At 38.9% G+C, this 69,130-nt stretch overlaps 1 protein-coding gene across 1 annotated transcript; it reads left to right on the top strand.

The window, feature by feature from the left end:
- Positions 1–33,898: 33,898 nt before the first annotated feature.
- Positions 33,899–68,003, top strand: BFSP1 (beaded filament structural protein 1). The gene is made up of 8 exons (XM_063444042.1): positions 33,899–34,390; positions 41,666–41,726; positions 48,379–48,474; positions 49,830–49,922; positions 53,002–53,109; positions 58,221–58,441; positions 59,170–59,255; positions 66,652–68,003. Exons 1-8 carry the CDS (start codon positions 34,017–34,019, stop codon positions 67,578–67,580), a joined length of 1,968 nt encoding a protein of 655 aa, XP_063300112.1. The 5' UTR covers positions 33,899–34,016; the 3' UTR covers positions 67,581–68,003.
- Positions 68,004–69,130: the final 1,127 nt, after the last annotated feature.

Here is a 69,130-nt window from a genome sequence, read left to right as displayed (position 1 = left end):
AGATGAGTTGGACACAAAGGAACCGAGGACTCTGCTCACACGAGCTTATATTCTAGAGGAGGTGGGGTATAGTGACGCATGAGGTAAGGGTAGGATGTATTTCATGCAGTGATGATGTCAGACTGAGCTGGGAGAAAGGGACTGCACTGCTCAATCCTCCCAGTTTACACACAGCGCCGCGTGGGAGGAAGGAAAGGAGGGAGTTAGAGTGGAAACTCTGACTCCCATCAGCCTGAGCTACCACTGGACCCCAGGAATGTCACCCTCCTGAATCTAAAAGGTAGGAAACAGGAGGGTGGCTAATGTATGTGTGTGTGTCTCTGTATGTGTGTGTCTGTCTGTATGTGCATGTGTGTCTGTCTTTATGTGCGTGTGTCTCTGTATGTATGTGTGTCTCTGTATGTGTGCATGTCTCTGTATGTATGTATGTGTGTCTCTGTTTGTATGTATGTATGTATGTATGTATGTCTCTGTATGTATGTGTGTATCTGTATGTATGTGTGTATGTCTCTGTATGTATGTATGTATGTATGTATGTCTCTGTATGTATGTGTGTATCTGTATGTATGTGTGTATGTCTCTGTATGTATGTATGTATGTATGTGTATCTCTGTATGGATGTCTCTGTATGTATGTGTGTATGTCTCTGTATGTATGTATGTATGGGTGTAAATATGTGTGTATGTCTCTGTATATGTGTGTGTTTCTGTATGTATGTGTGTATGTCTCTGTATGTATGCATGTCTCTGTATGTGTGTGTGTCTCTATGTGTGTGTCTGTATGTATGTATGTGTGTGTCTGTGTGTATGTGAATCTATTTGTCTGCATGTGTATCTGTATGTCAGTGTGCGCCTTCTTTTTCTTTATGTGTGCCATTGTAACTGTATGAGTGACATTCTGTGTATTTAAATGTTTTTCCTTAAGTGTTTGTGTATCTGTATGTGTATCTGCGTGTATATATGTATCTTTGATATGACCACAAAACCAACATTATAAGTTTAAATCTATATTTAATATTTTAATTGTTTGACCTCATAAATCCACTGTACTTATATTCCAACATTTTAAATGAACACATTTTCAGAATTTTCAGGAATAACTCTGCTTATGTCACAGCAGATTCACTATCTTATACATTTATTGTCAAACTGGTTCTGGAATCACCCACCTGTCTGCAAACCCATCTGTCTGTCATTTCTGGCTAGTGATGTACCGAACTGTCCGCCGGCGAACAGTTCCCGGCGAAATTAGCGTGTTCGCGTTCGCCGCGGCGGGCGGACACATGCGCAGTTCGATCCGCCCCCTATTCATCATCATTGGGCAAACTTTGACCCTGTGCCTCTCGGTCAGCAGACACATTCCAGCCAATCAGCAGCACTCCCTCCCTTCCACACCCTCCAACCTCCCTCCCAGCATCCATTTTCGATTCATTCGGAAGATGCATGCTTAGTGAGAGGAGGGAAAGTTTAGCTGCTGCTGATTAGATAGGGAAATTGATAGCTAGGCTAGGGTATTCAGTGTCCACTACAATCCTGAAGGACTCATCTGATCTCTGCTGTAAGGACAGCACCCCAAAAAGCCCTTTTTAGGCTATAACATCAGGCTGCTTTTTTTTTTTTTTCCCTGTGTAATGTAATTGCAGGTGCCTGCCTGCCAGCTTCTGTGTGAGGTTCACATTGGATACTGTGCCTACTTGCCCAGTGCCACCACTCATATCTGTTTTAACAATAGGTTAAGCTTTACATTTAAAATAAATATTTTTTTTCACTGTAATAGAAGAGCAGTTGCCTGCCTGCCAGCTTCTGTGTGAGGTTCACATTGGATACTGTGCCTACTTGCCCAGTGCCACCACTCATATCTGTTTTAACAATAGGTTAAGCTTTACATTTAAAATAAATATTTTTTTTTCACTGTAATAGAAGAGCAGTTGCCTGCCTGCCAGCTTCTGTGTGAGGTTCACATTGGATACTGTGCCCACTTGCCCAGTGCCACCACTCATATCTGTTTTAACAATTGGTTAAGCTTTAGATTTTAAATAAATAATTTGTTTTCATTGTAATAGAAGAGCAGTTGCCTGCCTGCCAGCTTCTGTGTGAGGTTCACATTGGATACTGTGCCTACTTGCCCAGTGCCACCACTCATATCTGTTTTAACAATTGGTTAAGCTTTACATTTAAAATAAATAATTTGTTTTCACTGTAATAGAAGAGCAGTTGCCTGCCTGCCAGCTTCTGTGTCAGGTTGGATACCTTGCCCATTTGCACAGTCAGTGCCACCACTCATATCTGTTTTAACAATTGGTTAAGCTTTAGATTTTAAATAAATAATTTTTTTCACTGTAATAGAAGAGCAGTTGCCTGCCTGCCAGCTTCTGTGTCAGGTTGGATGCCTTGCCCATTTGCACAGTCAGTGCCACCACTCATATCTGTTTTAACAATAGCTTAAGCTTTAGATTTTAAAGAAATCATTTTTTTTCACTGTAATAGAAGATCAGTTAGTTGTCTGCAAGCGTCTGGGTGTCAGGCCTACTTCAGCGTGTGCTCTGCAGACCTGTGCCAGCGTGCTTTGACAGTTGCCAATCATATCTGGTGTCTCTTTAGCGTGCTTTTACAAAGAAAAAAGGTTTCCAGTGTAAGCTAATAGCAGACAGTCAGTGTCCTTCAAGCGGCTCTGTCAGGCCTTCCTTCAGCGTGTGCCCTGCACAACCCTGCCAGCGTACTTTGACAGTTGCCACTCATATCTGGTGTCTCTATAGCGTGCTTTTACAACCAAAATTTTATTTCCACTGTAATAGAAGAGCAGTTGCCTGCCTGCCAGCTTCTGTGTGAGGTTCACATTGGATACTGTGCCTACTTGCCCAGTGCCACCACTCATATCTGTTTTAACAATTGGTTAAGCTTTAGATTTAAAATAAATAATTTGTTTTCACTGTAATAGAAGAGCAGTTGCCTGCCTGCCAGCTTCTGTGTCAGGTTGGATGCCTTGCCCATTTGCACAGTCAGTGCCACCACTCATATCTGTTTTAACAATTGGTTAAGCTTTAGATTTTAAATAAATAATTTTTTTCACTGTAATAGAAGAGCAGTTGCCTGCCTGCCAGCTTCTGTGTGAGGTTCACATTGGATACTGTGCCCACTTGCCCAGTGCCACCACTCATATCTGTTTTAACAATTGGTTAAGCTTTAGATTTTAAATAAACAATTTTTTTCACTGTAATAGAAGAGCAGTTGCCTGCCTGCCAGCTTCTGTGTGAGGTTCACATTTGATACTGTGCCTACTTGCCCAGTGCCACCACTCATATCTGTTTTAACTATAGCTTAAGCTTTAGATTTAAAAGAAATATTTTTTTTTCACTGTAATAGAAGAGCAGTTAGTTGTCTGCAAGCATCTGGGTGTCAGGCCTACTTCAGCGTGTGCTCTGTAGACCTGTTCCAGCGTGCTTTGACAGTTGCCAATCATATTTGTTTTTCACTGTTATAGATTGAATAGCAGTTACTTGTCTTCAAGCGGCTCTGTCAGTCCTTCCTTCAGCGTGTGCTCTGCAGAACTGTTCCAGTGCACATTGCCAATCATATCTGGTGTCTCTATAGCGTGCTTTTAAAACCAAAATTTGTTTTTCACTGTTATAGATTGAATAGCAGTTACTTGTCTTCAAGCGGGTGTCTCAGGCCTACAGTGTGTGCTCTGCAGAACTGTTACAGTTCACATTGCCAATCATATCTGGTCTCACAGTAGCTTGCACGCATAGTACCACTAATCCCCCAAAAAATGACAGGCAGAGGCAGGCCACCCCGCAGGGGCCGTCGTGGTCGTGGTGCTGTGATTCCCTTTTGCCCTAGAATAATGCCCAGTTTTCAGAAGCCACGTACCCTGAACTTGAAAAGTTCTGAGGACATAGTTGACTGGCTAACACAGGACACCCAATCTTGTACAGCCTCCGCTCGGAACCTTGACGCACCATCCTCCTCCAGCTTAGCTTCAGGCACCTCTCAAGATAGCACTCACCCGCCTGCCGCCACCACCAAAACTAGCACCACAGCCGCTTTACTTGGTATGTCAGAGGAGTTATTCACACACCCGTTTGAAGAAATGAGTGATGCGCAACCATTATTGCTAGAGGATGTAGATAACAGGGATATGTCTCAGGCAGGCAGCATTAAACACATGGAGGTACGGTGTGATGATGATGATGTTGTACCCGCTGCTGCTTCCTTTTCTGAGTTGTAAGATACAAGCGAAGCGGTTGATGATGACGATGCGTCCATGGATGTCACGTGGGTGCCCGCTCGGCAAGAAGAAGAACAGGGCGAAAGTTCAGATGGGGAGACAGAGAGGAGGAGGAGACGAGTTGGAAGCAGGGGGGGGGTCGTCACAAGGAGCTAGTGGCACAGTCAGACAGCATGCATCGGCACCCGGGGTCAGCCCGACAGCACGCCAATCAACGCATGCTGTGTCCACCACCAGAATGCCGTCATTGCAGAGCTCAGCAGTGTGGCTTTTTTTTTTGTGTGTCTGCCTCTGACAACAGCGATGCCATTTGCAACCTGTGCCAAAGGAAACTGAGTCGTGGGAGGTCCAACACCCACCTAGGTACAACTGCTTTGAGTAGGCACATGATCTCACATCACAAACGCCTATGGGATCAACACATGAGTACAAGCAGCACGCCTACTCTAAGCCGCCATCCTCCTCCTGGTCCAGCATCTTCAGCCACGTCAACCACTGCTGTCCTTCTTGACCCCTCTCAACCATCCGCCACTCCGTCTCCCGCCTTGAGCAGTTCCCGCTCATCTGCCCACAGTCATGTGTCTGTCAAGGACATGTTTGAGCGTAAGAAGCCAATGTCACCAAGTCACCCCCTTGCCCAGCATCTGACAGCTGGCTTGTCCGAACTATTAGCCCGCCAGCTTTTACCATACAATCTGGTTGAGTCTGAGGCGTTCAAAAAATTTGTAGCTATTGGGACACCGCAGTGGAAGGTACCCGGACGGAATTTCTTTTCACAAAAGGCAATCCCCAACTTGTACTCGATTGTGCAAAAGGAAGTCATGGCATGTCTGGCACACAGTGTTGGGGCAAGGGTCCATCTGACCACTGATACCTGGTCTGCAAAGCATGGTCAGGGCAGGTATATCACCTACACTGCGCATTGGGTAAACCTGCTGACGGCTGACAAGCAAGGAATGCGTGGCATTGCAGAGAAGTTGGTGACACCGCCACGAATTGCAGGCAGTCCTGCTGCCACCTCCTCTACTCCTCCTACTCCATCCTCTTCCATAACCTCCTCGGCTGAGTCCTCTTGTGCCGCTGCTTCTTGCTCCACATCAACGGCACCCCCCCAGCTCCCCAGGTACTATTCCACATCCCGGATACGGCAGTGTCACGCCGTCTTGGGTTTGACTTGCTTGAAAGCAGAGAGTCACACCGGACAAGCCCTGAACGCACAGGTGGAAAAGTGGCTGACTCCGCAGCAACTGGATATCGGCAAAGTGGTGTGTGACAACGGAAAAAATTTGATAGCGGCATTTAAGTTGGGCAAGTTGACACATGTGCCGTGCATGGCACATGTGTGTAATCTGATCGTACAACGCTTTGTGCATAAGTACACAGGCTTACAGGACGTCCTGAAGCAGGCCAGGAAGGTGTGTGGCCATTTCAGGCGTTCCTACACGGCCATGGCTCACTTTGCCGATATCCAGCGGCGAAACAACATGCCAGTGAGGCGCTTGATTTGCGACAGCCCTACACGTTGGAATTCAACACTCCTAATGTTCGACCGCCTGCTCCAACAAGAAAAAGCTGTTAATGAATATTTGTATGACCGGGGTGCTAGGACAGCCTCTGGGGAGCTGGGAATTTTTTTGCCACGTTACTGGACGCTCATGCGCAATGCCTGTAGGCTCATGCGTCCTTTTAAGGAGGTGACAAACCTAGTCAGTCGCAACGAAGGCACCATCAGCGACATCATACCATTTGTTTTCTTCCTGGAGCGTGCCCTGCGAAGAGTGCTGGATCAGGCTGTAGATGAGCGTGAAGAGGAAGAGGAAGAGTTGTGGTCACCATCACCACCAGAAACAGCCTTATCAGCATCGCTTGCTGGACCTGCGGCAACGCTGGAAGAGGATTGTGAGGAAGAGGAGTCAGAGGAGGATTGTAGCTTTGAGGAGGAGGAGGAGGAGCAATACCAAACACAACAGGCATCCCAGGGTGCTCGTTGTCACCTATCTGGTACCCGTGGTGTTGTACATGGCTGGGGGGAAGAACATACCTTCAATGACATCAGTGAGGAGGAGGAACGGGAAATGAGTAGCTCGGCATCCAACCTTGTGCAAATGGGGTCTTTCATGCTGTCCTGCCTGTTGAGGGACCCTCGTATAAAAAGGCTGAAGGAGAACGACCTGTACTGGGTGTCCACGCTACTAGACCCCCGGTATAAGCAGAAAGTGGCGGAAATGTTACCGAATTACAACAAGTCGGAAAGGATGCAGCATTTGCAAAATAAATTAAAAAGTATGCTTTACACAGCGTATAAGGGTGATGTCACAGCACAATGGGAATCTAACAGGGGGAGAGGTGGAAGTCATCCTCCTCCTCCTCCTCCCACGACCACGCCGGCAAGGACAGGACGCTTTAAAGACGTGTTGTTGATGGAGGACATGCGGACCTTTTTAAGTCCTATGCATCGCCACAGCCCTTCGGGATCCACCCTCAGAGAGCGACTCGACCGACAGGTAGCAGACTACCTCGCCTTAACTGCAGATATCGACACTCTGAGGAGCGATGAACCCCTTGACTACTGGGTGTGCAGGCTTGACCTGTGGCCTGAGCTATCCCAATTTGCGATAGAACTTCTGGCCTGCCCCGCTTCAAGTGTCCTGTCAGAAAGGACCTTCAGTGCAGCAGGAGGTATTGTCACTGAGAAGAGAAGTCGCCTAGGTCAAAAAAGTCTAGATTACCTCACCTTTATTAAGATGAATGAGGGATGGATCCCGAAGGGACTGACACTGGGCGATACATTCGCTTAAAAAAGGCCTGATGAGATGAGCTGCCTTGGGCTAAAAATGGTCCACACGCTGCTGTATTTTAGCTCTGAATGACGTTTGACTTGCGTGACTTATCCGCCACCAACTAGGGTTCAAGCCGCCATGTTTTAGGGCACTTTCTGCCTGTGAAACAAACATCAATTTTTCTGGCCGCTGCTACAGCAGCGGCTGCAACAATACCAAATTTGTCAGGCATGTGTACATGCCTAATTTTTAGGCCCACTGGTGCAGCACTGTGGCTTCAAAAACCAAACCAAAAATTAAAATCCTCCAAGATGGCACCAATATACCAGTGGTCTAAGCATCTTCCCACCTTGGCCTAAAAAGGGGAGGTGATTCAACAATTAAAAATCTCTGCCATTTACACGTCCACTGATAGGAGACGCGGAAGGTATTAAACTGATATGAACAATACTCCACTCCTATCAGTAGGTCCGTCCCATTGTGATTTATGCCCCCCACCCACCACGCAGGGATGGGGGCCGGGGGGGAGGAAAGTAGGCCACCCCATTGTGATTTATGGCCCCCACCCACCGTGCAGGGGTGGGGGCCGAGGGGGGGAGGACAGTAGGTCACCCCATTGTGATTTATGGCCCCCACCCACCACGCAGGGATGGGGGCCGGGGGGGAGGAAAGTAGGCCCCCCCATTGTGATTTATGGCCCCCACCCACCGCGCAGGGGTGGGGGCCGAGGGGGGGAGGACAGTAGGTCCCCCCATTGTGATTTATGGCCCCCACCCACCGCGCAGGGGTTGGGGAGGACAGTAGCTCCCCCAGTGTGTATCATGGGCTTTGAGGACAGGTGTCAATCCATACCTGCCAAGTGACCCTATGTAGGGGTAACAGTCCCTATTCTGCTCTGTGTCAGTGTGTATCATGGTCTCTGTGGACAGGGAACAGTCTCTATTCTGCTCTGTGTCAGTGTGTATCATGGTCTCTGTGGACAGGGAACAGTCTCTATTCTGCTCTGTGTCAGTGTGTATCAGGGGTTTTGAGGACAGGTGTCAATCCATATCTGCCAAGTGACCCTATGTAGGAGGAACATTCCCTATTCTGCTCTGTGTCAGTGTGTATCAGGGGTTTTGAGGACAGGTGTCAATCCATATCTGCCAAGTGACCCTATGTAGGGGGAACAGTCTCTATTCTGCTCTGTGTCAGTGTGTATCAGGGGTTTTGAGGACAGGTGTCAATCCATATCTGCCAAGTGACCCTATGTAGGAGGAACATTCCCTATTCTGCTCTGTGTCAGTGTGTATCAGGGGTTTTGAGGACAGGTGTCAATCCATATCTGCCAAGTGACCCTATGTAGGGGGAACAGTCTCTATTCTGCTCTGTGTCAGTGTGTATCAGGGGTTTTGAGGACAGGTGTCAATCCATATCTGCCAAGTGACCCTATGTAGGGGGAACAGTCCCTATTCTGCTCTGTGTCAGTGTGTATCAGGGGTTTTGAGGACAGGTGTCAATCCATATCTGCCAAGTGACCCTATGTAGGGGTAACAGTCTCTATACTGCTCTGTGTCAGTGTGTATCATGGTCTCTGTGGACGGGGAACAGTCTCTATTCTGCTCTGTGTCAGTGTGTATCATGGTCTCTGTGGACAGGGAACAGTCTCTATTCTGCTCTGTGTCAGTGTGTATCAGGGATTTTGAGGACAGGTGTCAATCCATATCTGCCAAGTGACCCTATGTAGGGGGAACAGTCCCTATTCTGCTCTGTGTCAGTGTGTATCAGGGGTTTTGAGGACAGGTGTCAATCCATATCTGCCAAGTGACCCTATGTAGGGGTAACAGTCTCTATTCTGCTCTGTGTCAGTGTGTATTAGGGGTTTTGAGGACAGGTGTCAATCCATATCTGCCAAGTGACCCTATGTAGGGGGAACAGTCCCTATTCTGCTCTGTGTCAGTGTGTATCAGGGGTTTTGAGGACAGGTGTCAATCCATATCTGCCAAGTGACCCTATGTAGGGGTAACAGTCTCTATACTGCTCTGTGTCAGTGTGTATCATGGTCTCTGTGGACGGGGAACAGTCTCTATTCTGCTCTGTGTCAGTGTGTATCATGGTCTCTGTGGACAGGGAACAGTCTCTATTCTGCTCTGTGTCAGTGTGTATCAGGGATTTTGAGGACAGGTGTCAATCCATATCTGCCAAGTGACCCTATGTAGGGGGAACAGTCCCTATTCTGCTCTGTGTCAGTGTGTATCAGGGGTTTTGAGGACAGGTGTCAATCCATATCTGCCAAGTGACCCTATGTAGGGGTAACAGTCTCTATTCTGCTCTGTGTCAGTGTGTATCAGGGGTTTTGAGGACAGGTGTCAATCCATATCTGCCAAGTGACCCTATGAAGGGGGAACAGTCCCTATTCTGCTCTGTGTCAGTGTGTATCAGGGGTTTTGAGGACAGGTGTCAATCCATATCTGCCAAGTGACCCTATGTAGGGGGAACAGTCTCTATTCTGCTCTGTGTCAGTGTGTATCAGGGCTGGGCTTTGAGGACAGGTGTCAATGTTAGGTGATTTCTGCCCTTTATGGATTAAAAGCAGACTCTGCATCAACTGTGCAATTTTCCATGGGAGTTTTGCCATGGATCCCCCTCCGGCATGCCACAGTCCAGGTGTTAGTCCCCTTGAAACAACTTTTCCATCACTATTGTTGCCAGAAAGAGTCCCTGTTGTTTTTAAAATTCGCCTGCCCATTGAAGTCAATGGCGGTTCGCGCGGTTCGCCGGTTCTCGAACATTTGCGGAAGTTCGCGTTCGCCGTTCGCGAACCGAAAATTTCGGGTTCGCGACAACACTATTTCTGGCAATGGCTTCTGGTATATTTTTTTTTTTACAATTCTTGTTTATTTTTTCTGATTCTCTATTCCATGTCTGGTTTTCTTTATGTTGGGTTTTCTGGGTTCATTCCTTTATTCCATTCCTGGAATTCCCAGTCTCTTGGATTCCTTTTAATGTTTGTTTTTTGTTGCCACCCCTGTTCCTTTGCCATTAATCCTTTTGTTTCGGTTGGTTCCTGCAGGCAGTGGTTTCATGTCCTCTGCCCTTTTCTTTGCAGTTAAGTACTGTGTGTGTCTTATTATTGTACTTTTAGTCATGCATATCTAGACAGCTAGGACCCACCGTAATTGGAGTACTTTGGCGTAGTGGTGGGCTGCATACATCTTGGCCATTTATGTATGTCTAAATCTCCAATGTTTTACATATATAGTACTTAGTTATGTCTCCTCTTGTTTTGCCTTGTATCTCTTGTCTTGTTTTATTTGTCTTGTATTCCCAGTTCATGTACAGTCTTGTCCTGTCCTGCCCTGTCCATGTCCTGTACATGTTTCCATTATGTATTGTGTATATGTTCTGGGTTCTGCTTTCTGTCCTTCTCTGGTTCTGGGTTCTTCTAATCTTGTCTTGTTATCTTGTTTGGTGCCTGTTCTCATCTTACCTTGTTTCTAGTACTGGATACATATCTGCTGCAGAGCCTCCCTATTCAAATCCTGGGAGGTCTGCATATTGTCATCTGGCACCTGGGATCCGCAGAAGCTGCATCAGGGCCCTGGTATGTGGCCGCACAAACGCTGGTGCTCAACACCAGCGGGCGTGGGGTTACCCTGCACCAGGCCCTGATAATCCATTTCCACAAAGTGACTTCTACTATCAAGATCAGGCATACTGGGTCCCGGTCACTAGACCGCCACCCCTGACACTTCTTGTAATATGTTCTGTTTACAATAATCAATGCTCCTCAAGATTTCATGACAATATATTTATTAATCTGCAATGTAGTGAGTTGCCTTCTTATCTTCTTATCTAATAATCTAGGAGTAGAGAAAAAGAGAACACTTTTTAACTAATGAAACAAACATTTCTATGATAAAAGGGTTTCAACTGGATCGTCGGCTATAGAGAAAGCAATATGCTATTGATTAATAAACTCCCGCAAAAACTCTTTTATGGTGATCTGTCTGAATAAAATTCGATATGGAAGCAGATCAATTCCAAATCGATCTCAGATGTAGACTCCACAGGTAAAACAATCCGAAATTGATTCATTTAAAGATTACCAGGAATTTTATTTGGATGTATCACATAAAACACATTTTTGCAACTTACTATTGTTTCGTCCTATTGATTAGTCCTATTTCTTTCAGTTGATTAGAAGGTATTATGCCGAGTTTAAAACTCATACGTGGGAAAGTTTAAGCCTTTAAGTCTTACTTTAATTTAAAATGCATTTATTAATTAAGTAAGCATTAATATCAATAGTTTTTTTATTTCTCTTGAGCAAAGCAAGAGACTTTTCTAAAAAGAGCTTAACTTCAATAGTTATTAATTTATGCTCAGTGGATTTACTCTTCTCTCTCTTACCATTATTTTTTGTTTAATCGCAAAGTTTGAGTTCAAAACTACAATAAACTTATTATAGGGTGCTGCTTGAATATATGTACTTACGCATATATTGCTGGCTACTCAAGTAATCAATTAATTTCCTATAATAAGCCCCCCAGTGTCTCTAGTTTGCATGGATGAATAAGTGGTAAAGTGCTAAGGGGTTTCAGCAACATGCATCGTTTATTTGCTGGGATAAACTAATATTTTTTTTTATCGTGAATTATTTATGTATATCAAGCACTTAGGGATTGTTAAATGCAGTCTTGTATTTTCTTTTAATGCTAGATCTGCCTAGTATGTACTAAAGTAATGCCATAAGGGTTTTGGGGAAAGTTGAACAAGGTGAATAAAATAAAGTTTCAGAATGTTTCAGAATATCAGTACGTTATCAGCTTTCTGGAAATATACAATTGAATTTATAGTTTACAATTTATTTACACTTTTACACTTTTGCATTTCATTGTGTGTACGTTAGGACATTTTGTAAAAGAAAAACCTGTGGTATTTTAGGAATTGTACATTTCATTCTTTTTTTTAATTTTTTTTTTAATTCTTTATTTTTGTTGTGCGTGATATAACAATAGGCTCGGTCAGCCACAATAGCCGTTCCAAGCAGTAATGTAATAAACAGTTATAACATAACGTGGCATAGGAGTATACAGCACATTTTTAGTTTTGGATGATAACATATTAGGGTCCAACGCTTCAACAGTATATATAGAATTAGACAGGTTAAACAGTGGTATTGGTAGTTGCACAGCTTTTTATATCGATTTTGTTGTTATGAAAACATGCTTAGTACAACTAATGAGTTCCAGGCAAGTATTCTAGCTTAGTAGTGTATTACAGGATAACGTCTCATGTTAAACAGGCTGGGTGTGTGGGGGTACCCGTTTTTTTTTTTTAAGCCGGTTGACAAGTAACCTCATATGTTAATTCGCTTTGATAGTTCAGTTAGTTATAACTACTACGCATTGAGGCAGCTAGGCTATACTTTTTATGTTAACAGATGGTACCTGGTAGTTGATAATGCTTGTCATATTATAAGGGGAAAGCGTAAAATATGCACTGATAGGGCACAGTTACGATGTACGCTAGGGGCAGCGGGTTATCTGCTGTGTAGACCGCAAAGACAGGCGTGGGAATTCCATAATGGTTGAACAAATGTGTAGCGGTAGATAAACTGCACAATTCCTAATAGTAGTGTTAGACCAGAACAATTGCACTTTAGAGAGCGGCAACCTTGCTATAAGAATTGCATTGCATGCCTATCCTGGTGCCTGTGCTTACGCTGAGATTAAAAAATAATTATAGATGAGCAAGAGAGAGAAAGTAACAATAGAAAGATAATAACAGCAGTCCCGATGATGGTGTCTGGTCAACCCTTGCCTGTTCGGGGCATGTCATCGCCCCATGGTGCAGTCAGTGTCCAGAGAGCCTGCAGTCCAGACATGGCAACGTGCCAGGTGTAGGCAAGGTGTTCGCTGGGGTGTATCGCTGTAAACCTGCGCCATGCTTTACTTGACTGACTGTATGAGTATTGGTTAGTCCCGGTTGCAGATCTCCTTGCTTGGCTCGGTCGCGGGCTGCTTGGTTTCCTGCGCGGTCAGTTCGCTGTGTCCGCCATTTTGGGTCTGTCTCGAAAGGCTGTGCCTCTCCGGGTCTTGCGCCTGGAGTTGGTAAGTAGGCGGTGTAGCCGATGGTGTCTGCTTGCTGGTTGCCCCATGATGGTCTTTTTCAGGCCTTGACTCCTCTCTGTAGGTTTCTCTTTTGCCGCCTTTGGAGCGGCCCGGTGAGGATGCCTGCTCGTCTTGGGAGTGAGGTCCGGGTGGGGAATTACTGCTGTCCCTCCGGCTTCCCCTATTGAGCCCTGTGTAGTGCTGTCTGGTGGCGTACCTTGTGCTGCTGGCCAGAAGAGTGCCTCAAGCTTTTCCCATAAAGCACTGAATAAGCCATTGAGACGGAGCTCGGTTTCTTCCTTGGCACTGTACATGGCTGCGGCGTGCGGGCTAGACGCCATTTTGTAGGCCTCAGTATCGTTTTCACGTTTCAGAGATCTTGTCGCTTGGGTACCCTTCGTTAGGGAGACTGTAAAAGGGTGGTCCGTGATAACCCCCGCTGGACCATGGGGGGGGGGGGGACGAGGGCTCTGGGTCCACGGTCTCACCGTCATTGGCGGCAGGAGAGCGGCCGTCTCCCCTGTGCCCGCCATGCTAGTAGGCCTTGCTGGGGTGTCGGGTGCATACCGGTGGAAACGTCGCTGGACGGGTACCGATTTGTGCACCCCGTTGTCCCCTTGCTTGTGGTGGCATTTTTGTAGCTGTAAGTCGTCTTTAGAGTGGTACATATTGCTGTTCAGTCGGTTTAAAGCAGGAGCTCATGCAGCCTGCGACCATTCAGCATGGCCTCCAAGCCCCGCCCCCTCACATTTCATTCTTTTTTAAATGAATTATAATTTTTTATTATTATTTTTTATATTTTTTTTTAAATTAATTTTAATATTAAAATATATGAGGATAAACTTTCATGTACTTAACTAAACTTATATAACAGCTGGATTTAGGAGTAAATGCAAGAGGTCGGAATGAAAACATGAGGAAAAAATAATTAGGAGGTGATCAGGAATGAAGTGTGTTTGTTTAGTAAAATAGCTTCTATGGCAGGAATTAGTCAGTAGGGCCATATTCCAGGTAATCTCGAATCTTGGGAGACATCCCACCATCTTGTAGAGCATATACTGGCATATTCTGTAACAATTCACTGTAGTAATAACTTGGCAGAGAGGGACTGTTTCCACGTTTTAGCTACAGGTCTTCATTGTCAGAACAATCTGTGGGCTTTGTCACTGGAGCCCCTTTTTGAGGGGAGCTGTATTTTTTTTTATTGCAGAGACAGTATGCAGATTATAGAGGAGGACTCTAGCAGAGTTGTTCTTCCTCCATATATTTCATAATTAAAAATGAAAACATGGCAAAAACATTAGGTATTTTTTTGTAGAAAAGAATACAAATTGACAGTATACTGGGTTACTTTGAATTGTCAGACAAGTGATTCCTTGGCCAGATCAAATAATACAGAGGGTTTTTAGGATTACAAAATTAGGCTCTTCTAATTCAATTAATTTTAAAATGTGCTGTTACTATGGAAAGTGTTTCCATAGAGTCAGTCATCTTTTTCATTAGTCTCTCTTCTTAAAACCTTCCTAGAAGGAGACTCGAATGGTAAACATTTTGTTCCATGCTGTTAGTTTTAAATTGTTTTATTTATATTGAAAGGACATTCTGTAAAAATGTTATTAGTATTGAACTGTTTCATTGTTGTTATTGGTATTGAACGATTTCACTCAGAAATACCATTGCAATTAGAAAATGTTAGTTCTCTTTGTCATTATTTTTTTTTTGTCCAACTTTTCTATCTAGATTACATGTCCTGTAAATGTGCTCACAAATTAGGTACTTGTATGATAAACATTTAACTAGCTAGTTCCACCTTTGTCTCATTTCCACCAGAAACAAAATGATAACTTGTGCTCATTTAGCTTATATTGTATGCTTGACCTTTCTGTCTACAAACCTGATTCCGAGTAAATAATTGTAAATCGTTTTTTAATCTCCTGTTGTAACATCTAAAGAAAAGAAAGGACTTGTAATAGGAGGCTTTATTCTGTGTTCCTGAATATAAATAGAACAATAATGGTAACCAAGGTCACTGGCTGTAAAGTTCCAGTGAAATTCTACTGAGATATCTGTGATTGTTCTCTTTCAGATGACTTAAATGTTTTGTTGTTTTTTTTTCTCAAACTTGTGTCTCTAGCAAAGACACCAAATGGTGATTGCTCCAGTTATATTGCAGTGCCCATGGGAGGCCGGGGAAGGTCGTATTTATTTACCTGAACCAGTCCTTTGACTGGTCCTCTTGAGCTCCAAGTATGAGTGCATGAATGAGCTCTGAATGCACTAGAGTACAACTCTGAGGTCTATGGAGAATCCTACAAAACCAATGGATTATCCATAGAAGCAATTTTCCCCTCAGCTGTCACTAGGGACGGCTTGGGGCTTGACAAAAGGTAGCTCTGCCTTTTGTAAAGTTTTTTCAAGCATTAGAATTTCTATGAAATTCCAACACAGTTTTTTATGAATATTTCATTAAGATTTGATCTTTCGAAAAATTCTCAGAGGTGACAGAACCGTCTTAACGAAATCACTGTGTTGGCCTAGAGGCGAAGTGATTTAGAACTTAAATAATTTATTTGCTATATTGTTGACTCTGGACAATCCAGTTGCCTCCATCTTGGCACTTCTCCAGCTATTGAAAGATTACTGAAACATCTCCTACTACAAACTAAATCAGTCAAAGACCCAAGCTCTGCCGATAAGCATGTCAGCCCAAGCAGTGAGTCACCTCATGGGTTTATATACATCTGACTGGAAAAATCCAGTATCACCTATTTAGGGGTCAAACTGGCCCCATTTTTGCAAGGTGTTTTTAAACTAAACTACAAACAATTACCCCATATGTGCACTTCCACCATCTCATATTGGAAAAAAATTCAAACTTTCCTAGATGAGCAGGGTTAACACCACTAAAATGATCATTTCTACCAAAGTTGTTATATACCTTCAGGATGTTACCCTTGCGCTTGCCTCTCTCCGTTAGCAAAAATATACAAGTGACTATCAGCCGATACATATGGGACTCTCACAAGCCACGTGTGTCTCTTGCACTCCTACAGTGCCACTCCTCCAAAGGTGGAGTGTTTCTCCCCAATGTGGAACTGTATCACAAAGCTTCCCTGCTGGAATCAGTAATTAGGATGCATGCCCCAAAATGGGATCTTCAATGGGTAGACATGTAGATCTCCCAGGTTCCTGGCAACTCCTTAATAGATATCTTATGGACACCTAAACATCTTAGACATAAAAATCTTCCCATGCACTCTCCATTCAACACTGGGACCAATTTAGGGCGCGGAGGGGGGAGAGCCATACATTTCTCATGGACACCCCACTCTCCGCTCTATCAGCATTATCACCACGGTTTATATTTCTCTCCTGGCTCCAAAAAGGTGTAAAATATGTAGGAGACGTATGCAGTCAGGGAACTATTGTACTCTTTCCTGACTACAAGGCATGTATCACCTGCCAAATTCATATATTTTCCAATACCTACAATCTATGATAGATGCAAAGCTGCACCCAGGAAACCCAAGGCCCTCTCAGAATGCTACAGGGCTTTGATGGAGTTGATGCTCAATATGAACTTCCCCTTCACTAACCAATGGTCCTTGGAGCTAGATTGCAAGCTGATTTCCAAAGAGTGGATCTATGCAATTAACGCATTGAAGGGCATTACTAGGTGCTATTAACATGTGGAAGCACACAGAAAATTAATATATATGTGGTATATTACTCTACAGCAACGGCACAGGTTTTACCCTTTGACCTCTAGCTTGTGCTGGCGTTGCGGACAACAGGAAGGCAACATGATGCACATCTGGTGGCAGTGTCCAGGCATAGCCCCTTTGTGGGAAGCAGTAGCTCGGGTATTGACACAAATAGGTATCAGCGACTTGCCCATTGATGCTAACACTTGCCTTTTACTGACATTCAGGAATATCTCCAAAGCCTCTAAATAGATGGGTTCATTAATAATCCTGACTGCCAGATACCTAATCGCACTACATTGGAAAAAACAAATATGCCCCCCTCTCAACTTATTGAGAAAATACACCCATTCTACACATATAAACGTATGGCAGTGGAATCCCATATTCAATACATCTATCTCCAGGCAGTATGGCAGCCATGGGTTGAATATTATGGAAATGAAGGTGGCATCTCTGTGTCCGCATCGGGCTCTCAGCACTCATCAGGGCAGGCACAGACCTAACGCACTCACTATAGGGATTAGACACGGTTGACTTTCTACCCCCATTACCCTGTACCTACCCCTTACTTTTTTCTGTACCCCATTCACTATCACTATGTATCAAGTTATTGTCATGACCCCAATAGGATACCACTGCACGCATTTGGTTTTGAGATGCCCTGTGTAGACCTAGTATAATGTTGCACTGTTAACTGAAGATTAACGTGGGTTACACTATGTTGCTTCTACGTGTATGAGAAATGACTCTGTTAACATTGTATACAAATGTCTATACTCGCTACATGTCTTGGCATACAATCATATTGAATTACCCTCCCCCGGCCCCAGCCCTACCCACTTCTTTTTCTTTTCTGTACCCATTTCCTCCCACTACTTATAAAATAAAATTGTCAATTCAAAATGATTTATTTGCTGTATTACTGCTAACTTGTGTAAAATGTAAGGGTTTATACAATCAATAGTGAGTTGTGAAAAGTCAACAACTAACTTACTAAATGTAAAACAATATCTTCAAATCATCCAAGCCACAGATATTTATCTCTCTTTTTTAAACTAGGTTTATTCAGAAAGTAGAGACAAATAAATATGTAATTTAATACAAAATAATGTACAAATTAAATAAATCAATGAGTTTAGTTTGAAAGAAGTAAGACGTTTTCAAGTGACACTTTCAAGTCATTGAGAATTCTAAATGATATGTGTAATATGCTTAACATGGGATATTGTGAAGCAGTAAATAAAATAAAAGGATAAAGTAAGGGTGAGGTAGATAACTTTCTTATGACTGTCTTACTAGGAGCCCAAGCAGGACACGTGTCCTTCAACACTGAGAGCCAACATGAATAATCTGTGAGTCCTTAAAGCATGGGGGCCAGTGCCAAGAGACTCTAAAAGATCCACGTGCATCAAGTCATGGAATATAGTTGGTATTTAGCTGTTATCAATGGTTTCTTGTACAATCTAGATAAAATGAACCATTAACTGTGGTATTATTAATTTATAATACACTCATCTCTATAGAGTACCACTCACCCATCCAAAATATATATTGCACAAGAAAGGTCCATCCATTATATTAAATATTTATTTGGAAACGTCACATAACATACTAAATAAACTACAACATGCGTGTATATAAAATGTTTACATTACATACAAGTAGCCCTATTACTACTGAGGCAACACACAACTAAATAATAATCAACACTCTTGCCTATAGAGCAATCCTATCTCCATGAATTAAATAAAGCTAGCAGCTCCTAGTATATCTACACACAGCCACTGAAACAAGATGGTAATAACTCATCACAAGCAGAGCAGAAAACAGAGGGAGCTGAATGAAACCGTTACACATTGTTAACCTGAGTAGATCTGTTGCTTTAGTGGAAGGGCATTTTTTAAGGAAGGTGGCAATTCATAGGACAATTGACACTGCATATGAAAAGGTTAACAGCAATTTCACCATATTAAAGGATTACTATAGGGTCAGGAACACAAACATGTATCCCTATAGTATACACTTCTATCTAGCCACCCTGAGCCCCTCATGCCTCCATAAATATAGCAAAATCTTACTGTATTCAAGCCTGAAGCTGTATCTCTGCATGCTGTTAGACTAAAAAAACAAAAACAAGCAGTCTGCTGACATCATCAGAAGAGTGCTTCCCCATAGAATTGGCTGAGACTGACAAAGAGGCAGATCAGGGGCAGAGGCAGCATGATTCAAACACAGCCCTGGCCAATCAGCATCTCCTCATAGAGATGAATTGAATCAATGAATCTCTATGAGGAAAGTTCAGTGTCTGCATGCAGAGGGAGTATATACTGAATGTTTGGATGCATTTTAGGCAGCCATGACCCAGGAAGGATCTCTAACAGCCATCTGAGGAGTGGCCAGTGAAGTTATCACTAGGCTGTAATGTAAACACTGCATTTTCTCTGAAAAGACAGTGTTTACAGCAAAAAGCCTGAAGGGAATGATTCTACTCACCAGAACAAATTCAATAAGCTGTAGTTGTTCTGGTGACTATAGTGTCCCTTTAACAATAATCACAACCACATTGACTTATTACTTGTTGCCACTTTTACAATTATTGAATAAAAATGTATCTATACCTTACAGATACCAATCATGCTTAATCAATCACAATTACCTGAAATGGCAGATAATTGAGCAGTGAGGCTGTAGAGGGATAGTCAACACACCAAAACTGCTTCATTAAGCTAAAGTTGTTTTGGTGGCTATAGTGTCCATGTAACTTGAGTAAATATAATACATATGGAATGTCAGAATGGTTTCAATAGTGTCAGTTTTGCTCTGCTTGATAGTATTGGGTTTTTTTTGGTGGGGGGAGTGGGGAGCAGAGTGGGGGGCTGAGTTATATAAACCAGTAAATATCATCAAAAAGTGACATAAACAAATTACAGCAGGGCATTCCAGTATGTTGAGCACATAGTATGAACCCAAACATTATGATACATAGTGCAGGAACCCAGGGAAGATAATGTCCATCGAAGAAAATGATTCGACACAAGCAGGTAGACGGAATAAAGAGAAGAAAAGCTCTGAGGCAATATGATAAAACATTTATTATGAAACATTTATTTATAAAACATTTATTACATGTAAACCTATAAAGCTAACAATATACAGTGAACTAATCTCTCAAAATATCCCTCCATCTGTTCCAGGAAAAAGTGTGACCACCCGTTACAGCATGGCTAACTTTTCTCATAAATGGACTTTATCATTTAGCCCAACTACTGCTTTTTTTAGTTGAGGTTTTGTTTTTAACTTAATTTGAGGAATTCTTTTACAAGTATCAAAAGCGTTAACCTGCTCTTAATCTTCTATTGTGAGTGAACGAGAGAAAACAAGAAAGGGAAAACATGATCTGCTTAGAATTGGCCACTGAAACCATGAGGGATGTCGTAGAGAGAAGATGCAGATGATATATTGCAAGGATAGACACGTATTAGGTGCAAGTGCATTTTAACTTTAAACGTCACCTGCACCAGGTCCTACATATGGGACTTGAATGCCGTACATTGTCAACCCAACTAAAATCATCCTTTTTTTCAAAATAAAATTATATTTGGATACAATGTGCAGTGGGGAGGGAATGTTAATGTGTTTCGTGTTGTGCAACATACATCAGAACTCTGTCCAAATATAATTTCAGTTTTTTAATAAAGGACAATTTTAATCCGTTTGATATAGCATGACAATCAAGTCCTGATTGATGTATTGTATGTCTAATTGGAGGAAAACCCACCTGTCTGCATTCTCATACGGTATGACCATTCGTTTTTTTTTTTTATAATTCAAAGCACTCTGCCACTCTTCATTTCAACTAAAAACCTTTGCATCATGATCTCTATTTTGCCAACATGATGTAAAAATTGCTTTAGTAATCAGTGAATCCAGTTCATGTTGGTTTTAGGTCACAAGTTCAACCTACCAGAGGCATTTTAATCAAATTGTTAGTATACGTTATAGCAATTTGATCTTCATAACATACATCTGTGCTGAACGTAGTAATAGAATCTGCATTAGCACAGAAATCATATCATTTGGCAGTCATTTTTGTAGACTTTTCACTTGGTTTTAATTATGGAAATGCAACTTAATAACAAATGAAATGTATGCAATTATACTGCTGAGATACAATTACCACTGGTATTGACGATTGGGCTTTATAGAGCAAATTATGAAAACAAGCCTTGGATTATAATTACAGCAAATAAGCTTTGAAAAAAAATCAATTTAAATAATTATTCGGCTATTTTAAGAACTAGAGTGAAATTAAACAGATATATAAGAGGAACATGCCATAGACAGGAACTTTAACATGTACAGCGGTATGTAGAGAGTGCCCTTTTTCCCCTAATTTCCCTGGAAGTCATAAATCATTAAAATATACTGTAAGGAACATCGAAAAGCTGATTATAAAAGCTGATCTGTTGAAGAACAGATTTCAATAAAGCCTAATCCTTGTAGTTTTTGTATTCAGTTTTTATTAAACTTTTAATGCTGTATTATATATTTTATTACCCTTGGTGTTATATTAGGAGATACGATCATGAAATAGTAATACGTTTTTATCTGATGTAACTCTTACAGTTCCTATGTAAACATTAATGTAATTGTAACTACAATAAAATAGAGGGCAGGGAAATAAAACATAAGATAAATATAGAGAGGTGGTAGGTTTGTAGTGAATTTAGTTGAATGAGGAAGGCAGCGCTAACAACCCAAACCAGTCTTTCTATTCCGGTCCAAAGAAAGGTTCATTAGAACAGAGAGTAGCACTTTAAATGGTTCTCTGGTGTTGGGAAGTCTAAAAAAATTAATCCAGCGCACTCCCTTATCTACTAAACCACTACTAAACATTTAAGCATGTTCAGGTGAGTGCAGCCAGCCCCTTGTTTTCTCATATATCTAAAAAAATTAATGACACTATTGCATTCACCTGTGACACATTGAAAAAGCCTGGCCACAGGTAACATGCATTAGTGTTATTGTTCTGGTTGTTTTACTCACTTTTAATCTAATATTTTTATTTTTTTTAACAGTTCATCAATCAATTTGTGAATTTTACACCATTCCTGAACCATCCTGCCTTTTTGTTTGAGTTTGTACATCAATTTTCTTGGTGGGGAACATACCACTCTGAAGATTGAGCAAACCTTTATTTTGCTCTACACCAGTGAGTACCTCTACAATATTTAAATTATAATTTTGATATCACAGTGACAGTGAGCGCTATATTCTATTTTTTACTTTTATACACATATATCATCCTGAGGACCTCAGCCAATTAACCTCCCTGGCGGTATGATTATGTCAGGAATTTTGTACCAAAAGCGGTACCATTTTTTTGCATTTGAATTACCCGCCCAGTTCCGCCCCCATGTCAGGTATGTCAATCAAATTTTAATTAATCAAATCACATAATTACGTTAAAAGATTATTTAAATATACATGTAGAATTTTAATATATATGCATTTATAGGTATTTAAATTCTACGTGTATACTAATGTAATCTTTTATGTAATTATATGTATTTATCTATATATATATTTGCAGTTATTTGTATTTTATATATATATATATATATATATAGATATATATAGAATGTCATTCTAAGTGTATTTTGTTACCGATATATATATATTAATAACAAAATACAGTTAGAATGAAATTACATATGCATATATCATTTATATTAAATTTTGTTTCAATATTTTATTTATTTATTTTATTATTTTATTTATTTATTATTTTAATTATACGTATTTATATATAATATATATGTACATCTATTATATATAATATATATATACATATTATATATATGTAACGTCATTCTAAGTGTATTTTAATATTAATATATATACTTATATTAATATTAAAATACACTTTGTATGACGTTACATATATATAATATGTATATATATATAATATATATACATATTATATATATATAAAAAAATATTGAATTTATTTTTACACTTGTCTTTTTTTTTTTTTTTATACTTCCCACCAGCAGGGGGACTGTCTGATATTTCAAACAGTCCCCCTGCTGGCAGATCCACAGCCAGCTATAGAGGGCCATGTGATCGCTCTTTGAGAGCGATCACATGGCCCCCGGGGGCCTGATTTGCCGTGGGAGGGCTGCCTGGGCTGTGAGGCAGTCCTCCCGAAGCGGATCGCGGCGGAGGTAAGTACATCTTACCTCCGGGGGCTCTGTTATCTACCCCGAGCGTGACTCGGGGTTACCGCTTCTGGCAGCGAAAATTAACCCCGAGTCACGCTCGGGAATACCGCCAGGGAGGTTAACAAGGTCCTAGAGTGGAGATTGTACAACTTTGCACTGTTTCCTAGGAGCCACTAGGAGGCACCACACATTGTCAGTGCATTTTTATAAAATGATTTATTCCACCTCCTATGTCACATATACTACACTAGATTTGGGTTTGTTTTCTGCTTATTTTGCATACCCTCCAGATCATTCACCTTTGGATCCAGAGATACAGCATGTATTCATAGCCGGGGACTGTACCACCCAGGTGCACAGAAATAGATAGCTCCACAAATTTTAAATGTATCTTCACTTTATTTTTTTTCATTTCCATTTGACATACTACACTATGTACCTCTTTTGCCTGTGCATAACACTCAGAATGACAGGCGGATGCATATTAGGGACTTTAACTTGTGGCTTGGTGAATGGTGTCAGGAGCAAGGATTTGGCTTTATTTCTCATAGTAGCTCTGTTTGGAATGGAAATAAACTGCACAAAAAAGATGGTTTGCATCTTTCTCAAAAGGGAACAAATGTTCTCAGTGAGCAGTTCAGAGGTTTTGCTAGGATGTATTTAAACTAGGAGCGGGGGGCAAAAGGGTGATAAAACATCAATCCAATTGTCCCCCAAAACAAGGACAGAAGGTGCCTGTAGCAAGTGTGTTAAAAAATGATAAGCTTAGAGTCATGTCTACAAATGCTCGCAGTTTAGGGAATAAGATTCATGAACTTGTGGCAATAATGGCAACTGATAGTGTAGATTTAGTCGCTGTTACTGAGACATGGTATAATGAGAAAAATGACTGGGACATAGCAATACCAGGGTATTCTTTATATAGAAAAGACAGGGAAGGCAAGAAAGGGGGAGGGGTGGCCCTGTATGTGAAGGATAGCATAAAATCTAGCCTAACAAAGGTTAGTGAGACGAACATAGAATCCGTTTGGGTTGCGTTAGAATTTGGTAATCACACAGTAATTCATGTAGGTGTGATTTATAGGCCCCCAGGACAAATTGAAGAGTTAGATAATCTACTAGTTGAAGAAATTGCTAAAATGACAACGAAGGGGGAAGTTATCATCATGGGTGACTTTAATCTTCCTGATGTGAATTGGAAAACAAAAATAGCTACTTGTGCCAGGAGCACACATATTCTAAACTCCCAACTGGGATTGTCTCTAAAACAAGTCGTTGAGGAGCCAACTCGTAATGAGGCCATACTAGATTTAGTGTTAACAAATTGAGATTTGGTATCAAATATTACTGTAGGTGAAAGTTTAGGATCCAGTGACCATCAGTCAGTGTGGTTTAATATAAGAACAGTGACTGAGTCACACCACACAAAAACAAAAGTTTTAGACTTTAGAAAAACAGAATTTTCCAAAATTAGAATATGTGTAAAGGAGTCATTATCAGACTGGAGCAACTTAAATGGAGTCCAAAAGAAATTGGACTATTTAAAATCTGCACTACTGAAGGCAACAGAAAATTGTATTAGGCTTGTCAGTAAAAGCAAAAAATTCAAGAAACCACTGTGGTACTCCACAGATGTGGCCAAAATAGTAAAAAGGTAAAAGTTAGCATTTAGTAATTATAAAAAAAAAACAGAGTGAGGAAGACAGAATGACCTATAAGATTAGGCAGAAAGAGGCTTAGCAAGTTATAAGAGCTTCCAAATCACACACAGAAGAGAAAATAGCACAGTCAGTAAAAAAGGGGGACAAAACTTTTTTTAGATACATAAATGAGAAAAGAAAAGTAAAACAATGATTAATTAGATTAAAAACAAAAGAAGGAAGGTATGTAGATGAGGATAAAGGTCTAGCTGACTGCTTCAATGAATATTTTTGTTCGGTATTTACAGCTGAAAATGAAAGAAAAGGGACCTCCGTTAAGAAAAAGGATAAATGAGTCATTTATTACACGTGAGTTTACAGAGGAAGAGGTTCTATTTCAAATGTCAAAAGTAAAGACAAATAAGTCAATGGGACCTGATGGAATACACGCAAAGCTATTCAAAGAGCTTAGTGGTGTACTAGCAAAACCATTAACAGATTTATTTAACCAACCATTGTTAACAGGAGTAGTCCCAGAAGATTGGAAGTTAGCGAATGTTGTGCCCATTCACAAGAAAGGTAATAGGGAGGAGTCTGGCAACTATAGGCCAGTAAGCCTTACTTCAGTAGTGGGGAAAGTGATGGAAACCATGTTAAAGTATAGGATTGTTGAACATCTAAAAACACATGGATTTCAAGATCAGAGACAACATGGGTTTACTTCAGGGAGATCATGCCAAACTAATCTTATTGATTTTTTTGATTGGGTAACTAAAATTATAGATCAGGGTGGTGCAGTAGACATTGCTTACCTAGATTTCAGTAAGGCTTTTGACACTGTTGCACATAGAAGGCTTATCAATAAACTGCAATCTTTGAGTTTGGATTCCAATATTGTTGAATGGGTAAGGCAGTGGCTGAGTGACAGGCAACAGAGGGTTGTAGTCAATGGAGTATATTCGAATCTTGGGCTTGTCACCAGTGGGGTACCTCAGGGATCTGTACTTTAATATTTCTATTAGTGATATTGCAGAAGGTCTTGATGGTAAGGTGTGTCTTTTTGCGGATGATAGTAAGATATGTAACAGGGTTGATGTTCCAGGAGGGATAAGCCAAATGGCACGTGATTTAGGTAAACTAGAAACATGGTCAGAGTTGTGGCAACTGACATTTAATGTGGATAAGTGCAAGATAATGCATCTTGGACGTAAAAACCCAAGGGCAGAGTACAGCATATTTGATAGAGTCCTAACCTCAACATCTGAGGAAAGGGATTTAGGGGTGATTATTTCTGAGGACTTAAAGGTAGGCAGACAATGTAATAGAGCAGCAGGAAATGCTATCAGAATGCTTGGTTGTATAGGGAGAGGTATTAGCAGTAGAAAGAGGGAAGTGCTCATGCCATTGTACAGAACACTGGTGAGACCTCACTTGGAGTACTGTACACAGTACTAGAGACCATATCTTCAGAAGGATATTGATACCTTAGAGAGAGTTCAAAGAAGGGCTACTAAACTGGTTCATGGATTGCAGGATAAAACTTACCAGGAAAGGTTAAAGGATCTTAACATATAGCTTGGAGGAAAGACGAGACAGGGGGGGTATGATAGAAACATTTAAATACATAAAGGGAATCAAAACAGTAAAGGAGGAGACTATATTTAAAAGAAGAAAAACTACCACAACAAGAGGACATAGTCTTAAATTAGAGGGACAAAGGTTTAAAAATAATATCAGGAAGTATTACTTTACTGAGAGGGTAGTGGATGCATGGAATAGCCTTCCAGCTGAAGTGGTAGAGGTAAACACAGTAAAGGAGTTTAAGCATGAGTGGGATAGGCATAAGGCTATCCTAATTATAAGATAAGGCCAGGGACTAATGAAAGTATTTAGAAAATTGGGCAGACTAGATGGGCCGAACGGTTCTTATCTGCCGTCACATTCTATGTTTCTATGTTTCTTATATACAGTTTTTCACTTGTATTGTCATAAATAACAAATTATAGATCTGTGAGTCCCCAGCATGTAACAAACTTTCAATAAAAATAAAAAATAAAATATATATATAAATGTATGTCAATTACAGCTTCTGCAGCTGTAAATCGCTGCTTCTATGAGTTTCTTTTTCTGGTATTGTGAAAACTATGCCTGACTGATAGACAGATGGAATGATAAATAAATAGATAGAAAGCCACATGATTCTTATTTTTAGCTGCAATGAGTTTGTTGACAGTGTAAAACCTGATTCAGTACAGAAAATGCACCGAAAGCCTTTCCACTCAATTGGAATTATGTGATAAGCTTTTTTTCTAGGCTCTGGAAAGATAGCAGCAGAATTGGAAACATTGTGATAAATGAGCATCGGTGTGCTATTCTCTAAGTGAGATCCAATGAAAAGCATTGTAAAGACATTAGCAAACAAACAAATAATGTATATACTTAGAATAGTAAACATGTCATCTAAGGGCTTCACTTATTTGTAAGTCCGTATGCAAAAAAGAACAATCCAGCATTATCAATAAAGCATGTTTATTGTTGTAAGCACCTTTTAGAAGACCTTTTAGATAATTGCATAAAGAAATGAGGAAGAGTACCTCAAGGCTGCCTTCACAGCCGGCAGAGTGCATCACCATGGCTTTTGTTGAAGTCACAATTTCTCTTAAACGTTTACCACCGAGAGCAGTTAAAGAAGTTCTCTGACATGAAGATCACTTAGGTCAATAGAATACTGCTAAAAAGTTTAGCTTGGCTGGGTTGGGTACAACTGTACTGGGTACAAAAGTAATAGGATGCGATTGCCAAAAGCTAGAGGAAAATAAGTGAAAAACTTCTGACTTCCCCAAATTTAACTGAAAATACAACTTATAATGACTTCTCAAGTCTCAAAATGACACATCCCCCTGAATAGAATCCCTCACAGAACAGAACAAATATGCAAAACAGGTGTTGTCTCAAGCACATTTGATGCAAATTGTCAAGGGCTTCATTAGTTGCACCAGGTGTGCTTGAGACGGAACACTTGAAAAACCTGAACTGGCTAGGGGTTTGTCGTGTCATGTTTGACTGCATGCTAGAAATACGGCTAAGTCAAAAGAATGGTCCACAAAGTTAAGTGAAGAGATCATCGCCCTTCATAAACAAGAAATAGGATACAAAAAGTTAGCGAAGGCACAGAATGTTCCTAGAGACACAGTTGGAAGCATATTTCACAAATTCAAAGTTGAAGGAACAGTGGTTACACTTCTTGGATGGGGGAGAAAAAAAAGCTATCAATGGCTGCATTCAGATTTCTTATGAGGCAGGTTGTGAAAAACCCTTAAGTGTTTGCAAGAGACTTGCAGCAAGACTTAGTGGAAACAGGCACCGATGTTTCAGTTAGCACAGTAAGGCACATACTAGCAGAAGGTTTCCGTGCCAGAACTTCAAGACGTACACTACAACATGACCCGAAAGCACAAGAAAAGTCAGCACCAATATGCTCAAAATCATATAAATAACCCACAGAAGTTTAGGGATTCTGTTCTGTGTGATGAAACAAAGCTTAGATTGGAACTTTTTGGCCTGATGGATCAGCGGTATGTCTGGAGGGAAAAAAAATAAAGCATACTCTGAAAAGAACACTCTGCCTAAAGTTAATCGTGGTGGTGGATTGGTGATGCTCTGGGGCTGCTTTGCATCCTCTGGCATTGGAAACCTGCAGCGTGTGAAAAGCTTAAGTGAAGTATCAGGAAATCCTAGGAGAAAACATCACGGCATCTGTGATGTTGGGCACCATTGGACCTTTCAACAAGACAATGCATACCAAGCATACCTTAAATTCCACCAAGGCTTGATTGCAGAAAACGTCCTGTAAAATTCTACAGTGGCCATCACAGACACCTGACTTGAACCTCATAGGAAATCTCTTCTTGGATTTGAAGAAGGCGGCTGCAGCACACAAACACAAGAATATGAACTGGAGGCCATTGCTCATGAGCAATGACCCAAGATTTCTCGGGAACGCTGCAGAAACTGGTGTCTGGCTATGCATCTCATTTGCTCTACTACGTACTAAATATGCTTGCCATGAAGGGGTTGAATATTTTGATACTGGAGAAGTCATTATAAGTTACATGTTCAGTTGAATTTGGGGAAACTATTTGAAACATTCATTGTGCTGAGCTATTTCAATTGCTTTTGTTTGATTTGTTCATTGCAAACAGTGGAAATTCTGTACATGTTTACAAGAAACCTGATTTTCAATGGGGGTTGAATAATTTTGATTGCAACTGTATTATATCAAATGTAGCTGACATGGTAAGCAGAACTTGATTTTCAAAGAAGAGGTAAAAATGTCATATAGACACGCCATCAGCTTAGCCCTTTATGCTGAGAACCGAGTGACAGGACAGAGCAGAAGAATACTCCACCAGTTTTCCTTCACTCCATAAAATCATCAACAATGCACCATAGTTACTGTTATTATCCCTACAGCGAGCATGTTTTGCTAGAGAAACATGGAATGGAGTGGCAGAACTGTATTGATGTTGATACATCAACCTGTATTGATACTAATATGATGTTTTGAGAAGTGTTCCCAAGCAGGTAATGTTAGACCTTCCCTCGTGATCTCAACTACATCAGGGCTGTGGGAAAGGTCTACAAAATCGGTACTGTCCTGCCGAAAGCCTTGAGTTTGGACAGTTAAATCTTTATAAATAATTACATTACTTAATAATGAATAATGAAGTGTGCATGGGAAAGAATGTACACAATACTATGTATCTTAATATGTTTTATTTTACATTAGTATGTATCTCTCTTGGTGCTTTGCTCCTTGTCTCTCCTAATACATGTCTGTCTAAGTGCTTTGCTCCTTGTCTCTCCTAATACATGTCTGTCCTAGTGCTTTGCTTCTTGTCTCTCCTAATACATGTCTGTCTAAGTGTTTTGCTCCTTGTCTCTCCTAATACATGTCTGTCCTAGTGCTTTGCTTCTTGTCTCTCCTAATGCATGTCTGTCTAAGTGCTTTGCTCCTTGTCTCTCCTAATACATGTCTGTCTAAGTGCTTTGCTCCTTGTCTCTCCTAATACATGTCTGTCTAAGTGCTTTGCTCCTTGTCTCTCCTAATACATGTCTGTCCTAGTGCTTTGCTTCTTGTCTCTCCTAATGCATGTCTGTCTAAGTGCTTTGCTCCTTGTCTCTCCTAATACATGTCTATCTAAGTGCTTTGCTCCTTGTCTCTCCTAATACATGTCTGTCTTAGTGCTTTGCTTCTTGTCTATCCTAATACATGTCTGTCCTAGTGCTTTGCTTCTCGTCTCTCCTAATACATGTCTGTCTAAGTGTTTTGCTCATTGTCTCTCCTAATACATGTCTGCCTTAGTGCTTTGCTCCTTGTCTCTCCTAATACATGTCTGTCTTAGTGCTTTGCTTCTTGTCTCTCCTAATACATGTCTGCCTTAGTTCTTTGCCCCTTGTCTCTCCTAATACATGTCTGTCTTAGTGCTTTGCTTATTGTCCCCTCTAATACATCTCTCTTAGTTCTTTGCTCCTTGTCTCTCCTAATACATGTATGTCTTAGTGCTTTGCTTCTTGTCTCTCCTAATACATGTCTGCCTTAGTTCTTTGCCCCATGTCTCTCCTAATACATGTCTGTCTTAGTGCTTTGCTCCTTGTCTCTCCTAATACATGTCTGTCTTAGTGCTTTGCTTATTGTCCCCTCTAATACATCTCTCTTAGTTCTTTGCTCCTTGTCTCTCCTAATACATGCCTGTCTTAGTGCTTTGCTCCTTGTCTCTCCTAATACATGTCTGTCTAAGTGCTTTGCTCCTTGTCTCTCCTAATACATGTATGTCTTAGTGCTTTGCTTCTTGTCTCTCCTAATACATGTCTGTCTAAGTGCTTTGCTCCTTGTCTCTCCTAATACATGTCTGCCTTAGTGCTTTGCTCCTTGTCTCTCCTAATACATGTCTGTCTAAGTGCTTTGCTTCTTGTATCTCCTAATACATGTCTGTCTAAGTGCTTTGCTCCTTGTCTCTCCTAATACATGTCTGCCTTAGTGCTTTGCTCCTTGTCTCTCCTAATACATGTCTGTCTAAGTGCTTTGCTTCTTGTATCTCCTAATACATGTCTGTCTTAGTACTTTGCTCCTTGTCTCTCCTAATACATGTCTGCCTTAGTGCTTTGCTCCTTGTCTCTTCTAATACATGTCTGTCTAAGTGCTTTGCTCCTTGTCTCTCCTAATACATGCCTGTCTAAGTGCTTTGCTCCTTGTCTCTCCTAATACATGTCTGTCTTAGTACTTTGCTCCTTGTCTCTCCTAATACATGTCTGCCTTAGTGCTTTGCTCCTTGTCTCTCCTAATACATGTCTGTCTAAGTGCTTTGCTCCTTGTCTCTCCTAATACATGTCTGTCTAAGTGCTTTGCTTCTTGTATCTCCTAATACATGTCTGTCTAAGTGCTTTGCTCCTTGTCTGTCCTAATACATGTCTGTCTAAGTGCTTTGCTCCTTGTCTCTCCTAATACATGTATGTCTAAGTGCTTTGCTCCTTGTCTCTCCTAATACATGTTTGTCTCAGTGCTTTGCTCTAAGCCTCTCCCATTACATTCCTCTCCAAATGATTTGCTCCATAATCGTTCTACTGCTCTGCATGTTAAAGGGTTATTCCAAGCAAAATGGGCATTTCAGTGATTTGAAGTTGTCATGGTGTTTGAATTCTATATGTGTGTTTCAGTTTGAAATGTTGCAGCTATGGCGCTGAATCCCTTTGCTGCCAGAGGTGTAACTCCACTTTCAGCCACATCACTGGGACATCATTAGCTAATGTCAATTATATGCATATTCCTATGTACAGAATTGCCTTTATTAGCTGAGAGCAGTCACCCAACACTCTCAGCCAATGAATGGCCAGTATGATTGAATTCATCCACCATACGTTGTCACTGGCCACGGGAGGACACTCTGCTGCTGTCAGCGACCCAAACTTATTAAAAGGGTTTACCTCATTCCAGGGAAAAGGGGCTAGGATACTCCTGGCATCACAACCACTACAGCGGTGACACAATTATACTGTCAGTGCTACTATCCACGTATAGACTAATAGAAAGTACACTCTATTCAGCTAATCTGGATATCTATAAAAGCAGCCAATAATGAAATTGACAATTTCTCACTGACATGAAACAAATGTTTTAGAAAAAATGACCAACGTCTCGGTGATCAATTAATTAAAAGTGAAAGTACAAAACATCATAAAATGTGCTACAGAAGAAACTGAGTGAATGAAAAGCATTGACAGCAAGAGGAATAAATCAAAATAAGCAAGACACAATACAATAATCCAGAATGTTCCTCAAAGGGCAGCAAATAAATAAGACTAACCAGACATTCCAATAATATTAACGGTTTGATCTGATGAATCATTTCTCTGCTTTTAAAGGTCTGCTCATTGCAAACTTCACTAAACATTTGATAACCATTTGAAAGATCGCTGACCTTTGCTTTATATTTTTGCTCAGTGAAAACTTTTTGTTCTAAGGAACCAATATTGTGCTAAAAAGGTTTATTTAAAGGGACACTATGGACAAAGTATTCATTTATTTTTTCCATTAAAGGGACACTATAAGCACCCACACCACTTGTTCTCAATGAAGTGATCTGGGTGCCAGGTCCCTGTTATTTTAATTCTGCAAGGGAAAGCATTGGCATTCTGCAGAAATGGCAAAGGTTTAAATTCTGCTAGTGGTTGTCACACTGACAGCCGCTAGAGACACTTTTGCTAAAAAAGTTAAGAGAAACTAAGGTATCCAATCGGACGGTGTCATAGAAACCATCTGATTGTCGCAGTGCTGTGTTTTGCTGAACATGCACACTAGCCTTTCTTTTGGGGAAGCAGTGGATTGGCTGAGGTCATCAATCTTTATGACCTCAGCCAAAAAGACATGCCAACAGGATTGAGACGCATGTGGCGAGAGGTAAGTAAATTTCACCCTTCAAGCTCTGATGTGGCTGGAAGGACACTTCTATAGATAGATTAAAACTATAGCGGTAGGAATACATGTTTGAATTCCATATCCTATAGTGTTCCTTTAAATTGCATTGTTTGTCCTGCTAATGGAGGAGCTAACAGTGGCTATTTGCTGGCTCTACAACAATCATTGGGATCTATTCTTACTAGGTTACACAGTAATAGGTAGCATGCTTCCCAACATTGGGAGGAACGCATATTGGGACAGGTAAGCGTGCCTGAGAGGGGAAGTATCTAGTGATGCAAGTTGTCCACAATAGGTTTAACTGACGGAAAAAGGTGCAGGCCCACCCACTGAAAAACTGAAAGGTCCTGTCTGCCTGGGGCCCAGCATTCAGGAGCATGCAGACAGTGCTGTCGAAGCACTCTCTGCACGATCTTAGTGCCCATGCGGAGCTCAAGCGCATCTAATGATGTGGTCTTGCTGTGCTGCCTGAAGGCAGTTCCCTGGTGTCCCTGGACACTGAACCTCCAATATAAGGACTGCTGGAGGATCTAAGGTAGGTTTTATTTTTACATACATCCTTTTATATTCGCAAAGGAAAAAAAAAGACCTTAATTTTCTAGCAGAAACTTGTTGTCAATTTATTTTGATACTATGTGTATTATGTATATATTTTTTTTCTGTCTTAATTTTCCTTTAGTTTAATTACATTAATTTGAACTGTTTTGATTCAATATTTATTGGCCAATTTATGTTCAATACTTATTGTTAAATTATGGCATTGAACCTTTCTCATTTATATATTAATTAAGAATGTGACATGTGTGTGATTGACATAATAGAGCACTCTGTAATCAGAGGCTTAATGTGATTGAATTATGTGCAGTATCGCATAATTATTGTATGGAATTCAATTAATAAAAATAACTATCTCATCATAACAGCATAACATGGATATATTCACTGGACACTAAACATTGGATTCTGGTTTCTGAAACTGGCTTAGCAAATTTAGTATAAAATAACTATACAATAAAATTGGAAAGATACAGATTTTGAAGATTTGTATTTTGCAAATAGCAATGCACTTTTTTTTGTAGCTGTTAATCTTGTCCTTTGTATACAGGGGAGATGAGAGGGTGGGGAAAGTGCTTTAAACAAACAACTGTAGTCAATGGAACAAAATAAACGCTGACTAAATGTTAGAATGGAAGAGAACAATCCCCTTGTGGCCAATAGCTTTGAATTTTATTTCATTTGGTTAGTAATCGCAGATCGCATTCTACACTGACAGAGAGCCTGGGGAGGTTTTATTCCATGTCAATTAGACATTTGCTCAGATTGGTTTGGCCGCGAGAGGGGAAAGTTCTATAGAAGAAAGACAGAAACATGTATAAAACAACCTATTTGCACAAAGTGCACAAGAAGAAATATGAAAGATCTGATGGACTTGATGAGCAAAGTCTGGTAGATTTTAGCAACCTTGGCATAGATCAGGCTCAAGGCCTAGGAAACCTGCAGGATCTAAATGAAAGGTTTGCCAATTATATAAACCGGGCTAGGGTGCTAGAACAAAGAAATGCCATCTTCAGGAAGCAGCTGGAGACGTTCCAGAGAATGGATGAAATGTCTGGCTTGGAGGAAGCATTTGCGGAACAGATTGAGCTGAATCGGCAGAGAATTCGGGAGTTATCCTCTGATCGATCTAAACTTGAACGGGAGTATAAGGATGCCCAAAGAATGGTTGATGAATTTAAAACCAAGTAAGATTTTTCTTCATTATAAAAAGATACATAAATGCTGCTACATTTTTTGTTTAATCCTTTCTCAGGGGACCTACAAGCCTATCTGTAATCCTAAGCACTAAAAATAAAGACTGACAAAAAAAAAAAGCACCATACTAGCAATGTCATTCCTAAGATCTTTCAGACATAGATGAACTTTGTACGAGATATCTGTTTCCAATATAAACCTCATTCAAGCTGCTCTTTGCAGTTAGATCAAATGCTAGACATGGGCTCATATAAATCATGTATTCTGTGCTATAGTCCAACATTAATGTTCTTCTGTGCCATTTCCAGATTACATGGGAAGAGACATTAAAGAGGTGGGATATGAGAAATATCTTGGAGTCCTTTAGAATAGCTACATATGCATTAATAAAATAAAATGATTTTAAGACGAGTACTAGGCAGTAGCTGGACCATGTGAAGTTAAATCCTATTGCATGGCTTCTCTGCTTTGTTCGAGGGAGTGTTCCTCAGAGAACCACATATTTCCACCTGTGGTGGTATTGCATGAGAAATGCACCCATTTGAAGAGGAGGTGTCCTCTACTTCACCCAGGTCAATGTTTAGCCTTACTGAACTGTGTCCACAATAAACATAAACTATCTAGAAGGTCGTCAAAACTAGTATACAAAAAATACATGACAGCATGCTTGAAAGTCACAAAAAAAATGTTAAAGCACTGTCCACATACTAAATCTATAATAAAACTTGGCACATCAAATCTGTAAAAAAATTAGCTGCACAAATTCACGATACAGTTGCCAAATAGATGAATGTTTGGGGGTCTCGGATAATGAAGTATATTCAATTTGGAACCCAATTCCAACCTTGTCAGTAAAAATCTGCTTTAACCCCTTAAGGACCGGACTGTTTTTGCGATGTTGTACATTTGCGACCAGGCATCTTTTTACACTTTTGTGGTGTTTGTGTTTAGCTGTAATTTTCCGCTCTCTCATTTACTGTTCCCATACAAATTGGACAAAAGGGGCTTTCTTTACATACCATTATTTATATAATCTCATGTAATTTAATTTTTAAAAAAATTTAAAAATATGATGAAAAATTTAAAAAAATACGTTTTTTGACTTTTATGTGAAAAATCTTTTACTCATCTACAAAAGCGAATGAAAAAAACTGCTAAATAGATTCAAAATTTTGTCCTGAGTTTAAAAATACCCAGTGTTTACATGCTTTTTGCTATTTGCATGTTATAGGGCTATAAGTACAAGTAGGATATTGCGGTTTCAAAACATACATTTTTAAAATGTATCAATAGTGACATTGTAACACTATTATCTGTCATAAATCGCTGAATAACACCCCACATGTACATATTTTTTTAAAGTAGACAACCCAGGGTAATCAATATGGGGTATGTCCAGACTTTTTTAGTAGCCACTTAGTCGCAAACACTGGCCAAAGTTAGCGTTCATATTTGTTTGTGTGTGAAAAAAGTAAAAAACTAAATTGAACGCTAATTTTGGCCAGTGTTTGTGACTAAGTGGTTACTAAAAAAGACTGGACATACCCAATTTGCAATACCTTGGGTTGTCTTCTTTTGCAAATGGTATGCCATCATGGGGGTAATTCTCATTCCTGGGCTACCATACGCTCTCAAAGGCAACGTAACCAACCTGGCCATTTTCAATGTAAAAATATTTGACCCATATATTTGACCCTGTAACTTTCAAAAACGCTATAAAACCTGTACATGGGGGTACTGTTATACTCAGGAGACTTTGCTGAACACAAATATTAGTGTTTTAAAACTGGAAAATGTATCACAACAATTATATCATCAGTAAAAGTGCTGTTTGTGTGTGAAAACTGCAAAAAAAGTCACTTTCACTGACAATATCATCACTGTGATATGTTTTACTGTTTTGAATCACTAATATTTGTGTTCAGCAAAGTCTCCCGAGTAAAACAGTACCCCCATGTACAGGTTTTACGGTGTCGTAGAACGTTACAGGGTAAAATACAGTGATAGCAAATTACATTCTCTGGACTTTCGGCCTGGGTTGGCAGGCAGGTCCCTTAAATTGCTTAAGGGACATAACTTAATTATGTAAAAATATTACATAAATACGCACGTAGAATTTAAATATATATGCATATTTATATATTTGAAGTCTACGTGTATATTTATATAATTATTTATGTAATTTTGTATATGGACATATGAATAGTTTGTATTCTTTTTATTTATTTATATATACATAGATATATATATACAATTTCATTCTAAGTGTATTTTGATATAAATATATATATATATTAATATCAAAATACAGTTAGAATAAAATTTCGTATAGATATATAATTTTTAAAAAAAAAATTATTATTATTTTTACATGTTTAATTTAATTTAAATTACTTATTATTTGTATTTTATAATAATATATATACAATATATATAGTTATTATATATATTATATATATATATACATGTGTAATTTAATTATAAGTGTATTTTTATATTAATATATGTACACATTAATATAAAAATACACTTAGTATGACATTATATATATATGATATATAGACATATATTATATAGGTATAATATATGTCTATATATCATTTATATATATATACACATATATAATTATTATTTTTTTATTAACCCCTTAAGGACAGACGACGGATATATTCCGTCATGATTCCCTTTTATTCCAGAAGTTGTGTCATTAATGGGTTAACTTTACCTTTATTTTTTTTTTCTGATTTTACACTTGCAGGGAGACTGCCTGTCAGCACAGGCAGTCCCCCTGCAGGCAGACACATGGACACCTATTGTGACCATGTGGTCGCCCTGTTGAGCGATCACATGGCCACAGGGGTCCTAATTCGCCATGGGGAGACTGTCTGGGCTGCAGGCAGTCTCCCCACAACGGGAGCACCGCCGATCGCCGCCGGGGGAACGACGGCGATCGGGTAAGTACATTGGACCGTTAGGACGGTTCAGGACCGTCACCGGTCGGCAACGCAAAAATGCCGATGACGGTCCTGAACCGTCCTCCGTCCTTAAGGGGTTAAGCTGTTGTTATCAACAACATCCGATAAATATTACAGGAAACTTTGTTGCCATTTTTTAATGGCCTACTCCTATTAATGTCTACCGAACAACAAAGAGATTACAATTGTGAACATTGAAAGAAAAGTACTTGGAACAATACATTACCATAGTGACTACAAATGGGCCAAAACTCTTTCAGTGCCGCAGCGGAGAGCTTCTGTCTGTGACTGAATGGAAATAAAAACTGGTGTAAGGTGTAATTATCAGTGGAACCTGCACCTTCAATACACTTTGAATGTGTGTCTTATACATTTGTAATTAATTTGTTTGAATTACATTTGATGACACTTTCACATAACTGTTGTCACTATTTGTGTTGCATAGTATCTCAAAAACCTGGAATAGGGTATAAATGTGGATTATTCCATTACTCGGTCGATGTAACTTTGACTAAGTGTCCTCTGCTAAAATAAAACTGATATTTTGTTCAACCCACAAACCAATATTGTACTGAACTTGAGTGTGGAGATATATATATATATATATATATATATATATATATATATATATATATATATATATATATATTTATTTATTTGGTAAGTAATGTAACATGTAAATTGTGAATGGCTGTATGAACTGGATATGAGGCTGTACTGACTAATTGAGTGAATTAATTAACTGTATTATGCCTTTATTGGATGGATGTCTTGATTGGATGAAAGGCTGTATTGATTGGGTGAGTGGCTTTATTGACTGCGTGAGTGGCTGTATTATTTAGGCGAGTGGCTATACTGACTGGGTGAGTGGCTGTGTTGACTGTGTGAGTGGCTATATTGACTGGGTGAAAGGCTGTATTGACTGGGTGAAAGGCTGTATTGACTGGAAAAGAGGCTGTATTCACTGTATGAGTGGCTGTATTAATTGAATAAGGGGTTGTATTAACTGTGTGAGTGGCTGTATTGACTGGATAAGAGGCTGTATTGACTGGGTGAGTGGATATATTGACTGTATAAGAGGCTGTATTGACAGAAAAAGACTATATTCACTGGGTGTTTGGATGTATTGACTGGATAAGAGATTGTATTAACTGGGTAAGTGGCTGTATTAACTAAATAAGAGGATGCATTGACTGGATGAGTGGATGTATTGACTAGATAAGAGGCTGTATTGATGTGTTGAGTGAATGTATTGACTGGATAAGAGGCTGTATTGACGTGGTGAGTGGATGTATTGACAGGATAAGACTGTATTGACGTAGTGAGTGGATGTATTGACAGGATAAGACTGTATTGACGTAGTGAGTGGATGTATTGACAGGATAAGACTGTATTGACGTAGTGAATGGATGTATTGACATGATAAGGGGTTGTATTAACTGTGTGAGTGGCTGTATTGACTGGATAAGAGGCTGTATTGACTGGGTGAGTGGATATATTGACAGGATAAGAGGCTGTATTGACAGAATAAGACTATATTGACTGGGTGTTTGGATGTATTGACTGGATAAGAGCTTGTATTAACTGGGTAAGTGGCTGTATTAACTTAATAAGAGGATGTATGGACTGGATGAGTGGATGTATTGACTGGATAAGAGGCTGTATTGACAGAAAAAGACTATATTCACTGGGTGTTTGGATGTATTGACTGGATAAGAGATTGTATTAACTGGGTAAGTGGCTGTATTAACTAAATAAGAGGATGCATTGACTGGATGAGTGGATGTATTGACTAGATAAGAGGCTGTATTGATGTGTTGAGTGAATGTATTGACTGGATAAGAGGCTGTATTGACGTGGTGAGTGGATGTATTGACAGGATAAGACTGTATTGACGTAGTGAGTGGATGTATTGACAGGATAAGACTGTATTGACGTAGTGAGTGGATGTATTGACAGGATAAGACTGTATTGACGTAGTGAAAGGATGTATTGACATGATAAGGGGTTGTATTAACTGTGTGAGTGGCTGTATTGACTGGATAAGAGGCTGTTTTGACTGGGTGAGTGGATATATTGACTGGATAAGAGGCTGTATTGACAGAATAAGACTATATTGACTGGGTGTTTGGATGTATTGACTGGATAAGAGCTTGTATTAACTGGGTGAGTGGCTGTATTAACTGAATAAGAGGATGTATGGACTGGATGAGTGGATGTATTGACTGGATAAGAGGCTGTATTGATGTGTTAGGAGGATGTATTGACTGGATAAGAGGCTGTATTGACGTGGTGAGTGGATGTATTGACTGGATAAGAGATTGTATTAACTGGGTGAGTGGCTGTATTAACTGGATAAGAGGCTGTATTGACGTGGTGAGTGGATGTATTGACTGGATAAGAGGATGTATTTACTGGGTGTTTGGATGTATTGACTGGATAAGAGATTGTATTAACTGGGTGAGTGGCTGTATTAAGTGGATAAGAGGCTGTATTGACGTGGTGAGTGGATGTATTGACAGGATAAGACTGTATTGACGTAGTGAGTGGCTGTATTGACTGGATAAGACTATATTGACTGGGTGAGTGGGTGTATTGACTGGATAAGAGGCTGTATTGACTGGGTGAGTGGATATATTGACTGTATAAGAGGCTGTATTGACAGAATAAGACTATATTGACTGGGTGTTTGGATGTATTGACTGGATAAGAGATTGTATTAACTGGGTGAGTGGCTGTATTAACTGAATAAGATGATGTATTGACTGGATGAGTGGATGTATTGACTGGATAAGAGGCTGTATTGACATGGTGAGTGGATGTATTGACTGGATAAGAGGCTGTATTGATGTGTTGAGTGGATGTATTGACTGGATAAGAGGATGTATTGATGTGGTGAGTGGATGTATTGACAGGATAAGACTGTATTGACGTAGTGAGTGGATGTATTGACATGATAAGACTATATTGACTGGGTGAGTGGGTGTATTGACTGGGATTGTAGATGTATTTACTAGGTGAGCTGCTAAGTGATGGTTTCTGGAGTTCAGTGACGTGAAATGTTTTAATGTTATGTGGCTGGGTGGATGACGGAATGTATGGGAGAATTTCACATAATGACATTGAAAGAGCTACCCTACTCCTGCATGACCTAGGTCAGTGGAGGAGTAAGTCTATTCTTGTGGCTGTCTGTCTGTGGTTTGCTGAGGCTGGCAACCAGTCTATAATCATTAAAATATAGATTCTGTTGGATGAGATAAGCTTATCTGTTGTGATTAAAAACGATGGAAAAACTACTATTTAATTACTGGGGAAAGGATGATCTTATCTTACAGAATCTCACCATAAAAGGATAGACATTTTTTTTTTTAGATTTTTGTGAACTACAATTCAGGGCAAAGCAGAAGCATATTTAAAGTTATTTAGATTCACCTTTATTACATGTATATCTAAATACACTATTAATATACTGCGTTGAAAAAAAATGGGGATCAATTTTAGCATGTCCCTTTAAGCCTAACAAATGTATCATTCTCAGCAATTTAAATGAAATTAATTCTTAATTATCTCAAGCATAAATGAATGTTGGGTTAAAAATCGTTGCTGTAAATGAGGTCCCCTATCACACTCAACAATCATTGCAGTTAAAAGCCATTGCTGTTTTCTAGCAGAAAAGTAAAGGGTAGAAGGAATTTTGTAATGTCTTGTAAAATATAGTTAATTACCTGTCTGTAGAAACTTGTACACATGTATAAAACGAAAATACATTTGCAAACAGGAAGGGACTAAAGGTAGCCTGAACCTGGCAATGCCGTAGAACCACTGGTGGTACACAAAGCCTAATTATATAAATATCTACCAATATCTATTTTTTTGCAATGCAAGTAAAAATAAAAACCTCGGAATTAAATAAAAACATAAATCCTGCACCTTTATGTATATGTTTTAATTTTGGGAATCATTATGAATTTTACAATCCCTTTATATTACATTTATAAAAAATATTATTGTTTGAAACAATAATGGGCTCCTTGTAATGTATGACCTGTCCCACCAAGTTCAGCGCTAGCTATGAAGAATTTTAAAGCAAACCATGAAAAGGTTGGCTTATCTTTTTTTTTTTTATCAGTTTTGCATATTATATAATTATGCAAAATTATGATTAGCATTATTTTTGTCAAGTGGATTGTTTTGGATGCTTAATGTTTTTCCTTTGTACATCAAGCACTGCCTTTTTCTAGTCATTTTGCCAGACGTATTTTAACAAGCCATTTCATTTGGCCTTAACAGATACAGAAATGAATTTGAGTACCAGCAGCTTCTCAAAGACAATCTAGAACGTCTTAACAAGGTAAGTCGAGAGTGTTGACGTCACGTCAATCTGCCTATTGTAGATTGTTTACAAATAACTGAATTCACTTTTAAATCATTTATTAGGTTGTAACTAATTATTCTTTTTTTTATCTACTTGAAGATATACACTGACCCTACAAAATATTCAAACACATTGGCAACATTTTCCAGCATTGAATTGCACTCCCTTTTGAGTTTGGAATGTGAATATGGGTCACATTGTTGTATAGTCAACATTGATTTGGTATTTACTAATGTGAATTCATAGTGAGGTTCATATTTAAGGCCACATTATTCAATTGGGAAAGATTTTTCTAGCCAGCAATGTTTTATATGAAATTCATTTTGAATTCAATTTAGTAGAAAAAAAACCTGCATGTACAGCAATGCAGCAGTTGTGGTTTCTGTATGGTTCTTGTGGGAATCATATCTTGACAAACATTAAATATTCTTAAATAACTCACATTTATTAAAACTGATATTTCAACAATTGCATACAAGCAAGTAAAACACCCAAGTATCATCTTATAAGTGCAAATTATGATGGAGTCATCTGCAGATGGTGTGTGAGTGTGACCCAACAACATTACATTTATTTATTGTGGAAAATAAGCTAAATACTAATGAAGGAAAAATATCTCGATGGAAATATGTAAATTCCCCCTCAGAAAAATTGAGTGACTAGCAATATACCCAAAACACAAATGATAATGTACAAAATAAAACGGAGAAAAAAAAACACATAAACCAAAACTTCAAAGTGATACAAATAACCGCCACCTACGTGATGACAAACACTTACATAAGCATATGAGCCTACCACTATGGAATAACCAGGACAAGTACTGAACCGGAATAATATAACAGTAACAAAGTCCTTCTGCAGTGATAACTCATGATGGTATTGTGAACATACAATAGAACGAACCACACTTTGGTTTATAGAGTTAAAATATCACAGGCATAAGAAATATAAATTGCACTAACATTGAGCAAAATATACCCCATACTGGGAGATATGCCTGAATATTATTTCCTCATTGTGAGTGCTATATATCTATATTTCTTAGGGCTGTTTACTCTAGTACCCACTGAAACATCTAGTTTTAGTTAAAAGAGAACTCTAACATTAGAAATACAAACATTTCTAAAATGAGATACATTCCTAACCTATTTAGATATATACTCACCCTGTATCCATTAGCCCCTGGCTGAGATCTCCATTACTGATTATCTCAGCCAATCCAGTGCATGCGCACTGCACCAATCAGCATCTCTTCTTATCTTTATTCTTATCCCAATGAATCTCTGTCGGGAGTGTTTGGTGTCTTTATGCAGAGCTTGAAAGTGACGAACATCAGTCCTGCAAAGCTTGCAGGACAGTAATAGTAAACATCTCTGGCGACTGTCTGAAAATTATATGGTAATATGAAAAGTGTTCAAATGCCCCATGTAAAATACTCTTCAGTGTCTATATCTCTGAAACGTGTACAAAAATGTCTTACTATCCATATAAAGGACAGTAATAACATTTTTGTTAAATGGATTTACAATTAAAATTATTAATAAAAATTTGTCTGTTGAGTCGTACATGCTAATATTATATTTCAACACCTGGGTAGCAATGGTACATCAATCACATCATAATAAGAGGGAAATACACTTTAATGTTTTATTAGCTCTCCTTCAGCATGTCGTATATTAAAATAGCAGAGTGGGTTATCTTGCTCTGATTTAATTGTAGATCTGGACACCATGGCATACATTTGCAAATTAAGTTGATTGCAATATACATGTACGTTGAAAGATCTCGTTATGGATTTTTAAGGCATTTTATTTGCAATTGAACAAGTGATCACCAGTAAATGCAAATCACTGCCTTGGTTATCAAATAAAATATTTACGGTATGTTTGGAAAATGGATATTTACGGAACGTATTCTCTAATTCTGAGATTTTCATAATTGTAGTTGGAGAAGTATAATGAATACAGAACTAATTCAAAATCCAAAATATAAAATAAAACCTGTATTTTTCAATTCCAGTATTATTCCCAAATTGTATTCTTTATGGATGTACAGTTTTATTAATAGACCAGTAACCTACTTTGAAGCTTAAAGGGACACTGTAGTCACCCAGACCACTTCAGCTCAATTAAGTGGTCTGGGTGCCTGGTCCCCCAGGACTTAACCCTTCAGATGTAAACATAGCAGTTTCAGAGAAACTGCTATGTTTACATTGTAGGGTTAATCCAGCCTCTATTGACTGTCCTCATCCAGCGGGCAGAACGTCCATAGGAAAGCATTGAGAAATGCTTTCCTATGGACTGTTTGTATGCGCGTGTGGCTCTTGCGAGGCTAGCGTATTCCGCTCCACTCAGGAGCTGACGTCGGCGGAGGAGGAGAGGTCACCATCACTGAGGGAGCCTGGTGCTGGATTAAAGTAGACTAAGGATGATATAGTGTCAGGAAAACGAGTTTGTATTCCTGACACAATAATGATTCCTTAAAAGCTCCATTTGGAATGCACTTCTGCTGTTTTATGTTCTATTAAAAAAAAAGAAGAAGAAATTATGATGGTGCATGGTTGCAAGCTTCCGGTCAGAAGATTTATAAAAACAATATATATCTCCTCTGCTGGGTGTTTACAATTCTTCTGGATGGACCAGTGGTTCATGTTAAGCACTAATTAACCCATTTTGATAATTATTGATCATTCCCAGAAATGAATAATGATGTGATACACAAACTCCTATGGATTACTACTATATACACACATTAGCAGATTTATTATTTATTCATAAAATATTTTACCAGGATGGATACTTTGAGATTTCTCTCATTTTTAAGTATGTCCTGGGTCCACAAAACATTGCATTGTTACATTAGGGTACAATAAAATACAAAAACAATATTAATACACATTATATACAAAATTTAACATAGAACAGATAGGAAATATATAATCACCCATGACAGGTGCATGAGGTATGTAGAGAGGGATCTCTTAAAGGACTTTAGGCTTGGGGAAGATTTTAAAGATTCTTTGGAACTTTGCTTATTTCCCACCCAGATGCCACCAGTTGACTGGTTGACTAGTAAGTTCCTTTCGATTTACCTTTTCTTGGCATTTGTATACTGTAAACTTGCTCCCGATTCCTCCGTAATTGAACTAAACTATAGAAAACAATAATAAGCAAATAAGTAACATAAATAAAACATTACATGAACTGCTTCCAAATCATAACTACACAGTTCACATTTCTTTGACAGCGTTTAATGTACTAATCTTCATATCTGTCTATTTTCAAATTTTTGGAAATGAAACCAATAATCTAATACTCCTTATTTACAAAACAGGATTATATAAAAGTTCAAATCAAAAGAGCTGACTGCTAGAATTTTTACAATTTATTTCAGAAAATAATCGTTTGCTTATTATTTAATTAAAGTGGTTATAGTGTCTGGAGTCCCCTGGCACTGTCCTTATATTCACTGTTAAATTGTTATTAATGTCGTAATGCATAACAAGAGGTCCCAACAGCCCATCTCCCACTGCAGCTTGGGCAATGAGAAAGCCTTAGCCTGAGAAACAATGGCAACTGTGCTTGGCTGATACTGTCAACTAACTGCTTTCAGCCTTTCACAGAGACCATTGCTGCTATTAATCAGCATGGTTATAATGGATTGTACAATCTCTGCCTTAGTTTTACCAACAGTAGGTGGCCGGGAATCCATATTTAGTGTCATCAGCTTGAAAATGTTTTGACTTTGAGTGTAGATGTTCGTCCCTTTAACCCCTTAAGGACCAAACTTCTGGAATAAAAGGGAATCATGACATGTCACACATGTCATGTGTCCTTAAGGGGTTAATAATGCCAGTTTCATTAATTAGTTATATTGGCTACAGTATCCGTTTAAGTTCTTGCTTACCATTATTAAACAGTTGGAGTTATTTGTGAATTGAATTCAGTCTCTTAATCTCATATTTTCAGGGGAGGAAAGAGAGCATGGAACGGCCATTTCATCATAGGCGTGCGCACGGGGTGTGCCGGGTGTGCCTGGGCACACCCTAATCCCCGCGGCACGCCTATGTATTGAGACCGGCAGGGGAGATCTCAGGATATCCCCTGCCGTCTCATGCAGAGCCGGCGCTATCCGAGCTGCTCTCAGCCTCCCCTCACCGGCTCACAGGCATGGAGGGAGGCAGGAGAGGACCCGGGGAGCTATTGCCAGCAGCTCCGCCGGGTTCCTCTCGTGAGATCTGAGCGTTGCCGCGGCAACGCTCAGATCTCGCGTGAGTGAACTCTAGCCCTGCGGGGCTAGAGTTCACTCTCCACTGGACCACCTGGGATGGATGGCAGCAGCAGGATCCCCCCTCCCAGGCATAAGGTAAGAAGGGAGGGGGATAACTGATCTGCCCCCACCTCCACTGGACCACCAGGGAAGGCAGCAAGGAAATATCCCCCCTCCCCACATAAAGTAAGAAGGGAGGGGGGATATTAAGTAATGTACCCCCACCTCCACCCCCCACAATCACCCACACACACATATACACAGCACCAACACACATACAGCACCCACACACATACACAGCACCCATAGACATACACAGCACCAGCACACATACACAGCACCTACACACATACACAGCACCTACACACATACACAGCACCCACAGACATACACAGCACCCACACACATACAGTACCCACAGACATACACAGCACCAACACACATACAGCACCCACACAAATACACAGCACCTATAGGCATACACAGCACCCACACACATACACAGCACCCATAGACATACACAGCACCCACACACATACACAGCACCCACACACATACACAGCACCCACACACATACACACATACATAGCGCCAACACACATACAGCACCCACACACATACACAGCACCTATACACATACACAGCACCAACACACATACAGCACCCACACACATACACAGCACCCACACACATACACAGCACCTACACACATACACAGCACCTACACACATACACAGCACCTACACACATACAGCACCTACACACATACAGCACCCACACACATACTCAGCACCAACACACATTCAGCAACCACAGACATACACAGCACCTACACACATACAGCACCTACACACATACAGCACCCACACACATACAGCACCTACACACATACAGCACCCACACACATACAGCACCCACACACATACAGCACACACACACACACATAAAGCACCCACAGACATGCACAGCACATACACACATACAGCACCCACAGACATACACAGCACCCACATACATACAGCACCCACAGACATACACAGCACCCACACACATACACAGCACCCACACACATACAGCACCCACACACACATACAGCACCCACACACACAGCACCCTCACAAGCACACAGCACTCTCACACACATTACACAAACAGCACCCTCACACTCACACAGCACACTAACAGTACCCTCACAAACACAAACAGGACCCTAACAAACACACACACACACACAGCACACTACCAGTACCCTCACACACAAACAGCACCCTCACACACAGTACATTTACAGCACCCTCACAAGTACACACACACAAACAGCACCCTGACACACAGTACATTCACAGCACCCTCACAAGCACGCACACACAAACACCCTCACCCACATAGTACACTACCAGCACCCTCACACACACATCACACTAACAGCACCCTCACACAGCACACACACAGCTTTGTGTGTGTGTGTGTATATATGTGTATATATATATACATATATACATACATACATACATACATATATATACACACATATATATATATATATATATATATATACGCCGCGTGTGCTTGTGCTTTAGGGTGCACACCCTAATGCAATAGGCTGCACACGCCTATGCATTTAATTATTAGAGGAATCATTTCTCATGGATTTTTACTGACTTGTTCAAGGGCTGTCTTTGTTCATTTATTTATACTAACAGTGTTTTGAAATTCTCATGTTTGTTCTGATTTGCAGAGCAAAGCATGGATTATTTTTGCAGCAACCTGGGAGTTAAAATAGACTTGAGTTACAATGAATTTAATTTTATTGTAAGCCTGTCCATTTTAATCCATTCTCCCCTAATATAACCTGCTCGACTGTGCTCGAGTCTCTCCCATTCGTTCCTATAAATGCCCCTTACTCAAGTGGAGTTTCCTTCATGTTTACCTGTTGCTTGTACTATGGAACATAAGGCACCAATGCAAAATGTTGTCTGCCACTAGCCCTTGTCTTGTGAAAATTCAGTCCTAGTGAGTAGATGTTCACTCCTGGTGGGCATGCTATGGAAGGAGTAGCTCTTAAGGTCTGGCTAGCAGCATAGGAGCTGACAATTTAATAAATATTAATTGAATTGTGAATTAGAACTCCATATTATAATGTACATTATATGTTCTGATCCTTTGAATTTTTTAAAATAATTTATTTAAACTTCAAATCAACTCTGGATAAAATATTATGCAGCATTTTACAAAAAAAAAAAAAAAAGCTGGATTTATTCACCATAAACTATGCATATCTGTTACGTGTCTGGAAATGCGATCTGATTATTACAAGCTGGTAAACCTAATTACATTTATGCTTGCTTTGTTCTAGGAAGCTGATGAAGCCTTACTAAGTAATCTTGAACTTCAAATTGAATCTCAGTTCCTGCAAGATGATATTAATGCAGCAAAGGACAGGTACAAGAAGGTAAAACAAAATGTATTGGTTCACTATAACCACTGTAATAGTATAGTGTAATAGTGAAGCTAGTTGCAGTAAGACTTGAAGCATGGCATCATAAAATCAGGATATCCCTGATGGCCAGTGACTGATTGATCACTAAACTTGTCCAAAAACCTAAATGTATAGCAGTGAACACAAAAAAAAAAATAGTGTAGTGGTACTTCAATATGAACAATTAAATATGTCCTCCCCAAACCAAACCAAAACAAATTCATAGATGAAAAAAATATAATATACCCAAGTGCCTACACTCTCCTCCTTGGTGAATGCCTAAGATAAGTATCTACAACACTCACTCAAAAGTTATAAAGATCACAATGCTAAATCTAAAAAAAAGCACAAAACAACAAAAGAAAATATAATAGCGTAACATATAGAATAATAATAATAATAATAAAAACTTAGAACCACTTATAAATTATAGAGCCATATACAGGCTCTGTAAATCCAACATAAGGGTGCCCCCTTCACAGGGTGCGATATATAACACCTGCAGTCCAGAGATGCCAGGCAAAAATAGTATTCAAAAAATATTTATCGAAAATATGAAAAAATATGTCAAATGCAGGGTCACAGCATCAGCAAGAATAACTAGATTGGTTTACCAATAAATGCAACATAGAAATCCCCTTCTTCAAGGTGCAATAAATCATAACCCACTCGATAGAGTCGATCAGATGATTTATGGGAAAAAAAAAACATGATTGAGGGAAAAAGGGAGGAGCAGTGTAAAAAAATCTATACTTATTTATTATATATTTAATAAATTTATATGATATATAAATATAGACCTATTTCCTGCTCCTCCTCTTTTTACCACTACTGGTTTTTTTTTGTTTTTGTTTTTCACTTGATATGTGAATCAAATAGCTGTAAAGTGTGCCTATTAGTATACTGAACAATATAATCATAATATTATTGTTAGGAATATATTTAGCAATACACTCATTGGCCCATTTTGTGGCCACATTTCTCCGTGCATAGTTTTTCATGAATGACGTTCAGCCGAACCAAACCTACACATAATATCGCAAACAAAGTGTTTATTTAAAGAATGATACTGCTGTTTACATTCCCTTCATTCCCTTCCCTGGGCTGATTTCCACATAACGAAATGGCAAACACCATTCTCAATTCAACTGAGACACATTGAGATTTGGAGCAGCTGTTTCTTAATCTCTCCTGTGCCAGTGAAACATTGTGGGGGTTTGGCATTTTTTCTCTAAAATGTTTACACTTATTTATTATTTCTATTTTCTTCTTTGATCTTGAAGACGATTAATATTGAATTTCTGTATAATACGTTTCTTGTGCAACAGAATCTTATGGAAATTCAGACCTATGTCAACATATTGCAACAGATTATCCAGACAACTCCTCCCGTGAAAGCTATTACAGCTGGCATGTATGAGGTAAGGTTATATATCCATAGTTTGAAATGTAAACAAACAAAAATGCTGTCTTTTACCCCAAAACTAATATGCTAATTAATTATATATACAGATTACACGTTTCATATAATGAGAATAAAACCCTACTGGTAAAATTGGTGAAACCCATATATTTACATTACTCTCCTTCCATAGTTATGAATGCATATTTCTTGTTTGTCGTCTCTTTCTATGATTGTGTCTTGGCTCATTGTCTTTTCAAAGCTCTTCATAGTTATAATTAGTGGATAATTTTAACTGGAGTTATGATAAAAAAAAGTAAGTGCGCTTGGTTGATGTTAAAGTTATGAAATATATAGTTACATAGGCTGAAAAGAGACATGCGTCCAACAAGTTAAGCCTTTCTCACATCTGTTTTTGCTGTTGATCCAAAAGAAGGCAAAACCCCAGTTTGAAGTGCTTTCCAAGTTTGCAACAAACTAGGAAAAGTTGCTTCTCAACCCCAGAATGGCAGTCAGATCTCTCCCCCTTATTAAAAATTATTTTCCTGAATAATATGTTTTTGCAAGTATTCATCCAGTTGCTGTTTAGATGTCTGTGCAGACTCTGATAAAACCACCTCTTCAAGCAGAAAATTCGACATCCTTATTGTTCTTACTGTCAAAAACACTTTCCTTTGCTTTAGACTAAATCTCCATTCGTCCAGTCTAAATGGGTGTGTCCTATGAATAGATTAGATTTTTAGACATTTTTTCTAAACTGCAGATTTAAATGTGTTAACTGCTCCTTATAACTAAAATCTTTCATTCCCTTAATTTATTTTGTAGACCTCCTCTGCACTTTTTCTAGTGCCATACTATCCTTCTTCAGAACAGATGCCCATAATTGCACAGCATATTCACAGTGTGGTCTTACCATTGATTTGAGGCAAAATTATATTTTCATCCCAAAAATGAATGTCCCTTTTTATGCGTGACGATACCTTACTGATTGGCATTGCATATTGTTGCAACAACATTAAATATTCGGTCAAGATCTTTATTTCATATTTGATTCTCAACTGAGCAGAACCTACAATGTCTTTTTTTTTAATCCAGTTAATTTAACTTAATTTGTTAGTGTCATGTTGAGCTGATTGGATAAGTTAGCAACTCATCTTACATTGTAGTAGTTTGGGCCCCAGATGCTGACTGGCTAGGTGAATTTTTAAAGAATCTTTGAGGTGGTTCATCACAAATTATAACCAAACAGCCAAACTCATCCATCATGAGCTCCATGGAGAAATCTAATTACCAATTTGAAAGTGATATTATATTTTCTTACACACAATTAATAAAAAAAAAATATGATCCACTTCACAACAGGTAACACGGTAGAGGAAATGTAGGGGCAATGTGTTCAGCACTTACCTGGTGATAATATCACTCCAAACCCCACATGGAGTAGAGTTGATCACCATAACTATGCCCGATTAATCATTGGTCCTGTCTATGCCATTTGCTGAATGTATTATTTTGTTTTGTTCATTATTTTCTATAGAGTGGGCATAACCAGGAAGATTTTTTTATTTTTTTTGATGGCTTTGTTTAGTTCCATCAGCCAGTGAACATTTGAGCGTAATCTCCTATACGGGCAAGTGTGTATCTAAGAGGATATAATAAGTTCTTCAATTTTTATCTTATGTACTGATAACCAGCTGTGTGTCATAAATATGTCAAAAATATATTTACTTCAAAAGAAAATACATTAAGCTTTCCTCCAGAATGACAACACAAGAATTAGGTCTTGTGTATGAACACTTGAGGTTTCTTAAGTGCAACCACTCAAAAATAGAATTTCACGACTGCCAGTTATTGTTTTGAAAACATCTAATCATTTCAAATAATTATTCAATTAAATAATGTGCAGTTGAGCTTTTATCAGAAAACATATCGGAAAAATGAAATCAACACAACAAATGGCATTGGTCATTTCCATCCTCACCTAGAAAAAACAGCTGTTTTGTGTATTTTGCTTGAAGAATGTAATAATTATGTTGGTGGTTATTATGTGGTTTCCTTTTTAAAATGTTTACTTCATGCCTCTTTATATGTGATAGGAATATTTTGTAATTTATACTATTAAGGGCACTTACCCTGTTTTCAACCAACATGAATAATTCAAAGATATTTTTACATCCGTTTTAAAAAGTGGGTCCAAAAGACTTGACAGATAGTCATCATAAATGTAGCAAGTTTTAGTCACTAAATATCAATTTCTAGTAAAATCAGTTATTTTGGTGTTCAGTGAATAATCCTCAATGTGTGCAATGTTTAGCTACCACAGCTGAATTGGTTAATATGATATAAGCTGGACCATATTGTCCGAAATATAACCTGTAGCTACATATTTATAGGACATACTTGAAAACGAGAGAAATCTCAATGTATCTTTCCTGGTAAAATATTTTAGAAATAATAAATAAATAATAATAAGTATAAAGCGTATTGCTATATACTGTAGCAGACAGTTCAGACAATTTTTTGTATCTCTTCAGTTTACCTCCTCTCCTTGTCGAAAACCACAGCTTTACTCACACGCTCACCCCAAAAGCATTGCTCGCTTCAACTGACTGGATGTATGAGTATATCGGAGAGGGGCGATAAGACTTAGTTATTGAAGACAAAAACAGAGTGTAGCTTTATAAAGTGGATCATATATATGATTTGTTCCTAACTGTGATGTAACAGGAAATCTTGGGGCATGAAATAGAGGTCACTAAAGTTCCAATGCCTACGGAACATGGGAATAAAATTCGAATTACCACAAAATTATATTCTTACATGACCAGTCTTTGATGTGTTCCTAGGGATGTATTGCTTGACTGACCCTATAGCAACTGGCTGGGAACGGAGATTGGAGTATGGCCCTAGACTAAAATGATATTGCGCCTTTTTCATGTAAACCGTTTATGAAGTTAATATCTATAGGTCTATAGTTCTTTTCTATTTACTTTGGTGCTGATTGTGAATACCAGATAAAACATAGACATTATTCACATAGACATTATTTATACCCATAACATAGACATTATTCACATAGACATTATTTATACCCATAGGAAAAGTTGCTATCTGAAAGAAGGATTCCCATATTACAGACTCAACTCGAGGAATATAAGAGTATCCTGTGCCAACTGCAAGCTCAGAAGTCTAAACTTCAGTCTGACGTAAGCTATGTGATAATACGACATGTCTTGTTCTCAAATCGTGAAATTCTAACAAACAATGTATTATCTTGCTAGCTACCAGGGAATTCACATAATACTAAGTAATGGGAATACATTATGGAATTTGGGAAATGAAAAACCAGCGAACACAATTTAATAATCATTTTTTCCTTTGCAAAACGCTTCATCCTCTTTAAATACAGGCATCGTTATAACAATTCCATTCTTCTTGCAGAGTTATTATTATGATATGCTTCTTCTTAAACGAATACCAAAGTTGCCCAGGCCACTTTATCTGAATGAAGTGGTCTGGCTGCAGTGGTCCTGTCATTTTATTCCCTAACGTTAAAACTAGACATGTGCAATTCTTTTAGTTCCGAATGTAAATTTGGACAAATTTCGGGCAATTCGTAAATTTGGATGCTTCCAAAGTGCCAAATTTCAAAAGTGCTGAAGTGCCGAATTTCAGATGTGCCGAACCGAACTGAAGTGCCGAAGTGCTTTGGATTTCTGCAAAAGTGCCAAAACAATAGAGGGAGGGAAAATTATTTGAATGATGAAAGGGGCAGGGGTAGGGTTAGGGGTAGGGTTAGGGGTATGGGTAGTGGTAGGGTTAGGGTTAGGGGTAGGGTTGGGGAAGAGTAAGGGGTAGGGGTAGGGGTAGGGTTAGGGGTAGGGTTATGGGTTGGGGTAGGGTTGGGATAGGGTATATATATGAGAAAACAAGGGGCTGGCTGCATATATATATATTAGAAAACAATGTGCTGGTTTTCTCATATATATATATATGAGAAAACAAGGGACTGGCTGCATATATATATATATATTAGAAAACAATGTGCTGGTTTTCTCATATATATATATATATTTATGAGTCTAGCCAACTCCTTGGTTTTGCACCCCTCCCTGTCACAGGTGCCTCATCCCAGGGCCCTATTTAGCCTTGTACTGCAGAGAACTCGAGATGGAATTTCTTTCCCCAAGTAAGTAGCTCATTTAGCAGACATCTGGCTGTTAGAGTAAGACCTGCCAACGATGGGGTACATTGACGTTGCGGTAGGCTTATGCAATGTATGTGGTCCAGTGGGGCTGCTGCTGGCTGGGTTGGCAGGCAGGCAAAAGATGGAGGCGGGCGGCGAGCGAGATTTGATCCTCCTGCTCAGATCCCTCTTGATCCTCTTAGTGATGCCGGGGCCAGAGTGATGTCATATTTCTGCTCCGGCATCACTGCGGGGCGTGCGAGGAAGCTGAGCAGTAAGAGTCAGGGGAGAGTGCGCCCTTGCTGCCCGCATCAGGAGATGCCAGCCTTAAGGGTGCCCTGAGTTGGCCAGCCAGTCAACTCTTGGACCCCCCAGGACAATAGGCTGGCAAGGCATCTGTCAGGGCAATTGGGGCAGCTGTTTTGGGGCACCCTGAAAGTGCTGCCCAAGGCAAATGCCTTGTCAGTCTTGCACTAAATATAGCGCTGCTTATACTCACACTAACCATTAACCTCTTCACTAGCTGAACAGTTACAGTAGCACTAAAAGTTAACCTCTATACTATATGAACACTTACACTTACACTAACCATTAACCTCTACACTACCCTAATAGTCTAGCCTAAAAACCTAGCCATGACTTTAACACTAAATTTAACATTAACATTAACTATAACACCCTAATCATATCCCACAACTGTAATAAAAATGTATGTTATGGCAAGGCTGATATCATGAGAAAATAATGCCCTGGGGTTCTGGAAACATTTATAAATAATTGTAAGTGTGTCAGAATGGGTAAAGCACCCTCCAGTGGCAGTATCTTACCATAATGCATGCTTTACCATGATGTATCTCTCTTTACATACAGTATGCATTTAATGCAACAATAAGTGTCTCAACTCGCTATATGATTAGGGAATTACCTTCCATGATCTATTATCATGTGAATGAAGTACATTACCTATTCACAGGAATGATTGCATTGGTCATAAAAAGACTCAGTGCTAACAGGACGTATAGCGATATAATGATTTCCAGTTTCCTCTGTAAATTTTGCTTGTTTCTGACAGTATGATGTGTTTCCAATATTCTATACTTTTTAGTAGTTTCTGTTTTTTTTTTTTTTAAAGCAATGACTGGGACATATTACAACAGATTGAATTTTTTTAATACTTGAATTTAGTAACACTGTTCAATATTTTCTTCTCACTGTAAATGCAATCAAACCGAAGAAAATGGTGTGCATTAGCCTCCAGTGTTTACATTTTTTGTGTTCTGGTGCCATCTTGTGTAATACTCAGTGTACTACAAAAATACTACAGAATAAATGGATTATTATTATTATTATTATTAATAATAATATTGGTATTTATACAGCGCCAACTTATTCCGCAGCGCTTTACAGTAAAAGGGATATTTACTAAATGAGACTAACAAATGAGAATAACAAAATGTAACAGGAACAATAGGTAGTTGAGGATCATGCTCAAATGAGCTTACAGTCTAGAGGAGGTGGAGTATAAAAACACAATAGGAAGGGTATTAAGGGAGACAGCAAATAGATGTGGTGGGAAAGTAGCAGAGCTGGGGGTGAGAGTGGAGTGTGACCCTATTGGAGAGAGAGCAAGAGGAAGGTTTGAGAGATAGAAGTTACTCTTGAAGGTCATAAGAAATCCTGAAAAGATGGGTTTTTAGGGACTTCTTAAAGGATTGAAGACTAGGGGAGAGTCTGACAGGGTAGGCAGGCTGTTCCAAAGGAAAGGAGCTGCCCGTGAGAAGTCTTGCAGGCATTAATTTGCAGTAAGGGTGCGAGCAGCAGACAGGAGAAGGTCACCAGTAGAGCGGAGAGACCGAGAGGGAGCATACCTATGAATCAGTGAAGAAATGTAAGAGGGGCTAGAGTTGGTTAGAGCTTTATAGGTAAGGGTTAGTATTTCAAATTGACACTTGTAGGGGATAGAAAGCCAGTGTAAGGATCGACAGAGGGCTGAGATGGGAGAGGAGCGACAGGAGAGAAAGATCAGCCTTCACCACAGATTGTAGGGGGGCAGTATGGCTTCTGGGGAGACCAATTAGGAGAGAATTACAGTAATCGATGCAAGAGATTACTAGAGCATTAACAAGCTCCTTGGCAGCATCTCGTGTAAAAAAGGGGTGTATGTGGGCAATGTTTTTAAGTTGGAATCAAAAGGTTTAAGCAACAAACTGGACGTGAGGCGCAAAGGTGAGGCCTGGATCAAAAGTGACACCAAAACAGCGAGCTTGAAAGGATGGGGTGAGGCAGGTACTGTCAACCTGCAGGAGAGTGAAGGAGAAGGATCACTGTTATGAGGAGGAAAAATAAGAAACTCAGTTTTAGAGAGATTTAGTTTTAGAAAGTGTAGGACATCCAATCAGAGATAGAAGAAAGGAAATTGGTGACATGTTGTAGGGCAGCAGGGGAGAGGTCAGGGGAGGAGAGATATATCTGGGTTTCGTCAGCGTACAGGTGGTAGTGGAATCTAAATGAATTAATGAGTTTTCCAAGACAGGCAGTATAGAGAGAGAAAAAAAGGGGACCAAGAACTGAAACTTGAGGGACTCCGACTGAGACAGGACGAGGAGAGGAGGTGTTGTTGGAAAAAGAGACACTGAAGGAGCGTTGGGAGAGATAGGAGGAGAAGCATGAGAGGGATGTGTCACAGAGACCAAGAGATTGAAGAATTAGGAGAAGGAGGCCATGATCAACAGTGTCAAAAGCAGCAGAGAGGTCAAGAAGAATTAGTATGGAGTAGTGGCCTTTGGATTTGACTGTGATTAGGTCATTTGTAACTTTAATAAGAGTAGTCTCAGTAGAGTGGAGGGGGCGAAAGCCAGATTGAAGAGGATCGAGGAGGGAGTTGGAATTTAGGAAGTGAGTCATATGAGTAAAAACAAGTCTTTCTAGAAGCTTTGAGGAAAAAGGAAGCATGGGCCGATAGTTGAAAGACGGGTCTATGGATGGCTTTTTTAGAATGGGTACGACCATGATTGATAAACACAGATCTGCATGCCATTGCTTTTACCACAGAAATCTCACATTTGTAGTGATGTTACTACTGCAAAGGATTCTGGGTGGGCATATGCAAATTAGTTTAACAAAGAATCACATTTTTGCCTAATTATTCCATTTTAATCCGCACCATAACTTTGCTGGTTTTTGCTTGACAAATAAATGGGCATTTCAAATTAAGCTTAAATGGTTAGTAACTGGAGTGTTATCAGCCAGCCTAGAACTAAAGATCTGGGTTGGCTAACACAATTTTTTTTTGCAAATTTCAATGCACAGAATCTATTTAATTGGCTGATAGTGGTCCGCTGATGCTTTCAGTCTATTAATGCCTGACAAGTTGGCATCCGACTTCTGCAGCTCTACAGAAGCTTGATGTCAGAAATGCTGCATGAAAGGATACCAAGTGTCCAGCGGGGCCAGGTAAGACAGCAAGCCACTGTAAAACAGTTTACCCTAATGCCAAGGAATAAAAAAGGTACTCATACCCCATAACCACTACAGAGAGCTGTAATAGTTGTGATAGTTATAGCAACTCTTTTTTTTTTTTTTAAATCATCTATGCCCTACAAAAATCTTTGACCTTTCTTCCACTCAATTATAGGGTAAAAGAGAGACAATTATTAGAACATGGCTGATTGAATTTGTCAAATAGATACAATCATACATTGGGGCAATTTAATGATTTAGTGAGTAAAGTTATTGTAGTGAGTGAAAGGGATTTAGATACAGTGCATTTTAGACATTACATGAGCCTTAAAGCCATACACTTCTGGTATGCTAACCTATATATGTATTGACACAACAAGTTAAATCTAAACCTTGCATAGAACTGATGGCTTTTGCAATACAATGGGGCTTTAGATTTTAAAAGAATCTGCACAGCTTATATTCTGTTGCATTTAATATACTCGTGTTATTAGTGAATATGACCAAGGAAACTAATGTGAATACTATGTACAGCATATTGCACATGTCCGTAATTATACATTAACCACATGAATGAAAAGGTCAAATGAGTACATGAGTACGCATTCTATTTACTAATAAATCATAACAGACATGAGTCATTTTTCTTCTTCTTATTATTTGTTTTTGTAGACTACCATGCTAGATCAAGCCATTAAGAACACGCAGGAGAGTTACGATGATGAGATACAGCTATACAATGAACAGATTGAAGTTCTAAGGAAGGGCATTGACGAAGCTGAAAATAATTTAGAGAAGTATACAAATGATTGCCGTCAGCTAGTGATATATCAACAGTCCTTGGAAAATGAGCTGGAGAGATACAAACGTATCATTGAAAATGAAGATAACAGGTACATTTATAATACATTAAATTAGGCTTAAAGAAAGGTCTAAAGGTTCATCAAGTTCGACGTATCATGCTGCTGTGATAAGTGTGAGATATTAGTGGGAATGCAATATATGGAAAAATCAATGGATAGGTTGTTATTGATCCATGCAGTCAGAAGAGCCTATCTGATCACAATGACATTCACTTTGTCTTCTTTAATTATTGATATATCATCTTTTTTAATTATTGATGTACGGTATTTTTATTGTCAATGTTTAAAAAGGGTTTTTATTTGAAAGCAGCTAATTTGAATGATACTTATTATAATTTATATAACATCATACTATTTTTATACAAATTGTTTTATTACACATTCTTTTAACCCCCTTAAGGACACATGACATGTGTGACATGTCATGATTCCCTTTTATTACAGAAGTTTGGTCCTTAAGGGATTAAGCATTTGAGTCTACAGAGAACTTCAAATAATTTGGTGTGACATGAAAAACTTTGTTAGGCACGTGCACGTGTAATAATTATCTGAGATAGTCATGATGCTCATTTTGATTTTTACTAAGTTGTATTTAGATATAATATTATTTCATTTTTCATATTTAGATATTGTCTGACTTTAAACCAGCATTAGAGAATATGTTTACAGATGCCCAACGAGTAGAATAATATTTGACAAATGTATTTTATATTCCTATATATGTACGTATTTTAATTTTTTCTTTTTTTTTTTACCAGACTGAATTCTGCAATAGTTGGAACTCCAATTACACTGATCATGCAAAGCTACAAATCATCTCAAAGGTCGCCAACAAGAGGGAAAGGTATTGATGCTGCATTCGTGTACAGGAACCAAATCAGTGAATGTACATTAAAATGTATAATAGTGAAAAATATTACAGGACATAAGTATTTCATATTTAACTATGAAATAATATCACCCTTGGAAAAAATGGACCCCCAATCCCAAATACCAGAAGTTTATCAATTCAAGGTCCACAAAAATCTCCATGTCAGCTGTTCACTTAAAGTATAACAGATATAAAATTACCATTTGAAATTGAATAACAACTGGACTTGTAAAATAGTTGATTTGCTATTACAATGTAGCAGATCAGCTATTCATCAGGCTCTGGAATGTTGCCATCTTTTGAAAAAGAGCTGGATCATTTGTCCAGACTGAAGATTTCTAATATAACTGTTCTGATAATAACATGCATCACTTGACAATTATTTTTTTAAAACCAGCAAGCAAACACTCTTAAACAAATAAACAAACCAAAATAAAACAAGAAAAAACTTTCAAAAACATATAATAAACATTTACAAACTTACTATACATTTGTTCAGATTGCATTGTTGGGCACACGTTTCAACTAGGGGAGTTTCTTCTGCTTTCCCACCCCCTCCCTCTCACCCATAGATCTCAGTTTCAGACTGATTCACTATGTCAGAAACAGGGCATCATTGGGCAACAGCAAAAGAGAGAAACCTGACATGGTGCCTGCTCTGCATGATCTCACTGATCTGACTTCCTCTCTTCTCTCCCTGTAAAAGTGCTGCAATGTGAAGAGATCTTCCAAATGGACATGTGTCAAAATGTCAAGCATGCCCAATGCAAATTTCCAGCATTCTTAGAAATAGGACACTGATTGGTTAGACCAATTTATCCCCTAAAGTGGGTGAGAAAGCATAAGTAAGAAGAAGCAGGTAAATATGATACTAAATCATATTTACCCGCCTTTTTCAGTTTGTAGAAATCTAACCCTTTTGAATGAAAGTTGTCTCAAAGTGATGCATGTCCCTTTAACATATAACAGTAAGGTGCCATATAGCAAAAAGTTGAAAATAAAAATTAAATAAATATAACACTTGGAGGCAAACTAAATGCTGCCCCTTTATCCGCTAACTCATCCATGGTGTCTGTTTCAAAAGAAACTGGTAAAAAAAAAACTCAATGAATGAGAACTCAATTATTACCTCCTACTTCACCACTCTTTGCTTAGAGGAGAGAGTTTTTATATACTAGGCAGGGTGATCCCATGGCTGTGCTAATCCTCCTATACCAATCATTTGGCCATTAGGGTGGCTCTGTTAAGAAATGTTGTAGGTATCTCTCTTTTTCTCTCAATCCTCTTGTGGTAAGTGGCAGGCAATGTCTGAAATTGTCAGATTCCATGATGGCTGCTCTACCGCTTCATTTATAATACATTTTGACTGAGAGATCGCACATTCCCCATAATCAGTTTACGCTCTTGCACTAAACTTTCCAGTAAAATTACAAGATGTCACATCCATCTCTTTGCCGCATACTCCCTCATTTTCCACCTTTCAATGTGTAGTCAGGGTGCACATTCATTAATTATCAGATATTATAAATGGTATATGCTATGACCTTTGGGTAAAAGTATAGCAGTTTAGAAATTTTAATTGTCATAATTTGTAGCTAAAAACTTGTTTTTTTTAAATTTTTTGGAATGTAAATGTAAAGGGACACTATAGGCACCAAAACAAAAACAAAATATCAACAACTTTAGCTTAACAAAGTAGTTTAACCCCTTAAGGACACATGACGTGTGTGACACGTCATGATTCCATTTTATTCCAGAAGTTTGGTCCTTAAGGGGTTAAATGTATAGATCATGCCTCTGTAGTCTGCTGCTCAATTCTCTGCAATTTAGGAGTTAAAACACTTTTTTTATACAGCCTTAGCCACACCTCCCTGCATATGACTTACACAGCCTTCCTAAACACTTCCTGTAAAGAATTATCTAATGTTTACACTTCCTTTATTGCACAGTCTGGTTTAAACAAATAACCATAACATCAAGTTTAATAAACCCAGAATGATTTGATTAAAGATACGAAGAACCTGAAGTTCACACTGGAAGGAAAAACAGAAAACATATGTGGGAGGGATAGACAATTAGGGTGTGATAAAATTAGCTTCCTGTCTTTTATAACATTTCTATTTTCCTTTACCCAGCCTGGAGAAAATCTTGAATTTTATGTCAGACAGAATGTTCCTGTTATGAATGTTAAAAGATAATAAACACACAATTAAAGTTAAAATAATGTGGCAACATTAGAGAGATGGGGGGGGGGGGGCTTAATATAAAAAGTCTTAAGCTAGGAATCTGAGGACCAATCAGCAGCTTTTAAAATATCAGACAGGGAACCCACTGCTTGAAATACTTTAGAAAACATGACTCCCCTTGTAGAATGAGCTCCAAGACAAATAAGTAGATGGGGCCTGATGGAATACACCCAAAGTTATTAGAAGGCTTAGTGGTGTACTAACAAAACACTTGTTGTGTACTAACAAAATACTTCAGGGAGGTCATGCCAAACTAATTTTATTGATTTTTTTGATTGGGTAACTAAAATGATAGATCAGGGTGGTGCAGTAGACATTGCTTACCTAGATTTCAGTAAGGCTTTTGACACGGTTGCACATAGTAGGCTTATCAATAAACTGCAATCTTTAAGTTTGGATTCCAATATCGTTGAATGGGTTAGGCAGTGGCTGAATGACAGGCAACGGAGGGTTGTAGTCAATGGAGTATATTCGAAGCAAGTTCTTGTTACCAGTGGGGTACCTCAGGGATCTGTAACAGGGTTGATGTTCCAGGGGGGATAAGCAAATGACAAATGATTGAGGTAAACTAGAAAAATGGTCAGAGCTGTGGCAACTGACATTTAATGTGGATAAGTGCAAGATAATGCATCTTGGACTTAAAAACCCAAGGGCAGAGTATAGAATATATGATACAGTCTTAACCTCAACATCTGAGGAAAGGGATTTAGGAGTAAAGGTGACTTAAAGTGGGCAGACAATGTAATAGAGCAGCAGGAAATGCTTGCAGAATGCTTGGGTGCATGGGTAGAGGAATTAGCAGTAGAAAGAGGAAAGTGCTCATGCCATTGTACAGAACACTGGTGAGACCTCACTTGGAGTATTGTACGCAGTACTGGAGACCGTATCTTCAGAAGGATATTGATACCTTAGAGAGAGTTCAAAGAAGGGCTACTAAACTGGTTCATGGATTGCAGCATAAAACTTACAAGGAAAGGTTAAAGGATCTTAACATGTATAGCTTGGAGGAAAGATGAGACAGGGGGGATATGATAGAAACATTTAAATACATAAAGGGAATCAACACAGTAAACGAGGAGACTATATCTAAAAGAAGGAAAATTACCTCAAGAGGACATGGTCTTAACCCCTTAAGGACACATGACGTGTGTGACACGTCATGATTCCCTTTTATTCCAGAAGTTTGGTCCTTAAGGGGTTAAAGGGACTCTCCAGGCAGCCCTTTTTACTCACCTGGTTCAAGCGCCGGGAGCCTTGTGAAGCCGCGCCCCCTATTTCGTCAAAATGACAAAATAGGCGGGCACGAGCAGGGAGCAATCAGACGCTTCCATTTGGAAGCGGCATTGCTCCCTTGTGTGCATGTGCGGCGAAGCCCTATGAAATCCTGAGCACACTACCACGCATGCGCGCGGTGTGCGCGGCCGCAAGCTGAGCTGACTCACAGCTCAGCTCGCCGTCTTTGCCCGCCCCCTCTCCTCCTCTCTCCTGCACACGTCAGACGTATTTTGAATACGTCTGACGTGTACATGGCCTTTTTAGGCCCATACATGATAGGAAGTCCCTCTGGTGGCCGTCTGAGTGACAGCCACTGGAGGTATTCCTATCAATCAATGTAAACACTGCATTTTCTCTGAAAATAGTGTTTACATTAGTTTGCCTGCAGGGAGCTATAGATCTCACCTGAACAACTACATTAAGCTGTAGTTGTTCAGGTGACTATAGTGTCCCTTTAAATTAGAGGGGCAAAGGTTTAAACATAATTTCAGGAAGTATTACTTTACAGAGAGGGTAGTGGATGCATGGAAAAGCCTTCTAGCTGAAGTGGTAGAGGTTAACACAGTGAAGGAGTTTAAGCATGCGTGGGATAGGCATAAGGCTATCCTAGCTATAAGATAAGGTCAGGGACTAAGAAAAGTATATGTAAAATTGGGCAGACTAGATGGGATGAATAGTTCTTATCTGCCGCTACATTCTATGTTTCTATGTTTCTATTAATGGTAATACCTGCTGACTGCAACATGGAACAAACCCATCTAACTAGAGTATTAGAAGTGACAGGTAAGTATGGTTTAAAGGTAAACTCCAGTGCCAGGAAAACAATCCATTTTCCTGGCACTGCAGGTTCCCTCTCCCTCCCATCTCCCATCCCTGGTAGCTGAAGGGGAGAAAACCCCTTTGGTCACTTACCTAAGACCCCGCCGATGTCCCTCGGCTGTGGTTTCGGGTCGGCGTCACTCCTCCCTGTAATCACGTCAGCCGGTGGGCGAGACTGATCCCGCCCGCCGGCTGAGGTAACCTAATGCGCATGCGCGGCAATGCCGCGCAAGCGCATTAGGTCTTCCCATAGGAAAGCATTGAAAAAGATTTTAAATGCTTTCCTATGGGGAATTGAGCGATGCTGGAGGTCCTCACACAGCGTGAGGAAGTCCAGCGACGTTCTAGAAAAGAAAATCTTTGCTATAAACGCGAAAGTGGCCTCTAGTGGCTGTCTAGTAGACAGCCACTAGAGGTAGAGTTAACCCTGCAAGGTAATTATTGCAGTTTATAAAAAAACTGCAATAATTACATTTGCAGGGTTAAGAGTAGTGGGAGTTGGCACCCAGACCACTCCAATGAGTAGAAGTAATCTGGGTGCCTGGAGTGTCCCTTAGAGTAAATGTAAGATCTAAGCTAAGAAGCCCATAGGCTTAAAATATATCGTTATGGTTTGATAATGACCTACTAATAGTTTGAAATGTTACTGATAACTACTGGATTGTTTGTTTTTTATTTGGGTCATTGGCTGGTTAATGGATGGGACCAGAGGCCCAGGGACACCCTCTTAAAAGCTACAGTGAGTAGTTACTAAATAGTGTATTCTGCCATCAATGTAATATCCTAATCAAGACAAATGCTTCAAAGATTACCAGTTCCACAAGAGTTGTTTTTTTTTTTGTTTGTTTTTAGCTAGTTGTTAGTAGTTCTAGAAAATGTATATGAAGGTGAGATTCATCCCAGGGCCAATTACCTCCAGGGGAAAGTTCTCCACAATGAGTTCCACAACCGTACAGACTTCATCGGATTTAATAATAAGGTCTGGTTGAGAGCCAAAGCTTGAACATACTTTATCTACCATATGAGTTACTCTGTGGTCTCTTCTGTGACTGAATGCTTGTTCAAATAACTGGGACTATTTCATAAACATTTAACCTTCAAACTTTGTACGGCTTGGTAATGAAATGAGGGTAGGAAAATTGCTTGAATGGAGGAAGCTTGGTGTTCTACAATTGAGCTAGAGCTCTGAGACAAATGAGGTGAATTTGATTTCTTTCTTTATCAATTTTAGTTTTCTGACTGGTAAACAAGAGTAAGAGTTGCTTGGAAATCTAGCAAAAATTCTAGGAAGGGATAATGTCCAGTCCAGGTGAAGATTGATTGTCTGTAAAGATTGTGACATCACCAGAATGTCATCCAGATAAATGATTAATCTCACTCCCTTGATTCTCAAAAGAGAAATGACCAACTTTAAAACCTTAGTAAACTACCAAGTAGTTGAAGAAAGGACAAAAGTAATTTCTGATTTCTGTTTTTAGGATGCAATTCAGGTTTCATATCTACTTACTGAAAAATAGTGGGACATTCAGCACTTTATTTGCTCCTTGTTAATTTGTCCAGTGGTGTTCTCAACCATTTTTCAACCATTCAGCTAGAAGGGCGGAATTGTGCTAAGCTTAGGGTAAAACAATATAAAGAGATAAATGTATAATATCACAGAAATAACTTTTTAAATATGGCGGAAGTACTATGTAAGGAAAGTTTGCTGTAACATACATAAGAGCAATATAAAAAAAATACTTATCTTGACGCAGGATCAGCAAAGAAAGAGAACGGGAGTGATAGGAATGTGTCTTATATAGTATATGATGGCTCCTGGTTGGTTTATGAGCATTTTGTTCATGTTTAGTTGCACTTACAATGGTTTTTATTTCCAACTTGCTTTTTAACTCATTATTTGCTGCTCTGGAGTAGTAAAGAGAGGTTAATTCATAACAGAAGCCTCCTGTGTGACATAAAGGCCTTGATTTACTATTGTTGCATATGCTTTCCAAATGATTTGGATAAACTTTCAAATTATTTTTTTTCCAACATATTTAAATATCACAAACTATAATAAATTAAAAATATATAAATATATCAAAATATTAAAACATTTAAATATTGTTCATAGTATCAAATCATTTTAATGAGTTATTAAAAATATTGCATAATTTGTGAAGCTCATCCAATAATATTAAATCAAAGCTAAAATTTGGAATTCACATTGATTTCTCACATTAATGAATGACCTTGTTAGTTTTCAAAGGAACACTCAAACATTAAATATAAACATTTTTATTTTTTATTGTAGATTAAGTAAACACTATTAGAAAAATGTTAAAAAATATTACAAAATCTTTCAATGTTACAGTAACCCAATACAAGTCTTCTATCAGCAGCTGCACCACTTATGGTGAGATCATCATTACTAATGATCTCTGGACCAATCAGATGCTTCTTGTAGAGAAATACAGAAGACTTTTTTTCTTTGTTACATAATTTGTTACACTGTTTGAACAAAAGTAGATGCAGTGGCTTTGAAAGTGTAATACTTGGATTTCCATTTCAATGTTGCACATTCAACCAAATGTATTGCACTTTTACATGCAAATTTTCATATTATTTTGTAATTTTTATGATATTTTACAAACTGTCTCAGTCATCCAATATTTGCGTCATCAGATATTCATTAAGGAATACTTTCTTGATTTAGAAATGTTGACAACCAAGAGAAAAGAGCTTAACTCATTCTCAACAATTACAATCCATTCCCAGTTTACTGAATAACTCTCATTGGTTTTATAATAAAACAAAGAACCTCACAGAATTATTTCCTACATGGGGACTTAAACCTCTTTCTCAAAATTTAATTTCACTCCTTTTTATTTGGAAAAGGATAGCTCATAAAGGAAGATTTCTGTCCTAAATTCCTCCCACCTGTCCTTATCTTGTCTTGCCTCTTTTCACTGGGGTTCGTCATGCAAGCCTATTTCACCATATATTTTTTTTTTATCTGTACTCACAAATTTTTTACATTTATTTGACAGATATAACTCTGGCCATACAAGACATTGCTACTGCAAAACCCAGACAAAAAGGTGTCACACGTAAAACATCAAGAAAGAAAGAAATATCAATGGATAAGGGTGAGATTAGTACTGAAGATAGAGCAATTGAGCAAAAGCAAGATAGTTTAGACACAGAACAGTCAGAATTTAAATATGATACTTTTTCATATCGGGAAACTGAGAACGATTTTGATTTAAATGAGAGGGATGTACTCCCAGAGGATGTACCGGATGGAGCACAAATAAGTAAAGCATTCGATAAACTATGTAATATTGTAAGAGGTAGAAAAAGAGGTTACACAAAGCCAGAGCCTTCTCCAGATTTGTTCACCAAGGGACGCTATGTGCTTGTAACTGGGGAGTCAAGTTATTTAGACCCTTGCTTCATGTCATCTATACCACAGGCAGGAGGAAGGGTTACTGTTAGTATTATCCATGATGTTACACCAGGGGATGATGTTGTGTTACCAATTCCTGAATTACCTGAGCCTTCAGAATCTTCAGAGAGTGGGGATGATGAATCTGGCTCTGAAGATAAACAAGAGGATGACCCAGGTAATGAGGAAACAAAAAAGGAGGATGGCGATGGCAAAGGTGATCACAGAGGCAAAGAGCCAGAAGATAAAAAGAAGCCTCCAGTTGACCCACAAGCAGAAGATTCACAGTCGCATGGACTCCGCTCCAGTTCTGATTCAGGGAACCTTAGCAGATATGGAAGGGACAGTGATCATGATAGTGGGGCTGACAGTTTAAGATCTTTAAGGACGAGAAATTTTCCAAGTTCAATGAGTTATGAGAAAGTTGAAGTGGTAGAATCGATTGAGAAGTTCTCAGATGACAGAATTAAGAGTTATGAAGAAACAGCTGTGATTGTAGAGACCATGATTGAAAAAACAAGGAAAAAGTAGAATCCAAGAAACATACTCTTAAAATACAGACGATGTCTCCTCTGATAACATATTGTATTGATTTTTATCAGTGAGATGTGTTTGACATACAATTTACGTATGATATTGAACTATTTAAGTAAAGTGCCAGGGACTGAAATTAAATACAATGCATTAGTGAATACACAATTTAGAATTTTATGATAAAAACAAAAAAAAATGTGCATTGGTTACTGGAAAGCAGTAATATATTTGTAATGATTATTAAATAACAGTATAAACCTGCTAAGATATCCATAGACAGCTTACCTACTGTTCACTAATAACAAGCCAAGATTAAGGTTTGCCAATGATATGTTAGCTGCTCAGTTAATTGATGTGGATGTAAGACTGTTTCATTTGGCTAATTTGCATTCCAATAAAGATTTGGCTTTTTGAGCATTACTTACTAATGTATCATTCCTTTCTTCTACCTGTGTATCATAGCTTAATTTAGTAAAATTTTACAACAGGAACGTTTATGATTATTCAAAATTCCAAGGTAACAATCACATTTGTCATCACACATCTACTAATTATGGTGTGGGTGCCAAAATAAATAATCGAAAAATGTATCCCCAGGACTCCCTCCTTTGCCTCTAATTAGCATTAGTAAGGTGAATTATTTAATAATCATAATACAAAATAAATCCAATAATATACAATTATTTTTTTGTATGCGTAATCTGGAATATTTGACTGAGAATAATACACCTAATATAATGTAACTATCAAAACTGGCACAAAATATGCAGACTATAAAAATAGAAATAAAGAAAAAGAAAAAAGGCCTTGCATATTTGCATTCTTTCCTGGCTTCTCGTTGGTGCTCCCTTGCACAGTCATTATCTGAATGCACATCCAACTAGTCACAATGTAGCACTTAATGCATAATTAGTCATACGGCACAACTGGCAAGAGTTTGCTCAAAGATTTCCCCAATTAGTTTTCATTCATTGGTTTCAAAGTGAAGTTCATACATTGAAGTAAACACAAGGAATCACCTTTATAATTCCACCTTTACTTACCATTATTAGTATAAAGGTCTCATGGTGAGCAGCAGTGATGGTGCCCACTGAAACCACTTTCCTGGTAGATGCTTCCATGTCCATCACTTTGAAGTAAGAGTCATTCGTAATTTATAGATACTACTCCATTACTTTACAGGGAGTTTTGTGGTATACTTTTATTCCTCAACTGAAAGTTTACCAGTGGAGGAATAGAAGTATCTCGACTCAGACATGCAAAACAAGTATGTAGCCAGGCTAATGTCAGATTCTTGGACAGAGATACACAGCAATGAGGCCAGAGGAGATTGCAAATGTTTTTTAGAAAGATTTGTCCAATGAAGCTATTCAGGCGGATCGAAATACCTTCTGCAAAAAGAACTCGTCTTTTGGGGGAAAAAAGTACAAGTATTTTAAAATGTGATATCAACGCAAAAATACACAAATGAAAACATTACTCAGTATTGTTAGTATTATTGGCAACACTTAGTATACTTCCATGTTTATTATTTAAAGATTGTTATT

The sequence above is a fragment of the Pelobates fuscus genome, chromosome 2 (genome assembly GCF_036172605.1).
Source record: "Pelobates fuscus isolate aPelFus1 chromosome 2, aPelFus1.pri, whole genome shotgun sequence".
Classification (NCBI taxonomy): domain Eukaryota; kingdom Metazoa; phylum Chordata; class Amphibia; order Anura; family Pelobatidae; genus Pelobates; species Pelobates fuscus.
The sequence above is the reverse complement of the archived record's forward strand: the minus strand, read 5'-3'. Positions and strand labels throughout refer to the sequence as shown.

Excerpts from the sequence above, each read along its gene's own strand:
- BFSP1 (XM_063444042.1), top strand. The coding sequence starts at position 34,017 with ATGTATAAAACAACCTATTTGCACAAAGTGCACAAGAAGAAATATGAA. Across the intron at positions 34,391-41,665 it reads GTTGATGAATTTAAAACCAA|ATACAGAAATGAATTTGAGT; the intron begins GTAAGATTTTTC and ends TGGCCTTAACAG. Across the intron at positions 53,110-58,220 it reads AGTCTAAACTTCAGTCTGAC|ACTACCATGCTAGATCAAGC; the intron begins GTAAGCTATGTG and ends TTGTTTTTGTAG.